Source organism: Camponotus floridanus, unplaced genomic scaffold (genome assembly GCF_003227725.1).
Source record: "Camponotus floridanus strain SB8 unplaced genomic scaffold, Cflo_v7.5 scaffold47, whole genome shotgun sequence".
Lineage (NCBI taxonomy): Eukaryota > Metazoa > Arthropoda > Insecta > Hymenoptera > Formicidae > Camponotus > Camponotus floridanus.
Window position 1 is genome coordinate 1086880 of NW_020229625.1, and position 59382 is coordinate 1146261.

At 30.6% G+C, this 59382-nt stretch overlaps 4 protein-coding genes and 2 long non-coding RNA genes across 9 annotated transcripts; 4 read left to right on the top strand and 2 right to left on the bottom strand.

Moving 5' to 3' along the window:
• The first annotated feature begins 12079 nt into the window (after positions 1 to 12079).
• Positions 12080 to 14894, top strand: LOC112639123. 2 transcript variants are annotated; one of them, XR_003123304.1, is made up of 4 exons: positions 12080 to 12105; positions 12255 to 12515; positions 12867 to 13922; positions 14075 to 14894. XR_003123304.1 is itself a non-coding variant. In XM_025412080.1 (3 exons), the coding sequence occupies exons 2-3, from the start codon at positions 13324 to 13326 to the stop codon at positions 14160 to 14162; spliced, it is 687 nt and encodes a 228-aa protein (XP_025267865.1). In that variant the 5' UTR covers positions 12219 to 12515; positions 12867 to 13323; the 3' UTR covers positions 14163 to 14894. The 2 variants fall into 2 exon arrangements, 1 of the variants encoding a protein (XP_025267865.1); XM_025412080.1 differs by lacking the exon at positions 12080 to 12105 and having other exon boundaries at positions 12219 to 12515.
• Positions 14895 to 22038: 7144 nt separating this feature from the next.
• On the top strand, positions 22039 to 24341 carry LOC105256808. Its single transcript, XR_003123302.1, has 7 exons — positions 22039 to 22312; positions 22395 to 22710; positions 22778 to 22864; positions 23037 to 23251; positions 23503 to 23662; positions 23860 to 23917; positions 24265 to 24341. It is a non-coding gene; the product is annotated as an uncharacterized LOC105256808 (long non-coding RNA).
• Positions 24342 to 29128: 4787 nt separating this feature from the next.
• On the top strand, positions 29129 to 31665 carry LOC105253706. Of its 3 annotated transcripts, none has more exons than XM_025412081.1 (7): positions 29129 to 29331; positions 29451 to 29641; positions 30300 to 30429; positions 30576 to 30794; positions 30870 to 31056; positions 31177 to 31331; positions 31412 to 31665. In XM_025412081.1, exons 1-7 carry the CDS (start codon positions 29289 to 29291, stop codon positions 31633 to 31635), a joined length of 1149 nt encoding a protein of 382 aa, XP_025267866.1. In that variant the 5' UTR covers positions 29129 to 29288; the 3' UTR covers positions 31636 to 31665. The 3 variants fall into 3 exon arrangements, with proteins under 3 accessions (XP_025267866.1, XP_025267867.1, XP_025267868.1); XM_025412082.1 differs by having other exon boundaries at positions 29237 to 29318; XM_025412083.1 differs by lacking the exons at positions 29129 to 29331; positions 29451 to 29641 and adding an exon at positions 29858 to 30133.
• A 303-nt stretch (positions 31666 to 31968) lies between these two features.
• Positions 31969 to 33956, bottom strand: LOC105253705 (putative nuclease HARBI1). Its single transcript, XM_025412085.1, has 2 exons — positions 32948 to 33956; positions 31969 to 32793 (listed from the first exon to the last, which is right to left on the bottom strand). The coding sequence occupies exons 1-2, from the start codon at positions 33569 to 33571 to the stop codon at positions 32104 to 32106; spliced, it is 1314 nt and encodes a 437-aa protein (XP_025267870.1). The 5' UTR covers positions 33572 to 33956; the 3' UTR covers positions 31969 to 32103.
• A 3648-nt stretch (positions 33957 to 37604) lies between these two features.
• LOC112639114 (THAP domain-containing protein 2-like) lies at positions 37605 to 38655 on the top strand. The gene is made up of 4 exons (XM_025412050.1): positions 37605 to 37774; positions 37877 to 38039; positions 38127 to 38226; positions 38309 to 38655. Exons 1-4 carry the CDS (start codon positions 37671 to 37673, stop codon positions 38653 to 38655), a joined length of 714 nt encoding a protein of 237 aa, XP_025267835.1. The 5' UTR covers positions 37605 to 37670.
• An 8086-nt stretch (positions 38656 to 46741) lies between these two features.
• On the bottom strand, positions 46742 to 47127 carry LOC112639122. Its single transcript, XR_003123303.1, has 3 exons — positions 47050 to 47127; positions 46844 to 46960; positions 46742 to 46767 (listed from the first exon to the last, which is right to left on the bottom strand). It is a non-coding gene; the product is annotated as an uncharacterized LOC112639122 (long non-coding RNA).
• Positions 47128 to 59382: the final 12255 nt, after the last annotated feature.

Here is a 59382-nt window from a genome sequence, read left to right on the forward strand (position 1 = left end):
TTACTGTAAAGGAGAATTAATTAATTAAAGTAATGTTTTTGCATTTTACATAAAAACGATGACAATTTGCGATTCGTAAAATACCATTTAATTGAAAATTTCTAAAACCATAAAAAAAATTTATTTCATATAAATTACTATCTTAAGTTGTTTAGATAAATTAGAAAAATAATTATATTTTAATATATATCGCTCTATCGTATAGTAAGAAGACCGGTATGTTTATTTTGCATTTTGCAGTAAAATTATGGCAGATTGCGATTCACAGGATAAGATCTTTTAATTGAAAAATTCTAGAACACAAAAAAATTCTATATCGCTGTCTTATAACTTTTGGTACAAATAAGAAAGAAAATTATATTTTAACAAATATCATAAAATGATTGGTATATTTTGTTGCATTTTGTATTTCAATCTATAATTTCTTAAATTCTCAACAAGATATTGTTCGGGAAATCACTGTCTCAAATCTTTTAGACATAAATTAGAAAAAAACCTATATTTTGATATACATCGGCTTATTGTACACTAAGAAGATCGGTATATATTTTTACATTTTACATTAAAATAATGGTAGATAAAGATTTCCTGAGTAAGAAACTTTCACTCGATAATTTTTACAGCATAATTCTTGAAATCGTTACCTTAAATCGCTTAAGCATAGAAGCATTTCAAAAATTCTTTATATATTAGTTTATAGTATTTTAAGAGGACCGGCTGTTTGTTTTATCAAGAGACACGGTGTCTCACGCCAAGTTCACGCGCAGCGCGAATTTTGCGCGAGACCGCACGTGTCTCTTTACGCGAGACCGTAAGTTGAGACGAACCGAGATTTTCGGATCTCAATAACGATAGAGCCGATCGATTTAAAAGTAGGCTCAATCGACACCGTGTATTCAAAATATATAATAAAGATATGTTTATTTTTTCCCTGCGTGCTATATAAATAAAGATATAGTAGCCTAAAGTCCAAATATCAAAAAAATTATGTCAATCTCCAGGGATGCACGGATGTACAGATTAGAATTTTTGTCACTAGGCGGCTAGGTGGCTAGGCGGCTTGAAGTGAGCTAGCCATCTAAATCGGATCAGATTAATAATTAACAGCTCCTGTCATAATAAGACAAGATTACACGTGGATATTGTAATTACTTAATTACTTAAAAAATTATTCTTTTCTCCATATATATAAAAAAAAACTGATATTACATTTTACTTTAAAACGATGGTAGATAATGATTCGCAGAATAAGATCTTTCGATAAAAAATTTGTCGAACAGAAAAAATATTATTCCATAAATGTCGAGCCTTTTAGACATAAATTATAAAAATAAACTTATGTTTTATGTATATCGGCCGATATACGATAGTATATTAAAAGGACTAGCATATATTTTTACATTTAACATTAAAATAGATAAACATTTGCTAAATAAGAAACTTTTGACTGCTAATGTTTACAATTATCTAAAGCATATGATTCTGGAAATCGTTATTTTAAGCCGTTTAGGTATAAATTGAAAAAAACTTTTTAGATATATATTAGCCTATCGTATTTTAAGAGGACCAGTTGTTTTTTTACATTTTACTTGAAAACAATGATAGATAACGATTCATAGAATAAGATCTTTTGATAGATAATTTATTATACCACGGAAAAAAATATTATCACACAAATCATTATCTCAAATTAAGCAGAAATTAGAAAAAATCATATTTTAGTACATATATAATATATTAACCTATCGTATAGTAAGAGAACCGGTATATTTTTTGTATTTTACAGTAAAATAATTACAATTTGCACGATAAGACACTCTCGATCGGTAATTTTTAGCACTATGATTCCGAAAATCGCTATCTTAAACCGTTTAAGTATTAATTGAAAAAAACTTTTTACATATATGTATATTGGCCTATCGTACTTTAAGAGGACCTGTTGTTTTTTTTACATTTTACTTGAAAACAATGATAGATTACGATTCGTAGAATAAGATCTTTTGATAGACAGTTTATTGTACTACTGAAAAATCACATAAATCGTTATTTCAAGTCTTAAGCAGAAATTAGAAAAAAAACTATTTTAATATATAATGTATATGCCTGTCGTATAGTAAGAGTACCGGTATGTTTTTTTTTCATTTTGCAGTAAAATAATGGTAAATTGCGATTCGCAGTATATCTTTTAATTGCAAAATTCTTTTACCACCAAAAAACTTCTATCTCATAAAATCGCTATCTTAACAAGTTTCGGCATAAATTAGAAAAAAGTTAGATTTTATTAACATATCGTATCATAAAATACATTTTTTTTCATTTTGCATTTTGATTGGGAATTTCTAGAGCTCTAAACAAGGTATTATTCCGGAAGTCGTTGTTTCGAACTCTTTAGGCATAAATTGTAAGAAAAAACTACATTGTAAAAAGACCGATAATATAGGTTTTTTTTCATTTTTTATTAAAACTATAACAGAGAACAGATAACAATTCGTAGTATAAGATCTTTCGATAAGAAAATTTGTTGAACTATTTCATAATTCGCTATCTCAAGCCGTTTAAACGTAACGTAAATTAGAAAAAACCTATATTTTAATATACATCGGCCCATCGTATATTAAGAGGACCGGTATATATTTTTACATTTTACATTAAAATAATAATAGATATGATAGAGAATTTCAGAGCAAGAAACTTCTGCTCGATAATTTTTAAAGTATGATTCCTGAAATCGCTATCTAAAGCCGTTTAAGTATAAATTTAAAAAAACTTTTTAGATATGTATTGGCCTATCGTACTTTAAGAGAACCAGTTGTTTTTTTACATTTTACTTGAAAACAATGTTAGATAACGATTCGTACAATAAGATCAATTGATAGATAATTTATTGTATTATAGAAAAAAATATTATAATATAAATCATTATCTCAAATTAAGCATAAATTAGAAAAAAATATATTTTAATATAATATATTGACCTATCGTATAGTAAGAAGACCGGTATATTTTTTTCATTTTACATAAAATCATTGCAATGCAGAGGATAAGACACTCTCGATCGACAATTTTTAGTGTTATTGAAAGGCTATGATTCCGAAAATCACTATTTCTGTTTAATCCTTTAACACCGGGACTTTTCCAATTTTTTCGACCATCATAAATTTGGCAGAAACGCTGTCACCGTAGTGAATTTTTCGGCAAGTAAACGCATTGTTTTCAACATCTAGATCAAATGATTTTCTCTACGTGTAAATAAAGGAATCTCGGTGATTCAGATCCTTCGTTATCGATTGCAGATTTTTCCTGAGCACTCAAAGTATGCGGACATATGTCGATACAGTTAACGGTCAAACTACGCAAATAAAAAAAATTTAAATATGTATTGATTATTTTGTTATCATATTATGATTATAAGAAGACGTACGTTTTTTGCATTTTTATGTTAAAACAATGGTAGATAGCGAGTCGCAGAATAAAACTTTCCAATTCACAATTTCTCGGAACACTAAAATATTTTATAACGTGAATCACATTTTTACATTTTCCACTAAAGTTATGACAGATTGTAATTTACAAAATAAGATCTTTTTGGTCAATTTCTCGAGCTATTTTAAAAATATTATCTTATATATCGCTATTTCAAATCATTTATTTATGTTTTATGTAAAAATGTGTTGTAATTGTCTGTACAAATTTTTTCCTATATAATATCTTTTCATATGCTTTAAACTATACAAAATAATAGATAACCTTCAAATCAAATTTTATTACATGCGAATCATTACAAAGTAAATTGGATGTGTTTATATAGTCTTCACAATATACAGTACATATAAATAAAGAAGTCCTCATAATACACGTTTTGTATACTTTCAAAGATGGTACTCATAATGTACGAAAATCGGTAAAGAAATTGTGAGATCCGGTTCTCATAATATACGTTGTGTATAAAATATTATGAGTACCTCATAATGACGCTTGGTCTACATAATATACGGTTGTTCAATGAAAATGTCCTCACAATATACGTTACACATACATATATATATATATATATATATATATATATATATATATACATTCAAATTCATCATTTCTCATTTATATTAAAATTTATTTGATATACGTAAGCACCTTGCTATACAGCACTGGTGCTACCGTCATTTTGCTAAATGCTAAGTGTTAATGTGTGACATATCTGAAAAAGTGGTTATATGTCAAATATGTCAAAATGTATATGGTTAGAAAGTAAGTAATGCACATTAATTATATAAAATATTAAAATAAAATACATTAAATATATAAAAAATATAGCGTGATATGAATTACACATATTAATGCCAGTTTTTTATTGTGTGTCACAGATTTGAGGACGAGCGTGGTGTTCAAATATAAAAACTTAATATGTATAATTCATATCACACTTTATATTTTTTATATATTTAATGTATTTTATTTTAATATTTTATATAATTAATGTGCATTACTTATTTTCTAATCATATACATTTTGACATATTTGACATATAACCACTTTTTCAGATATGTCACACATTAGTTTGAATTTTGCGTAAAATCGCTTTGAAACATCGTTGCCAGATATTAAATAGTCATGACGCGCAATTATAATAGAGTGGAAGTACGTCGTCCGAATATACCTTGACACGGACAAATTCAGGTGTCAAAGGCTTTCGCACATGAATTGCCATAACCATAAACGTAAAACGTAAACGTAAGCTGAAGAACCAATCAGAATATTGCTTTAGCTTTATGTATCCTAGAAGACGATAGAAACGATGATAAAGTTGACTGTAAGCAGAAGTAACTAGGATTTTAACTGATTGAAATCCTAGTTACTTCTGCTTACGGCCAACTTTATCATCATTTCTATCGTCTTCTAGGATACATAAAGCTAAAGCAATATTCTCATTGGTTCTTCAGCTTACGTTTACGTTTTACGTTTATCGTTATAGCAATTAGCCATTTTGGTTGCCGAGTGTACAATCGCTATCTTATATATACATGTGTGTAATTGTGGGTGTTTACGACAATTCGGATCTCTGATCGGACTGAGCAGTGGTATTCAGCGATAGATGTGTCAGTGGTATTCAGAATGATGTGTCTCTGAAGTAATCGAATTAGATTAATAGTCATCGAAAGAAATTGCGGTCGAGCTGATCGAAAAAAATTGTGAAAAACATCATAAGAAATTATAGAAGATACTTTATTATTCTTTTAATTAATATATCTTTATTTATCAAATATACAGGGTGTCAATTAAGTCCCGGGACGGCTGAATATTTTCTCATGTAAGGTATTTTTGAAAAAGGTCAAGGTCATTTCTGAAGTAATTTTCAACGAGGAATTCAACGGTGACCTTCAATTTGACCTTGAGCTTGACCTTCAAGGTTATTTGAAGGTCAAAGTGTTTTTTTTAAATAGGAACCCCTATTTTTGATTGTATATTCTTATAGCTGACCTCGAGAGCTTTCCAAAACACTATAATAAAATATTTTTCCCTCAAGCATTTATCGAGTTATGATGCTTCAAATCATTTCTTAATTTTACATAAACCGTAAAATATCTTGTAAAATATTCACTTTTCGATTATTTTACCTTAATACTTTTATGTACAAAATAATGAGAGGAATCAATTGGCGTAAAGAAAACATATAGTTGTTTTTAAGAAAAAATATGGAATTTGCAATTAACAATTCCATATTTTTTCTTAAAAACAACTATATGTTTTCTTTACGCCAATTGATTCCTCTCATTATTTTGTACATAAAAGTATTAAGGTAAAATAATCGAAAAGTGAATATTTTACAAGATATTTTACGGTTTATGTAAAATTAAGAAATGATTTGAAGCATCATAACTCGATAAATGCTTGAGGGAAAAATATTTTATTATAGTGTTTTGGAAAGCTCTCGAGGTCAGCTATAAGAATATACAATCAAAAATAGGGGTTCCTATTTTAAAAAAACATTTTGACCTTCAAATAACCTTGAAGGTCAAGCTCAAGGTCAAATTGAAGGTCACCGTTGAATTCCTCATTGAAAATTACTTCAGAAATGACCTTGACCTTTTTCAAAAATACCTTACATGAGAAAATATTCAGCCGTCCCGGGACTTAATTGACACCCTGTATATTAATAAACAAATGTATTTTACTGGAATAAGATGTTTTCTATAAAATAAGAATAAGTTAATCTAATTCGATTACTTCAGAGACACATCATTAGAGAACCTCTAGGAGAGAGAATGGACAACTGATCATGTGACATGTGATCAAGCTTTTTCATGATTGGCTGGCAGAAAATGTATCAATTTTAGCTATTGCGACGCCAATGCAAAATATGATGACACACAAATAGGTTAATATATGTGTGTCATGTGTGTCCTATTTGTGTGTCATCATATTTTGCATTGGCGTCGCAATAGCTAAAATTGATACATTTTCTGCCAGCCAATCATGAAAAAGCTTGATCAATTGTCCATTCTCTCTCCTAGAGGTTCTCTACACATCATTGATCCGGATTAGTCTAGGGAAATTTAGAAAGTCTATCACTGAGTACCACTGCTCAGTCCGATCAAAGATCCGATTAATTGTCGTAAACACCCTGTATTTAGAAAGTTTGCAATGGAGACATCTCAATCTTCAGACAATATTAATAAAATGCCATGGCCAGTATATGCAGAAGTGTTTGAATTGCAACAAAAACTTCTGAAAAATGAGAAAAACTGGGCATTTTTGTGCAAAATTGGCAGAAAAATTATTCATGCAAGTAAAACTTCAACGTCAAATTTAAGAAAAACATATAAGTGTAAGTTTTTATTCAATATTAATATATTTTTATAGAAAAATATTTTTAACGAAATTTTATTTTATTAATAATTATTTTTGGTATTTATAGGTTATTATATCCCTATCAAATTTAGTCCTTTATATAATTGTGATTCTTAAAAAGTAGTCTTAAAAAGTAAATATGAATTGAAAATTATAATGAATAATAATAAATACCAAGCAAATAATAATCTGTTTATTGTGAGGAATGTTTATTTCATAAAGAAAATAGTGATTTTGTAAAGACTTGTACAATCAAATTTTTCTTTTATTTAAATTAATGAATCTGTACAAATTATATTATCATGGATATATACAAAATATATAATGTAATGGATATAATAATCTATACATTTCTTATTTAAAATAAAATTGAAAGAATGTATTTCATGAAAACTTTTTTACATAAAAACCAATATTAAATAAATAATTAAAATAAATTAATATTAAATAAATTAATATATATTATAAATTACAATAAAATTAAATAATAACATTAGAAAGTTATATTTTTAATTATTTACTCTTTTTTTTTAATTTTAATTTTTAAAATTTTTAATTTTAAATTTTTAGATTTTCAAGAAACGATACATAATAATATTAAGAAACAATACATAATTGTATAACATTCAAACTTAAATTTAAAAATGTATAAAAAAGTAGGTACCAAAAATATTGCATGATTTGAATGCATTTAACAGTTCTTTTCAATTTAGATACTTAGAAATTATCTAAGTTATAATTTTATTCTTTTTTATTTCTTTTTTATTATTCTATTTTATTTTATAATTTGGAAAAATATGCATGAAAATTCTCTTTTTTAATGGAAACAAATGTTAACACAATATTAGCCTTATAAATTTTAACTTTTTTCGTGAGATTTTTTGTAAAAATGTTTTTTACTTTCCAAAGAAATTTTTACTATGCTATTTTTCTATTTATTATGAAATTATTTATGTACATATTTAAAATATCAAGACTATATTGATATATTATTTTTATCTCTTTTTCTCCTTTTTTCTTTCTTTCTTTTTTGTATAGTATATATGTATGCAGGGTTGGGAAGTAACGCGTTACTTGTAACGTCATTACCGTTACAGTTACTTTTTTTGGTAACTGTAACGGTAACGACGTTACAAATTTCGTTTGTAACGAAAAAAGTAACTTCGTTACATTTTTCGGTAACGAGTAACGAATTTAACAGTTACTTTTATCGCTACTTTTTGCAAATTTACTGTGTAATTTTTATTCAACGAAATGTGTGGAATGCAGAATGATATGTACGCGTCATTGGGCACATGTGAAAGAAAAAGAAGTAAACAAAAGCTGCATTCATCAATACTGGCAACGAATTTCGGAACATAGAATAACAGTCGAACGTGAATGACTCTTACTTTTAGAACCAAATCAACAAGTGTTGATAAGACAACGAGCAGTTGTTTTACTGAACGCATTGTATGTAAAAATCAGGTTAGATTTTGTTTTGCTTTTCGAAGTCGGTAACTTCAAAGTCTTAAAACATTAATAATTGTGAAGTGTATAGATGTTTGTCGGAATTATAATGACGGAATTATATTTCTTAATGTTATGAGAAAAATCTCATCTTTGAGATTTTGTAATAACTTTTGTTTCTTATAATAGTGTGCAAGCACGTGCTCGCATAAGCTGCTTAGTTTGCCGGCATTATAGTCATTTTCCACATGGCATACGTATTGATATTCAATCTCAAAAAGATATTTGTATCTTAATCTGAAGATTATAGTAAAAAATAAAAAATAATGGAAGAAACAAGTACATCTCAATCTTCAAAGGAAATGGAATGTGAAATTCCATGGCCGGCATATTCTAAAGTTTTTCAATTTCGACCAAATCTTAGCAACGAAAAAAATTTTGCCTTTGTCTATAAATTTTGTGCAGGAGGAAAGATTAAAATAAACCTTGTAATATTTAACAAACCTATATTCAAAAAGTAACGAAAATTGTAACGACGCGTTATTTTTAAGTAACGGTAACGGTAACGAGTTACTTTTGAAAATTGGTAACGAGTAACGGTAACGAGTTACTTCTTAGAAAAAAGAACGGTAACGGTAACGAATTACTTTTAAAAAGTAACTTTCCCAACCCTGTATGTATGATATATGATATTAACAGATAAATAAAATTAATAGGCAAAACACTCACATCTGTTGGAGAACATAGATAAAGCAAAACTGAAATTAGCAAATAAACGTCCAAGTGAAGGTCTTCTGAATAACATTCCAAATAAATGTCAAATATTAGAGAGCTGGGGTTCTGGAAGCACAGCAATTGTTCAAAAAGCACTAGATAAAGCTATATTACGCTTTGTTATCGAAGATATTCAACCTCTTTCCATTGTAGACAGTCCAGCATTCATTAATTTGCTTAGAATTGGACTTCCTTTACATATTCGTATAATGTGCAGAAAAACATTAAGAGACAAATTTTGTGAAACATATCATCAAATGAAGGCTATACTTGAAAAAGAATTGACAGAGTTGAACTAGTTGCGACGACAGCAGATTTGTGGAGCAAAGCAAAAAAGTTAATGACATTTTATATTTTTATTTTTCATTGTATTGTAATTTGTTTATATTTTTTATAAATTAAAATCTAAATTTGTAGGAGTTACTTGGGAACTATTCATTGGGTGAATTCTGTAACTTTCGAGAGAGAATCGGCTGCATTAGTTTGCCGTAGGATTAAAGGCAAATATACATACAATGTTTTAGCTCGAGCAATTAATTCAGTCTTCCTCAAATATCATATCCAAAATAAAGTGCTGTACAACTACCGACAATGGAACGAATTTTGTTAAAGCTTTTTGGTAAAATTTTTCAAGAAAAATATATTTAGTATATTATTTACATTTTTTACACGTACAAATACAATAATTCTTTCGCTAATATTCATTTTGTCACATAATACATCCTTTTTGTCACATAATACAAATAATATTTTTTTAGGACTTTTGAAAAAGATGAGGATGAAACATCAATTGCTGTAGAATTTCACGATTTAAGTAATCTTTTAATTACAGACGATATAGAAGATAGAGATGCAGAAAGTTTACTTACTCTTCCGCCACATCATACATGTGTGAGTCACACTTTAAACCTTGTCGCAATAAAAGATTCTGAGAAAGATAATGATATTCAATACAAAAAAGCTATATAGATTGACATTTGCCACGTTAACCAAATTATGGAATAAACAGAATCAATCTACACAAATATCAGATAAAATAAAAGAAACTTGTGGCGTCTATTTAAAAACTCCTGTTATTAATATAAAAGGGTAAAAATATTTCTTATTGTGTTAGATAGTAAATATAAGATATAAGATTTATTCGATCGTATTTTATGATAGACGTAACGATTTTTATCGTCTGTATCGGAAAAATAATATTTGTGAGATTTATATACAAATCACTTGGCTTATATATAAATATCTCAAATATATTATTCTCTCGACACAATAATGAAAAGCATTACAACTGTCACCAATCGTATGATCAAATAAGTTGCATACAGGGACCCGGACCGAATCGGAATTGAAACCGAAAACCGTTCCATAACCCTTTTTTTAGATGAACCGGTACCGGAACCGAAACCAAATTTTACAAAGTTTATAACACCGAAATCGTAACCGAACCAATAATATTATTTATGGTTAATAGTTTTTTTCGGTTCTTTTTCCGGTTCTTAATCTATATATGTATAAATCTGTTCTTTATAGTTGAATCAATATGGCGACTTAATGCTCGATGCTCATTGGCTCAGCAGTGCTATGTAACCATAGCCCTAAGAAATAATATGATAGCCAATCATTATCTTTCATACTTCAGTAGGTATTTCTCATATTGCTTTGCATTGTGCTTAAAAATGTCGGTTGTCAGTACTTGTCGGATAACCTGTTGTGACGTGATAAACTGTTGCATCATTTCATATCGATATTAGTACGAGATATTAGTACTTTTTATGTCAGAATTACATTACGTTACGCTTTGTTGCAATTCTTTCACGTTTGGTATCTATTGTTCATTGAATTTATTTTGAGTTTGTCTTATATACATTTTCATAAGTTAGTTAATTCAATTTTATATTTATCTAAAGTAATAAATCAATTATTTATATTTATTGTGAAATACTTTTTCTATGATATCTGATTTCATTCTTACAATTAATGTTTATAAGTTTTCATATTAAAAATTAAAATAATTGATAGCAGAATACTATATGTATAAGTGAGACATGATTTTAAAAGGTTATAATTATTTTTCCAGGTTCAGAAAATTAAACTTTATAAAGAAAACTATTTCATTAAATCAGAAGTGAAGTGTGTTATATGCAAAACCGAAATATACTTATTAAATCAGTTTTTAAATCTGTCAGTTTGAAAAATTAAGATATATGTATATTAATTCTTTTTAAAATTAAAAATCATGGGTAGAAAACATAGTAACAAAGCACATAAACATTTTATTTATGATAAAGTAGAAGACACATCACAATGTATTATTTGTAAAATATCACTAAAGGTATTATTTTTATTTTCTTATTTATATAGGTATGAAATATTAAAACTAACTTTTGACATATATATATATATATGTATATATATATATATATATATAATTTATATATTTATTAACATATATATTTATAAATTTTTAATTTCTTTTTAATTTTTAATTAAATATGTTATGTAAGGGTAATCACGGTACAAATTTGAAAAAACATTTGATGCGGAATCATGAATTCCAAGAAGAATATTTTGAAGTTTCTTTAAATCAATGTAAGAAAGTTGATAATATATTGCAAAAAAAGCAGAAAAAAATACAACCACAAATAAATGAGATAAATACAATAAAATTAAATATGACGAGGAAAGATCTCGAAAATAGTTGCGTAGAACTGGTGACAGTAAATGGAAGACCATTCAATATTTTGAACGATTCAGGATTTCAAAATATTATAAATCCAATTAAGTATGCAATAGAAGAAAAAAATAAACAGAAATTCTCTATTTCATCAGAATCTATACAAAAAAAAGTATTTGAAGAAGCTGATAGAATAAGAGAAGAAATATCTGAAGATACTAAAAATATTTTAATTTCGTTAAAAGTCGATGCTGTTACCCGATTAGATAGATCATTTATTGGAATAAATATTCAATACATTAAAAATTCAAAAATTATATTAAGAACATTAGCATTAAAAGAACTAAAAGAAAAACATACAGGTAATCAATATTATATAGTTATGTTTAATATTAATATATGTACAATATATGTGTGTATATTTTTTAATAAAAACATTTCTTATTAATTATAGGTGAATATATAAAAGCAATTATTAAAAATGTATGTTCTTCCTTTAATATATCTTTAGACCAAATATATACTATAACAACCGATAACGGTGCCAATATGTTAAAAGCAGTAAGAATATTAGCTTCAGATGAAGATTGTGATAACATTTTAGAACAAACTGAAGAGTCTGAAGACAATACAAATAACATCGATTGTGATATATATTTAGAAAAAGATGAGAAAGATGACGAAACAGATGAAACAGATTACTTAAACGTTTTTGAGAATATTGAAAGTGATATAAATTCTAATTTTCAAAATAATATTTTAACTTTAACAGGTAAAGAACTTTTAAATTAATAACTATTATTTTAAATTTTAATTATTGAAAAATATTTATATAATTTGTTTTTATATTGTTTATATTTTATATTATATTTACATTGCTAATAATTTGAAACTCGTAGCTTAGTTTTATTTTAATTTCTTTTTATCTTTAATAAAACATAAATGTTTTATTATATATTGCACATGATAAATATTACATACTTGTACTTGTAATAATATGTAATAATACTTTTTTTTTTATTTACACTTTACACTATATTAAATCAGAACTTATCATTTCTCTCTTAATAATAATATAATCAATATTTAATACTTATTATTAACTTAATATAAAAATTTTTAGGTATTAGATGTGCAGCTCATACTTTACAATTAGCAATTGATGATGCTTTAAAAAAAACAAAGACTATATTACAGTTAATTTTAAAAGCTAGAAATTTAGCAAAAAAATTAAGAACTCAAACGTTTATTTATTTAATAAAGAAACAACACTTGAAAAAGCCTACAATTGATTGTCCGACTCGGTGGTGTTCTACTATAGATATGCTTGAAATCTGTTACTACTAAAAGATTATTGTGAAGAACTATCTGTAACAAAATTTCAAAATTTTGTAAGGCTAAAAGATACTGAATGGTCAAAAATTAAAGAGATATGTACAGCTTTGCGACCGGCAAAAATTTGTACCAAAAAACTTCAGAAAGAACAATTGACTTTAAGTGAATTTTTTGGAGTTTGGTTTGAAACAAAAGTAGCAACAGAGGCAGTACAAACTCCTTTCGCTACTTTTATCGTAGAACAAATGGTATATCGCGAACAGAAGTTAATAAATAATGATATATTATTATCCGCTGTTTACTTGGATCCTCGATACAAAGTATTATTAAGTAATACACAATTAGAAAGGGCTAAAATTCATTTAAAACATCTTTGGGCCAAAATAATATCATTAAATCGCAATGATAATTCAATGAATGAATCAAACGAAAATTTCAATGGAAGTTCTTCAAATTCAAGTGAAACAGCTTCTACACATGATGAATTTGAAAATCTTTTGAAACTCAAAGAACGACAGCAAAATTTAACAAAGACATATTCATCTAGAGAATCGGATTTGTATCGAATAGAAACTGAACTTGAAAGATACAACATTGAACAAAAAAGACTTAATAGAAAAATAAATGTATTACAATTTTGGAATGAAAAGAAACAAAATCAATCCGAATTATATAAATTAGCAACGACTGTTCTAGCTGTATCTGCCACTCAAGTCAGTGTAGAACGATTATTCTCTGGATTAAAATTCATTTTGTCTCCATTGCGGACAAATATCGGTGAAAATATTTTAGAAAACCAATTGCTTGTTAGAGCTAACAGAATATTTTGTCATGAAAAAGAGACGTAAGTTTTTTTCAGTTTATTTGTTAATAGTTAATATTATGTAAAAGTAAATACACACACATATACATATATATATATATATATATATATATATATATATATATATATATATAATATGTTCTTTCTTCTTATTTGTAATTTAAATGTTTCAGAAAATCACATATAAAAGAAAAAAGACCATTGTCATTAAATACAAACGAATGTGTAGTTCCAAAGATGTTAAAAAAATGCCAATTCTAGATAATTAACGATAAAAATTGGGATTTTAGCCCGATTTTAGTCGGCGCATATATACTAACTTTGTTGATGAGCACGCAAATATCGCCAAGATTTTTATAACTTGTCTGTAGTGAGAATTTATTTTTTAAGTTAGTTTATTTATTCTTATTATTGTGTTGATTTTGCGATTATTTGTTGCCTCTTTTTCTCTTTCTACGAAGGACTCGTTCAAACATTATTATTCACACATTGGTACTGCAATATTATTTACGATAATTCGTAGCATCAAAATGTGTTACATAATTCAGATAAAATTTTGTTAAATATTTTTATAAAAATTACTTTTGAAGATACGATTTTATCATTTTTCATCTATCCTAAGCTTATGATAGATGTATTGCTATTTAGTTAGTTATTATAAGTTTCAAGTCATCAGATTCGCGATTATAAGTCTGTCGGTTTGAACCTAGTTAATCCAAATGATAATTTTATAGTACAATCTAGCGGAATGGTAATTTGAATAATAATTTTGTTGTCTAGAAGTCTAGAGTGCACTATAGAATAGAACACTAATTTGAAGTATGCCTGTGCGTTGAATGGATTTGCAATTCGACACACTCGTCTGCGCAGATGTTGCGCAAATGACAACATTTAAAACTTGACATTTATAATGCGCTGCAAATGAAATGATCTCACTTGATTCGTGATATCGCGAAGAAGTTATTTTTTTATTAAGTTATCTTTATTAAAAGTTAAAAGACCTTAATTAACTTAATTTCTCTCTAAATTTTATTATAAAAAATGCTTAATTTTTTTATAATATATTTTCAGAAATATATGTATATGCATAAAATAAAACATTATATTAAATAATATAACTTTTAATTTTTATTTCTCGTCACCTGCACATATACAATTTAATAAATATTAAAAAAATCATTTTATTAAATTTATCATTACACTTTAAACTCTTTCCGTACAAGTAACTATAACCGAAAAAAAACCGTAATTTTTTCGGTTTCGGTTTTGTTCACTGGTCAAGAAACCGAAACTGAAACTGAAACACTTATTTGATATTTTATTAAACCGTAACCGGAACCGAACTGAAAAAAGCTTTCGGTCCGGGTCCCTGGTTGCATATTTATAATTTTTCAATATTAATCACATTGATCAAGATATTCATTTCTATTTTTATTATGTTTTATTCAACTCAGCATATAAATAAGTATTTTTTAAAATAATTTTTTATAACACTTTTTTCATCTTTTTTCTTTTTTCATCTTGGTAGGTGGAACTCTACTTACTTATGATTCGGTACTGCAAATAGTAACTTTCAAAAAATGATCCCGAAAAAATTAATCAATGTCTCGATTATTGTAATTTACAAAGACTGACAGAAAATGAAATTAAATTCCTAGAGGAATATTGTCAGTATATCTCCAGATAAATTGTTATATATGTATATGTAGAAATTGTAATATGTATTATGATTATAATATGTTTAGTAAAATATATATATATATATTTCTTCTTCATTTTGTTTGGTTTAGGTAATGAAACCTTTAGCGCAAACCTTAGATATATTGCAAAGCGAAACAGGAATGTATACCCAGATAGCAAAATGCAATGAGGTTGCTGTCATGTTGCCAATAATTGTTGAAGCAACTAATTTGAACAAACTAGAGACCAGGTGAGACAGCATTATGTCTGTTACGTTGAACTCACATGAATTCATGTGCTAATAACAGCAAATTAATTGCAACGTGTCAGCATATTGCTGACATGATGTAGAAAACGTAATATATCAATATTGCAGACCATTTGCTTCGTTAATTGCATATAGAAGCAGACATATAGCTGCATTCGTAACGCATTCTATCTCGATGTCAGCAAGTATACTGCAAATATATAATAATACATGCGATGCATTTATTTGCTGAATATATCATATCAAGCTTGGCTATCTGGGTATGGGATATTTATTATCGGTCTTAGAAACTTTAAAGGAAAAATTAGAAAAATTCCAGAAAGATGGATTTACGTATTGCGAATCACTTATTGCAGCTATTCAAGCTATCAAAGGTTTAAATCGAAGGTAGTTTACTAAAATTAATTTGCATATGTTTGTTTTTTGTAAATAAAGAACAATATTTATTCATTAATGCTGAACATATATAATTTTAGATTTTCCACATTATTTGAAAAAGAAGAGCTTATTATTGCAAGTTATTTGCACCATAAATTTAAATTAAATTGGATAAATGGAGAAGAAAAGAAACTCGCTAAAAATTACTTAGAAGATTTATTAGGAATCCATTCTACTGAAAGTTCCCCAAATCTTTGTGAAAAACTCGACGACTACTTTTGATCAGCAAATAAAAAAAGCTGAATCTGTACAAGAAGAATTATATCGATTTTTAAAATCGAGTAATTGCAACATTGGTATGTTAAATGATTATACTGCAATTAAAAAACCTTTTATTAAATATAATACGGCACTTCCAAGTAGTGCATCCGTTGAACGGATATTTAATGTTGGTGGCTCTGTAATAACACCACAAAGAGGACATCTTCACGATGACAATATAATAGAGTATCAAATTCTTTTAAAAATTAATAAAAAATTTTATTAATAAAAATTATAAACATTAAATCATTTAACATATTTGATCAACGCTCGGTAAATATACAGAGGCCATTTATGAAATGAGTATGCTAGATATAATTTTATGTAACAGTCTGAAACTTACTGTTATAAAATCGAATTTTTTTCCTCTACATTTACAAAAAAAAATATACAGGGTGCCCCATTTTAAGTGTCCACTTCAAATATCTCTCTCATTTTTTATTTTAAAGAAAAATGGTTCAGACATGTTTTGTATGGTTTCGAGGGGGCCATAAGATGGTACCATTGATTTGACCTTGAAGAGTCATTTGAACGTCACGTGAAGGTCACTTCAATTTTTTTAAATGGCACCCCCTATTTTTAATTACATAATCTTGTAGCTGACCTCGAGAGCTTTCCAAAACACTATAATAAAATATTTTTTCGTTGAGTATTTTTCGAGTTATGAGACTTGAATAATTTCTTAATTCTACATAAATCATAAAATATCTGGTAAAATAAAAAAAAATTGAAGTGACTTTCACGTGACCTTCAAATGACTCTTCAAGGTCAAATCAATGATACCATTTTATAGCTCCCTCCAAACCATACAAAACATGTCTGAACCATTTTTCTCTAAAATAAAAAGTGAGAGAGATATTTGGGATGGACACTTAAAATGGGACACCCTGTATACAGGGTGTCCCATTTTAATCGATGATCCCGAATAACTTTTTTAATTTTGATTGTAGGAAAAAATGTTTCAGACAAAAGTTGTATGGCTTGAAAGGAGACATAAGATGGTATCATTGGTTTTATCTTGAAAAGTTGTTTGAAGGTCACATGAAGGCCACCTTCAATTTTTTTAATGGAACCCCCTATTTTTTATTACTTATTCTTGTAGCTTATCTCAAGAGCTTTTCAAAACACTATAATAAAGTATTTCTTCATTGAGTACTTTTCGAGTTATGAGGCTTGAAATCATTTCTTAATTTTACATAAACCATAAAATACCTAATAAAATATTCATTTTTCGATTATTCTACCTTAATACTTTTATGTACTATATATGTACTTAATACTTTTATGTACTACATACAGGGTGTTAAAAAAGTATCGCATATGCTTAGTGCCATTTGATAGAGAAGGAGAATTTAAGAAAAAATGTCTAATAGTATTTTTCGATCCCATGAATAATTTCGCCGCAATTAATTATTGTAATCAATTAATCAGCGCGGAGCTACAAGAGGAAGCCAGGGGCGAAGCGCGCGAAGTCTGTGGCGCGACGACTACCGCGCTTATACCATGCTCTCGTACCGAGCGGAGAGAAAGTATTTGCGATCTATTTATTTATTTTATTCACCTTCTTTTTGATAAAAGTAACAAAATAATTTAAAATAAAATGTGGCTACAGCGAGATAGTCGAATTATTAGTAACAATTTACTTTTATAATGTCTGGTCGCGTTTAAAAAACTTACACGATTTGAATATTAAAAGTACATTTTATGAAAAATTATTTGCCCATTATTTGCCCATTATTTGCCCAAATAATTATCCTTAGATTGGACCAGTATTCTTGCCGGAGAGATTAAACGGTCTAAATTATCTGGAATTTTTGCGCGATGAGTTGCCAAATTTACTTTTTCCTCCCGCTGCTATCGACGATATGCCGCTATTTCGACGTAACATCATTTTTATGCATGATGGATGTCCAGCACACAATGCAGGTTACAATTATTATAAATTATTAAACATATTTGGAAACATAATTTATTTTAATAAAAATTTTGAAACATAGTTTTCTATAAAATTGAGTAAAAATAAATAGGAATTTTATAACATATTCTATCATTGTTTTAATTATTTAATTTTAATTATTTAATTAATTATTTTATTATTTTAACAGCACCTGTCCGTCAATATTTAAATATTCCCACACGGACCTTGCAGCAATATTGCAGCAATATTGCAATCTTGCATATTGCAATGTAATATTGCAGCAATATTGCTGAAATATGAATATAGAACATTGCTGTAATAATGTGGTAATAATGTTGCAGCAATATTGAAAATATACTGTTATAATTTTATAAATAGTAAAAATAATATAATATATTAATTTAATTGGTGTACGCATTTGCATATTTTTTTATTATAATTTAGCAATCTTAAAATTATTAATGTTATCATTATTATATAAAACACGAATGAGTTTATATAATATTAATTATTATAATTATAATATAAAAATTATTAATAATATTATTAATTATTAATAATTATACTTATATTTAAATATTTTGTTGCTTTCGTGAGCTGAGACTGAAACGTTTATCCTATAGACATATATATATATATATATATATATATATATATATATATAGACGCATAATACATATATATGTATGTGTGTGTGTATATGGTTCAGCTGTTTAGAGATTTTGCGCCGGGCGCCGCGGGTGTAGTTCGGAAAGTGCGAAGTGCGAGGTTCGTTCACGGGTGATATAGGTGATTATTAGCGACAAGTGCAATAAACATCAATCAAGTAATTTTATTTTAAGTGCGCAACGAAGCAAGGAACACGTATGTAAAATGGCATTATTACATTTCCAGCAGAATATGGTTGTTTAATAATTACAATTTAATTTAACTTAACCTAACCTAAATTGAAACTTATATTGTTTTAGTGAGAAATAAGATCCATCGAGCTGAGTTTTTACTTTATTCTTTCGACCGGCGTAATCGAAAAATTATCGCCAATATCTTTTTGGAATCCGTAGTATCTAGTTAATAAAATATTTGGCTGCTTGTTATTCACTTACATTTCCTTCTATATATATATTTCTATATTTTTCTATATATATTCTTTTATACATTTTATTTCTTATATTTATTCTATAATTGTATATATTGTTATATATTTTTATATATTTTTATAAATATACTTAAATATATATTTTAATTTTATTAGTATTTATATTTCAGATACGTTTACATGTACATATAAATACGTATATTTGTTTTATTTTCTTGTAATTATTTTCTAAATGTTTTCTTCTTAAATTTTTTGCAATACAATTTGTGTAGTTTACTTATTGTAGAAGAAATATGAACACACATAAAAGAAAACTTGTTTCAAAACGCCACAATAGACGGATTGTTGCAAATCAAACAGCTATAGATATTGCAGGATCTTCTAGAGAAATTTTGGAATGGCATACTATCAATACTTCTTCTAAACAGACTTCAAATGTAGAATTGTGTAAAGCAACTGATAAAGAAGTTTCTTTATGTAATACAAACAGTGTTAATGATATGATTAATAATGTGCATGTCAAAATTACATCTTCAGATGTTAATAATGATAATAATAATAATAATAATCATAATGATAACTTTGTTATAAATGATGAAATACATAAACCTAATAATGATGATGAATTAAATAAAGCATTAGCTACATGGGCTGTATCACACAATATTTCTCGCACTGCTTGTAATGAATTGTTGAAAATTTTGAAGCAATATACTTCGCATAATCTACCTACAGATGCACGAACACTATTAAAAACTCCAAGAAAAACCCAGCATATTTCAAAAATATGTGAAGGAGAATATTTATATTTTGGTTTGAATGATATTATTCAGAAAATGCTATTAAAAGATAATAATACATATGTTAATTTACTAATTAATATTGATGGTTTGCCATTATCAAAATCTTCTCAAGCGTCATTATGGACCATTTTATGTTCAAATACTGTCAATAAGACAGTATATCTCGTTGGTGCATATTTTGGTTATAAAAAACCTACAGATTCTAATATTTTTCTGAGAGCCTTAGTCGATGATTTAATTAATTTCACTAATAATGATTATATTTATAATGAAAGCATAATCAAAATTAGATTGTTTGGTTTAATTTGTGACGCACCTGCTAAATCTTTTGTGTTATGTGTAAAAGGCCATACCGGATTTTACAGTTGTACGAAATGTGTGATTAAGGGGAAATATATTAATGGTAGAGTTTGCTTTCCATATAAAAAAACATTTCCTTCTAGAAAAGATGAACTATTTTCCGCTAATACTTATCAAGATTTTCAGATTGGATTTTCTATTTTAAATAATATTCCTGGATTTTTGCCTATAAGTAGCACACCACTAGATTATATGCATCTTATATGTTTAGGCGTCGTCAAAAAAATTATCCTTCTTTGGATAAAGGATCCACTTAATGTACGCTTAAGTATCAGATCTATTAATAAAATATCACACTTGTTAATTTTGCTGAAAAATTCAACACCGAACGATTTTGTTAGAAAACCCAGATCATTAAAAGATGTCAAACAATGGAAAGCAATAGAGTTCAGAAATTTTTTATTATACACAGGACCCATTGTATTAAGACATATATTAAAGCCAGACATATATCTTCATTTTCTCACTCTACATATAGCTGTCACAATTCTTATACGTTCAAATTTAAATGAAGAACTAATAAATTTTGCGGAATCTTTACTAAATCATTTTGTCATATCATTTGAAATTTTATATGGTAAACAATACATGTCGCATAATATACATAATTTATTACATATATGTTCCGATGTAAGAACATATGGTCCATTAGACAATTTCAGTGCTTTTCGTTTTGAAAACTATATGGCATCGATCAAAAAACGATTACGTAAAAATGAAAAACCGCTTCAACAATTATATAAAAGATATAATGAAATTGAAAATTGTAATTCTTTTCTGTCAAGTATTAATAATGAAACATTAAATTCATATAAATATTTACATAACAATGGTCCAGTACCAGATAATTATAATATTCAATTGCAATATTTAATGATGTCAAATGAAAAGTTTAATATAAAATGTAAAGGTCAAAATAATAATTGTTGTCTTTTGAAAAGCGGTCAATATGTTTTAATGTTGAATATAGTGCAAAAAAATAAAGATTTTTTGCTTATTGGTAAGAAACTTAAGTACATAAAAGATGTATATGAATCACCATACAAATCCAGTAATTTTAATATAAAAGTAATGATAGTAAATAATGATAGCATATTTTCATGGCCAATTACAGATTTATTAGGTAAAGCATGGAAAATTCCTTTTGGAAATCATGCAAATACATTCGCAATATTTCCTCTTAATCATACAATATAATTATATATATTAATTTTTATGTGTTATAGATAATTATTTTTATGTGTGTTGTATAATAATTTTTTGTGTGTTATATAATAATTTTTTTTCAATAATTTATTTTTGTGTTAAATAATAATTTTTTTTTTAATAATGTAAACTACACATATGTTTTACGGAATATTTCACATCACAGAAAAATGGATAAGTACCAATTTATCATTGCGGAATTTCATGACGGGTTACAAGTTATACCCTCAGAATGGTGCAATGCCGATAAATTATCATGTATATGGCCTAATCATATGAAAACTAAATATCGCATTAACAAGGCCATATTGGCAAGAGAGATGCCTCGAGAAAAATCTGATTGGGAAGAGTTACCAATAAAAAGAATTTTTGGTGGAGCAAGTAAGAGAACTTTTTTTATATAAATTATCATTTAATATATATAAATATTGTATACATTTTTCTTTTGTTTTTAATAATTTAGATACTTATGAAGAAAGTTTACAAAAATTAAGTCTAGCGCAAGACACGTCAAATATAGATGACACTGGGATGTCTTCAAATGATTTAAGAGAACAAAATAAAAAGCAAAGACGTATAAAAGCAAAGAAAAAAATATTATCATCTTCTTTAGAAGAAGATATCTATTTAAAAAATAAAGAAAATAAAATAAATATAATACAACATAAAATCTCCTTTTCCTGACAGAGGCAATTTTGTTAATAAAGTAATTGAGCCTATACAAAACATTACAAATATTTTACGTGAAAAAAATATTATTATTCCTACAAACAGTAATGGTAAGTTATAATTAAAATTTATAAATACATGACTTATAACAAAAATTATTAATTTTTTATTTTTTAGATAGAAATAACAAGCAAATTGCTACGAATAATATAAAGATTCTTTAAGATTCTTCTGAAAATACTGAGAAAGATTTGTCTGCTTATGGTATTTATTATAAAAGTTAATTATTGTTATATTTATTACTTTTTTTTACTAAAAGGCCCTGTAGTTAAAAATAAAGTATATATATGTATAATTATTGTATGATATTTAGCAGCAAATAATAGCATTAATTAAATTATATATATATATATGTGTGTATATATATTTGTTCCAGAGTTCAAGAAACAGATTATAGGAAAATTGAACAAAATATTATATAAATTAGACGGTATAGAAATCAAAATTAATATGCTAGAGGAGAAAATGCAATTTTCCTGTCATTCTTATGATGGTCAAGATGAATGTGATATTCATTTCCCGATTTCTACACTTACTGAATTAATATCCTTTGAAGATCAATTACAGGAAATCGAATTTAAAGATAAAGTTGTATGTGATAAAGATTTCTTATTTTTATATTATAGATGTTAATTTTTTTCTATAGAGTTAGTTATATCACAATTTAATGCTTAATAATTTTTGATTACATTTCTTATCACTAATTCATAAATGACATATTTTTTTGTTACTAATTGTAAAATAAAGAAGGCTCAATTTATTAACGTATTTACAAGTCATTTAATTATTTATTAAACAATAAAAGTATTTAATATTATTTTTAACATTGTTTATTTTTTTAGCTTAATGTTTTAAAACTTGTTGGTGGAGTTGATGGACATGCCATGATACGAAATATTATGAAAAAAGTAATAACAGACACTTTAGCTCAAAATTTCAACTGGACAGGAAAAAAAAATAAGCGTAGCTTCAAAGATTTAAATCTTTCTAAAATGATTATACGTAAGTTCTCTTTAATATAATTTTTGATTAACTTGCTTGATTCATGTATCTATTTAGAAATTCCTTTAAAATTCGTCTAAAATATACACATATTTATAAGAAAATATTTACAATTTATATTAAAAAATACTTATGTATGTGCATTACAGAAGCTATTCGTGTAAAATATAATAATCTGACAGATAATGACATTGCAGAATACACATCTAAATGGCTGTCTCAAGCTACTGTAAGAGTTCAAAGAGATGAAAAGAAGTATGTACATTTTATTTGTTAGGAACATCATAATTGCTTACAGATTAATCAGATTATTTGATTTAATTAGTTTTTATTTTTATTTTTATTTTTACTTTTAATCAATTTATTTTAATCGATAACTAAGCTTGAACAAATAGATATGTTACTTTTTCTGTTTAATATGTTGAGAAAATGCTGTATATTATCTAAATATTTTCTTATGAAATTTTTAGACTTTATAGTTATAATTTCGTATTACACTGACAAAAAAATGTAAAACATGTTGAATTAAAATATAAATATTTGATATAATTATATGATTTGAAATGAAGTTATAATTTTAAGTTTTTTATTAAATGTTTTAGACATATTCAGGAAGAAAAATAAAAACTAGAAGAACAGGAAGAACTAAAAAACAGGAAGAAAAAAATTAGAAGAGAACGACATTACCAAAAAATAATACTAAAATTTTATTATAAATATTATGTAATAGCAATATATTACATAGAAGATATATATAATTTCATATATCATATAGTTTATATCACAGTTTATAGAATATATTAAAGATATATAGAATTTAAGACGATTAAATATTTTATTATTTTTATATTTTTATGTATATCTTTATTTTTTTATTATTCAAAACTATAACCGATTATTAATTACATACATATAATGTTTATTGTTTCATATAAAATTGCTTATTACATTTTCGCATATGTATTTTTTGTTCTTACATGATTAAGATACTTTAATGCAATTTAAGTAAATTTTTTGTTTTCATTAGGTCTATAAAAATGATTATATTATATGTTGTGTACGGCGTGTACATATGTGTATATTATATACGTAGATTATTATATATGAATATATAACGTGTTATATATTAACATATTTCGTATATAAAATTTTTATATAATTTGATTTTTTTATTGCAATATATAATAAGAATAAATTTAAATGTTGCGTATATTTTATTTCATGTAACTCATATAATTTGGTTTTTTTATTGCAATATATAATAAGAATAAATTTAAATGTTGCGTATATTTTATTTTATGTAACTCATATATATACATAAATATTAATTTCTGAAATATTCTCTTTTATACTGCATGTAATATATATTTACAAACTCGCACATTCTAACAATCTATGAGATATATATATATATCTCATAGATTTAATTAGAATGTAAAAATACCACTTATAGGTCTGTTTGCGTTGACTGAACTCGCTGCATTAGTTCAGAAGTTGTCTTTTTTGCTCGACATTGTTGGAAGAAAAAAGATAACTTCTGAACTAGTGCAGCAAGTTCAGTCAACGCGATCTTACGTCAATACAAAGCATTATAATACATATATATACATATATTATATTGCAATACTGTTGCACTACTGCATTGTAATATTGCTGCAGTATTGTATTGTAATATTGCTGCAGTATTGTATTGTAATATTGCTACAAGCGGACATTTTACCGTTGCTGCAATATTGCTGCAATGTTGCAGCAACATTTTGCAACATTGCTGCAATGTTGCAATTTTGCAAATAAATATTGCTGCAATGTTGCTGCAATATTTCTGTGCCGTATGGGTTACATATGGTGATAATTGGATGGGTCATGGAGCACATTTCTGGCAATGGCCACCAAGATCACCAGATTATAATCCTTGTGACTTTTTCTTATGGGGTGCACTGAAAGAGAGAATTTATTTTAACCGTATAGAAACGCAGGACGAATTGGAGGAGCAAATTGCAATAGCGTTTACTACCACACAGCGGCAGCACATACGAAATGCCACAGGAAGTGTTGCGTACAGGACAAATAAATGTTTGGAAGCTAATGGTGGTCACTTTCAGCATTTAATGTAAGAAAAAGTAAATACTTTATCACTATTTAATAAATAAATTTATTTTCTTTATTTTGTCATTTATTGTCATTTTATCAATTATTTGAAGTTCGTTATAAATAAATGCACGTAAAACTTTGATAACATTGTATGCACTGATACTTTATTAAATAAGAAAAAAAATTGCAGCAAACATACTGGCATCTTGCTAATAAATAAAGTAAGTTTGTTTTATGTGTAAAAGTTCTGTAATTATGTAATTGTTTATTTGTAAATTTCTATCTGTTATATCGTTTTATTTTGTTTAGCGCATAAATTGATTTTTCAAATAAGCACCTAGCTAATAGTTCAATCATTTTCGCAAGCGATTTTTTAGGTAAAGTCTGCTTAGTCTTCTAAAATAATTATTAATATTAATTAAATTATCTTGCCTTCTTTCTTATTAAAAATAAATTCTTTCATTAAATTAACAAAGTCTGTATCGTGATATAATCACGCGAATTTTTACGTGATGATTGTTCCTGTAAATTATTTTGTTACTCATATCAAAAAGAAGTGAGTAAAATAAATAGATCGCAACACTTTCCCTCTCGATACGATAGCATGATATGAGCGCGGTAGCCATCGTGCCGCAGACTTTGCGCGCTTCGCCCCTGGCTTCCTCTTGTAGCTCCGTGCTGATTAACTGACTTACAATAATCAATGCGGCGAAATTATTCATGGGATCGAAAAATAGTATTAGACATTTTTTCTTAAATTCTCATTCTCTATCGGATGGCACTGAGCGTATGCGATACTTTTTTAGCACCCTGTATATACAACTTTTGTCTGAAACATTTTTTTCTACAATCAAAATTAAAAAAAATTATTCGGGGTCATCGATTAAAATGGGACACCCTATATATGCACAAACAGAACAAAAACGTGGCATAAAGAGATCTTAATGAACTTGATCAAATGGTGTAAGTAGTATCATACAATCTATAAAATCAGAAGCCCAGGTAGCAAGCACACATCATTTTGATGTTTCAAATTGGTCATTCACTGACTGTTCTTAACATCATGAATTGACGTTTTTATGACGTAAAAGTGACGGTCTAATGTCACAGATTCTTGACGTCATGACATGTACCGCATTTTGAGGTCATAAAATGTGTACTATATTTTGACGTCTTTTTCTTAGCATAATAATATATTTAATAATGTTGTCGAATAAAGCATTGTCTAAAAGTGAATCAGTGCATTATCATTAAAAAACAATAAATGATTAGTCACTGATTACAGCAGTTATAAGTACAGCACTCTAAATCAGTGAAATTTTATTAAAAGAAATTAAAAGAAGAGTTAATAATTTTGATCAGTTAATAATTTCAATCAGTGATATCTCAGTAATATTTCTTTCGTTATTTCCACTAATATTAAACTACAATTCATCTCTCTATTTATTTCATAAATATAATATAAATATAATAAATATAAAAATAAATATATATAAATATACATAAATATATATAAAATTAACAATTTTATTTATATTACTAAATAAATTAAAAATTTATATTACTAAATATTTATTATATTAAAAATTTTATTTTATTTATATTACATGTATATTGAACTTGTTATTTTAAATAAATAACGAATAAATAATTTTCATTAAGTATCCAGACATTTATTGGTCCGACTTATAAAATCGATTTAATATCTGAAGCCTCTCTATTGAGATTGTATAAGAAATTAAATCGAAGTAATATTTTTAATTTTATCTGTCATTCTTTGCAAACTTCATATAATGCTCATAAAACTCTAAAACTAAATACGAGAGAGAGATAGCGCTCAAAGCGGTAAACGAACGAACTAGCGATTATTGGTTTTACATTGAAATTTACTGGTTTTACAGTGAATTTTACTTTAACAATTGTTAAAGTCTGATCGCGAAAGTTATGTTATATAAAAAATTTTAAAAGATTTTTTTATGTGGTCGATGATATTAATAATAAAATAATCGTCACTTCATGACTGAAAAATGACTCAAAATAATGTTATATCAAAACGTCAATATAAAGTCATGTACAAATCAGTCATTTTGACGACATATGACCAAAAATGACCAGTTTGGAACGTCAAAATGACGTGTGCTTGCTACCTGGGAATGCTTGCAAAATTGTGAGATTTGATACGTGTATTCCTATGAAAGCCAGTTTTAATACTCATTTTTATATCTGAATCTAATAGTATATTTAAATGTTCATATGTATGTTAATAATTGACATACGCTTAAGATGGGAGACACTTATCGCGAAACTCAATTTCCAATATCGCGTGTAAAGATTATATATATGTATCTCGATTGTGTGAATTCGACGATAGAGTTCACGAAAAAAACTAACAGTCACGTTACATCTATACATATTAATGCTAACTTTTCTTCGGAAAAAGATTGTTAGAATCGCCATCCCAAAGCTATTAAAGTTTAATGTATAAAGAACATTTTTTATGTTTGTAGAGTAATTTAAAGAACAACGAGATATATAAATTGTGCGTGATATGTGCACGCATATGTATGTATGAATATGTGTGCCTATATAAATTTAAGGAAACATGATTTTTATATAGAGCTTGTATAAAATAATAAAAGAATAATGACAGTATGTTTAATTTGCTTGGAGAAAATTTTCTTATATAGCAATAATATTATATTATGCAATTTATGTAATTTCTGTGATGTTTAACGCGGTTGCAAATATATCATTCATGTCTATTTCTACCAACGTCGTTTAACTTATATATATATGATTCGTCATTACACATCACGAATAATCAGTAACATGAAATTAAAGTAAAAAAAAAAAAAAAAAAAAAATATATATATATATATATATATATATATAATAAAATATAATTAAAAAATAAAAATTTAATTATATATATGTTTATTTTATATATGTATTTTATACATGTAACACATAGTATCTAATCCTTCAAATAATAAAATTATAAGAGCGATACAGTGGCAATAAAATTATATTTTTATAAGTTTTCTTTCACATTAAATAAAAATTGTTTTTATTTGATGATTTTTGATAAAAAAAAATATATATTTCTTTTATAAAGTAAAATCTATTCCAGAATTTGCCAGAAAATTAAATTAATACCTTATAGAACTGTGATCGGAATGACGGATCGGATTTTTCACTAGAATTGAGCGGTCCATTCCAGTTTCGTTCCGTAATAGTTTTCTCTACCAGTCCCATGTAGCAAAAACGGAACGGAATTTCGCATCGGTCACAAGTAAATGTACTTGATTCATCGATATTTCGTTATTTTGATGCGGCTGAAGCAATAACATATGTAATTTGTGCTATTATTTTGCCGATAACATTGTTGTGAGTACTCTGAATTGTAAGAATGAAATATATTTTGTAACCAGATTCCGTTCCGTTTTTGTTACATGGGACTGGTAGAGAAAATTATTACGGAACGAACCGCTCAATTCTAGTGAAAAATCTGATTCGTCATTCTGATCCGTGCTTAATGGGACTGCACCCTTACTTTTTAGGACTGGTAACTTGTAACTGTAACTAATTACATTTTTCAGTAAAGAAACTGTAACTGTAACTAATTACTTTTATAAAGTAACTTTCCAACCCTGAATTATAGACATTATTATGTTCAAAATACGTATATTCGTTACAGCCAGAATGCAGTCACAGGTAGTTCGCGTCAAGGTGACGTCACGGATTCAACGAGGAAAGAAGATCCGTGTGTACAAGGTGGGATTACCACGGGACACGGTAACACGTCTCTCCTCGGCACGGGTTGCATTAACAAGGTGCGATGATCTCTTACGCACAATGCTCCAACGACAGGAGTCGTGTGCAGCGGAGGTAAGTACACTAAGATCCGGTTCCACAACTCGAGTTAATCCGAGTTTAATACGTTAAACTGGGTCCTGATTGGTCCATTCACTACTTAAACTCGGATTAATCTGGATTAATCTGGATATCTGGATTGTGGAACTGGACCTAAGAGCCACTTCGACCAAACTCCAGTTAACTCAATCGTTGATTAAAGGGTTGCCAACATGACAAAATAATTCAATGTGATCAATTGTATTTGACGATATATAGTGCGTTCGAAAATATGTTTGGTCGGTGTTGGGATAAAAGATAAAGTTGGCAGTATTGAAAACTCTAATGGTGCGGTCCCATGATACGGAACATATGCGCAATGCGGAATTGGCGGAACGCTCGTGATTGGTTTAACCTGTTTTACGTCTGTTCCGCCGATTTCTATCCGCAAGTTTCTATTTTATACACATTTTGTGCGGAACTTCGAAATTGTGTGTATGATGAAAAATGTCGAAACAGCAAATATCCGTAAAAATATTATTAAAAAATATTTTAAATAACATTAAGTTTTAAATTAATAATTTAATATTATTGTAATATTATATTTAACAACTTTTTTACAAAATATAAGTTTATTACTTATACGGGAGGTTATGATATTGGTGGTTATGATTGTTTATTATTTATTTTATAGAATAAAAAATGTGGGTATTGTGGATACATTCTCCCACAATCTTTTAATTTATTAGATCACTCTTGTTTTCAACCATTTAACAAGGACAATGATTGTATAAACGTGGATGAAAATTTAGTAGTCACTGTCAGTAAGTATTATTTTAGTAATTGAAGCATATTTTTTTGACAAAGTATGCCATTATCTATTGAATTATTTATTGAAAAATTATACTGTCTGGCAATGATACTGACAAATTTCTGTTTGCCACTGTTATAATTGTTCCTCTTATTTTAGTATCTCGCATAGAAGAGTTCAATGAATTTACTTTACCAAATAAAGAATTAAATAATTCGCAAGAAGAATTAAATAATTCACAAGAAATTGATAAAGATGAGTTATTAATATATCATGTATCGCAGAAGCGAGCATTATTCGATCATCGGATACCAGCAAATGAAAGAAGCACTTTAAAAAAAAATGCATTGTGGCAAGAAATATGCAACTCATTAGGAGGTTAGTATCTATATTTTGGCCATGTATGATGATATTATTGAACATGAAACATTTTATTTAAATGTGTATTTATAGGCATAATGAGTGTAACCGAAATTAAAAAAAGGTGGCGATATCTACGGGATTGTTTTTTAAAGGTAAAAAAAAAGGAACATACTTATATCCCAAGTGGATCTGCTGCTGAAGCATTAAACAGTAAAAAAAATTCCTTCCGCTTTTATGAACAGATGAAGTTTTTAAACGACGTCATGGGAAAAGCTCCGTAAGTTTAATAATATTGAAAAAGGTTAATAATTTAAAATACAGAAATATTTGATACTTGATTTTGTTATTGAGTTTTTCGACTTTATTCGAAAACGCTAAGTGTTGTTTTTCTTTCTAGAACAAGTACTAGTCTACCATTAAGCATTCAGAATGATGACGATGATGAAAATATCTCAGTTGAAGCCAGAAACTCTTCAATGTTAGTGTCCCCACTAACAAGCAGCAGCGTCATTGCATCAAGTTCTGAAGAAAGTAATTTTAATTCAAATAGAAGTATGTTCCTGTTATTAGTATTCAATTATTAGAAATTTTAATAAATTTATCTCATATTCAAAAAATTAATGATATTTCAGAAAGAAAAGCTGATAGATCGAACAAAGAGTTAAACGAAGAGTTTCATGACACTGTTATAAATGCATTAAGAGAAACTAAGGAACCTGATGGTGTTGACGGGTTTTTGTTGTTACTAGGCGAAGGATTAAGAAAATTGCCTTATAGAGCTCGAACTAAATTAGAAATGAAATTTCTTGCAATGTTGATGGAGGAACAAGATAAATTGCATGATCTGCCAATATAAAGTATAAGCTTATATATTATTATTATTATTATCTCTATTCGTTATTTTATTTTTTGTTACATTAGTATTAATTATGAATCAATATTTTATTTTTTATTACATTAATATAAACTATGAAAAAATATTTTATTTTTTATCATATTAGGATTAAAAGATTTATTCTAAAAGATTTATTATGAAATTGTTATTTTATTATATTTTATTATATTTATTATTTTATTATGACAAACTGTATTAAATAATTCTTGCTTACATTTTCATTATAATAATCTTAAATAAAGTTATTTTCAAACAAAATATTTTTATCATTACACAATTACCTGATAAATAAGTTTTACTTCATAATCATATTTGTTTATAAGTATACTTATGCTTACAAACTTACTCTATTTACAGTATTGTATTTATAATACTAATAACAATACTATTTATAATTTTTTAGTAAAAAAATTAATTAAAACAAATAAATTAAAAATCGTTTTGCAAGGCTTTTTCCCACTGGTAAGATAATGCACCAGCATTTTGAAAATAAGTTGAATACGCTTCTCTAACTGCAACAGCGTTTTTATTGCCTCGGCTTCGACAAAGTGGTATATTACGAATGCCATGACTTGTACGCGCATCATCTGGAGTTAGATGCAAATATAATTTATTTCCAGTTAATTTCTCTTCGTTCTTAATAATAAAATTGTGCAGTGTTACAGTTGCTTGTATAATTTTACGTGCATTTCTGACATTCGCGATAATTGACCTTCGGTATATTCTCCATCGAGCAACTAATATGCCGAAAGCGTTCTCTACAACTCTTCTTGCACGGCTGAGTCTATAATTAAAAATTTTTTTTCCAATATCAAGTTTTCCACTGCGCGGATATGGCCTCATTATGTGCATTGATAATGGGAAAGCTTCATCCGCTACTAATACATATGGTAATTCTGGTCCATTAATTTCGATCTGTCTCGGAATTGGTAGTTTGAAAGAATTAGCTTCAAAGCGTTTCCCAATTTCGCTGTTACGGAAAACTCCTCCGTCACTTTGTCTGCCTTCGGCACCAATGTCAACTATTGTAAAGCAATAATTTGCATCGCTGATTCCAAGAAGATTAATGCTGTGATGACCTTTGTAATTGTAATACATTGATCCGCTATTTGGCGGAGCCTGTAACAAGAACATATAGACATTGTTTTTTTATCATAATTTGTATTATATATTGAATATAAAACAATTTTTTACATTTAACAAAGCCTTTTATCTATTATTAATAAAGTTCTAAAATTATATAAATAAACTCAGAATTCCGTTTAAAATATACCTGGATTTGAACATGTTTTCCATCGATGGCCCCTATACAATTAGGAAAATTCCATAATTGTTGAAATTCGTCAGCTACAGATTTCCAATTTTCTTCGTTGTCCGTTAGAAAAACTGAATCTTTTAAACAATTCCAAATAATTTCACAAGTCTCACTTATAATTTTTGATATTGTGTTATGTGCAATTCTGAAAGCATATGATAGGGATTTCATACTATCTCCTGATGCTAAATAACGCAGTGTAATCTGGAGCCGAGTGTCAGGCGAAATTGGTTCGCGAACAACATATTCTTTAACAAGGAATGGTCCAACTAATGCTAATAATGCGTCAAATAATTGAGGTGCCATTCTAAAATAATCCATATATTTTTCTGTGTCTTCGATCAGCATTTCCTTTACAAGATTCTCACTTGCTCCTTGTTGGAATCTTCTTTCTAAGCTGAATATAGGTCGCATCCAATATTTTCGTCGTTTTTTAATATTTTCATTTCTTTTTACAATTATATACAATGAATATAATTTTATAATCTTACGGCGTAATTCATTCTTTTTAAATATACACCAACTTTGTTTTAATTTACTTAACAGTCCACAAATAATAATAAACAATTTTTCAGAATCCATATTCAATATTAAGATGTTGTCAGTTTTGAAGGTTATATATGAAATTCATGAATTTTTTGACATATATGTGTGAATCCGATCCGCATAAATTTGTATTTCCTATGTCCCATGCAGCGGAAAATACGGAAGCGTAATTTGTGCGAGCTAATAATGTACGCTGTTCCGATATAAACAACAAAAAAATCTATGGGAAAGAATCTTGTGATTGGCCAACACCAATTGCGCTTCCGCGTTTTCCGCTCCATGGGACATAAGAAAATATATTTCAACGGAACGCAATTGACGGAATGTCTGTGATTGGACGAACTTCGTTCCGCCAATTCCGCATTGCGCATACGTTCCGTATCATGGGACTGCACCATAAGTGCTGCGTTTCGTTTCTCCCACTGGGATCACTAGGATTAAAAAAATTTGCTACTTGAGATATTAAAAGAGATAAATAAGTAGTTAAATATATTTTATAATAATATGTTTAATAACATCACATAATACAGGGCTTCTCTCTGTATATCATCAGAAATACAATTGGTCATACTGAATTATTTTGTTATGTTGGCAACTCTTTAATCAACGATTGAGTTAGGGCCTCCGCACAAGAGCCGGTATTCATAGTCCGATCTTATATTTAAGATCATCTTAAGTCTGGTCCGAGGTTGACTTAAGGCCTCTTTCAACCAATCAAATAGCTGCGTAGCATTTCAAGCTCGAACTTAAGACGATCTCAAATATAAGATCGGACTATAAATACCGGCCAAGGTGTTCCGTATCGCATTACGTTACGTTAAGTATAGATTGTAAATTTAATTCCGTACATAAACTTAAACTTTAGTCAACGCACAGAAAAAATCGTAACGTATAGACATATCTTTACGTTACGATTTTTTCTGTGCGTTGACTAAAGTTTAAGTTTATGTACGGAATTAAATTTACAATCTATACTTAACGTAACGTAATGCGATACGGAACCTTGTACGGAGGCCCTTAATTGGAGTTTGGTCGAAGCGGCCCTAAGTCAAAACTACGTATTATCATCTATCACAAACTAAATATAAGTATCCTACACTTATATACTAAAAGATAAGTACTATTTTGAATTCTCTATTAACTATCAATTCTTACTCTAGGTTACGATAAAATGTGGTCCAATCCGCATTAAAACCTCCTCCCGAATACAAGGGGGGAGAAAATTGCGCATTTACAAAGTTGCTCTATCTAAGCATACCGTCAGTCACCTCGCTTCCGCGAGGGTTTCTTTGGAAAGATGCGATGGAATGCTAGCAAGGTCCAACAATCAAGATAGTATGATTCAAGAGGTAAATACTCACCGCCGTAGCAGAGGAATTGAATATTTTCGAATTATTTTTTATTAGATAATTTAGGAATCGTTTGGGGAAGTTTAGGAAAATCATTTTAATATTTAGGAAATAATATTTTCTTTTTAATAATAAAAATGTATCGAACGTCAAGTTAACAGATCGTAATTATGTTTAACATATATTATAAACGGAATCGAGAAATCATTTGGGGATAATATATTCATTGATACTTTTATTTGGGAAAGTTGCTTTTTTGTAATTTAAATAAATTTATGCATTCAAAATAATGCGTTATGCATGCGGCATAAAGGATTCAACAATCAGAGTCCTTTGTAATTAAATTTAGGCATTGAAAATAATGCATTATGCGTTATGTTTGCGGCATAAAGGACATTCAAGAGATATTCAACCAATCAGTTCTTTATGTGCGCTGGCCTTTAAGAGCAAGCAAAATGAACACAGGTTTAACTCTATGTAACGTGTTTTTGTATAAAATTAAAGAATCTATCAAAAAAAAACATTGCCCTGCACCGTGAATCGAAATATTCACGATTAAAGTTCACTACTATTTAAGTTAGGATATCTGTCATACCGATGGCACTAGCACTTACACACACACACACACACGGGTGTGCCTTCGGCCCCCCTCCTGCACTCATCCCGTTCCCCTCGCTTCGCGTGGAAAGTTGCAAAGTGGAATCTCGCTTTGCGTGGAAAGTTGTATTCTCTTGCACCCCGCCGGTAAGGGTGCCTACGGTAGGGCAATTTTCCACGCAAAGCGAGGTTCCACTTTGCAACTTTCCATGCGAAGCGAGGGAGACGGGGCGAGTGCGGAAGGGGGGATCAAAGACCCCCTTTGCACCTCCCCCCCCGCGCGCGCGCGTGAGAGAGAGAGAGAGAGAGAGAGAGAGAGAGAGAGAGTGCTAGTGTCATCGGTATAACAGATATTCTAACTTAAATAGTAATGAACTTTAATCGTGAATATTTCGGTTTGCGGTGCAGAACGACCTTTTTTAAATAGATTCTTTAATTTTATGCAAAAACGCGTCGATTGACCCTAAGTTTATCGATATTTGAGGTGAGGTGACTAAATTGAATAATTACCAAAAATTCAGTTAAATAAAATCTACGCCGTCGATTTCGACGACGTCACTTGTTACATAGAATTAAACCTGTGTTCATTTTGCTTGCTCTTAAAGACCAGCACACATAAAGAACTCTGGTTGAATCCTTTATACCGCATGCATAACGCATAATACATTATTTTGAATGCATAAATTTATTTAAATGACAAAAAAGCAACTTTCCCAAATAAAAGTATCATAAAATATATTATCCCCAAATGATTTCTAATCGATTCCGTTTATAATATATATTAAACGTAATTATGATCTGCTAACTTGACGTTCGATACATTTTTGTTATTTAAAAGAAAATATTATTTCCTAAATATTAAAATGATTTTTCTAAACTTCCCCAAACGATTCCCAAATTATCTAATAAAGAATAATTCGAAAATATTTAATTCCTCTGCTAACTCTACGGCGGTTAAATACTCTCTATCCCATCCTATTTGCTACACAATGACTAAATGCTGTAACTATATATCTAGGCAGAAAGTAAGGTCTAAGGCCCGATTCCACAACTCGAGTTAATCCGAGTTTAATACGTTAAACTGGGTCCTGATTGGTCCATTCACTACTTAAACTCGGATTAATTGGATTGTGGAACCGGGCCTTAGGCCAAATTAATAATGTTCTCATTTTAGAGCGCAGATATATCATCAAAATCGAATCCAGTAAAGGCCTCAGAATGTTATTTTCGAGGCAAAAAGATTCAGATCTATAATGTAGAACTACCAAAGGATCAATTGATGCGCCTCACCTCAGCGGATGTAGTGCTAAAACGATGTGATAAGATGCTACATACGCAAATTCCACGTATTGAAGGGTCCTATGTTCGATTCAGCGAAATCAGAGGAATTGAAGACGCCAGTAGGCCCAAAGGATCCAGGGCCCTTCTCCCTACAAACATCAACTATACAGCTTTAATCAGAGGAGGGAATCCCAGAAGTGCAAATGCACTTCCTAAAATCCTGCAGGACAACAGATATCAAGATAGAACGCTGCAGAGTAACCTCAGTTAAAGTTTTCAATCGAAAAATGAGCGTTTATAAAGTGAAGGGGTTAGGAACTGATAATCCCAACTCTTATACTTATAAGATTGCCCTAGTTCCTCTAGGGAGATGCTCTAGGATGTAAGTTAATATTATTGTTCCTAATAATAATACTATTACTACTAAGGAATATATTATGTCCCTCCCTCTTAGAGCGTACTACGTATACGATCTACTAGTGTTCAAGAGTTAAGTCGTTTACTTGTAGTTAACTGTAGTATAATTAAAGATCCAATTTAATTTAATTTAGTCTATTTACTTTTTCTAGTGATTTTCCACTAAATGTATTTTCAGTTTGAGACACCTCCGATTAGACACAGTACAACTGGCTTTGATTGGCTAATTGTGCTTGATCGTGCTGGTTACATAGACATATGAAAGTATAGACCGAGTATGAGCTGTTATTATGGGCAAGGGGGATCTGTTTGTCGGGCGGGGAGGGCACTTACTTGACATCGGTTCATTCCGCTAAGACTCGACAATATTCGGCTTACAAACTGCGGCTGCCATATGTATATTGTGTTTGTTAGTGGTATAGATATGTGAAAGGTTAGTGGATACCTGTGGATTTGTGGATACTTAAGAGTGTATAATATATTGCAAAAAAATGAGCTTTTACGTTGTGTTCAAGTGCAAAAATCGATGCACAAAAAAAAATGTTGAACAATTAGAAGTGGAAAGTGCTTTAAACCGGAAAATTTCATTTCATTTGTATGTAAAATATTTTAAATATAGATTATGTTAATTAAAAATTTGTAATATTTGTATTAGTTAATATTTTAATGTACTTATAAACAATATTATATATTTTAGATTTCCCAAAAATCTGGAGAGACGCAAGAAATGGCTTAAAGCTTTACTCTTAGAAAATTATGAACCAGTAAAATCAGCCGCAATTTGTTCTGCTCATTTTAAAAATACGGATTATGAACCAAATCATACAAATCGCAAGTTAAAAAAAGATGCTGTTCCATATGTATGTATATATACATATATTACATCAATATTTTAATTATTAAATATATTTATTGTAAGATATAACAACTAATAAATTTCTTTTTAGTTACTCGAAACGGAAATTCAGCCTGCAATTCAAATTGATTTACATCATCAAAACACTATTCAAGAAAACACTACTATTGAAAAAAATAATAACGTTGCTGGTTAGTACAAATGAACGTATCTGCTTATGTTAGTAAATTAATAATATTAATACTATAATAATTGTATTACATTCTATTACAGACAAAAATATTGAAACAAATATGGAATCAGATAATATAATGAGTACACATTCATGTAACATTAATCAAATACATCGTTCCACCAGTATATCTCCAGACCGAATTATAAACTCACCAATAAAAACTGGAATTCGAAAGGTGTACACCAATAAAATTAAAACTTTAAAAAGAAGGTTATCTACAAGTCAATATGAACAAAAAAAAATACAGAAGAAGTTGCTTACACTAAAAAATGTATTAAAGGATGTGCAGAAGCGGAAACTACTAACTGAAGAAGAGAGTGAGAGTATATTACAATATTTGGATGCAAGTATGCATTGTTTAAAGGTCAATAAAAAGAAATATTAATATAAACATATATTTTATTTGCCTATTTTATAAAAATTTAAATTAATTGTTAGTGAGAATGTGTGACAGTAATACACATTCCTTTGACATATATATATTTAGAACAATACAATATTAAAAATAATATAAAATAATATTAAATATATAATTTGTTACATATATTAATGTGTTAAATAAATAATACATTTGTTTAATAAAAAAAAAGTCAAATATTTAGAATGCAAGAGTGTGTCAGTGGTTTCGAATTTTTTAAAGCAAGTATTACAAAATATTTAATATTAATTTTAAACATTTTTATGAATAACAGATTAGATCTATTCTTTTCAACTTAACTAGCTGCACTAATTTAAAGTTTATTTTTTTCCTCCACATTGGAAAAAGAAAATAACTTCTAAATTAGTATAGCCAATTCAGCTAAAAAAAATAAATAATCTATTGAGAATCACTTAGTAGTCACGAACAACCGAACATATCCGAGTCACTACGAAAATAGTCAACTTCAAGTGAGTGCCCCTCTTGCCGCAATTATCAATACCCCTCGTGAAAAGGCTCTGTCTGTAGTTTCATATGTCTATGGCTGATTATCCTAGGCATCGGTCGATATGATTGGCTGTGTCTAATCCACAGACTTCTATAATACACTAGACTGCTAGGCTCGTTATATATTCCCCACCTAGCGTGTACCCCGAAAGTATGTATACGTAGGCACCTAAAGGCGGCAGACTGAGTTACCGATTGGAATGCGACTAATATTTTGTAGTCCTACGACTATGGATTACTGAGTGAGATATGTGATATATATATACTATATATCGTCGTTGTTCCGTTTATGTATGTATAAATTAAACGGGCAAAATAAATTGAAGTGCATACATAGGTATATATGGATATATATATATATATATATATATATATATATATATATATATATCCATAATAATGACAATAAGATGCGTGGTGCAAGGATGCACAAATATATATAAGAAAGGATGTGGTATACATTTCTTTTAATATATTGTATTAATATTATATTAATTCGAACTTGAAAATATTCTATTAATTATTATAACATTTTTATGTGTTAATTATTATAACATTTTTAAAAACATGTGCTGATTGTTGTGCACAACGTTTTTTATGAAAACTAAAACTAAAAAAAATGATATAATCTAACCTAACCTCAAGTGCATTTTTATATAAAATAATCTAATATTAATAATATTTTTTATATTATTATCATTTTTTAAATATAAACATTAGAAAAATGTTGACAAATTATAATACAATAATATTTCACTTAACGATTGATATATGTACATAGCAGACGACACATTCCAATCGGTTATTCAGTTATGTATAAGATATACACATTGAAATATATACCATACTGGAAGGCGCACAGGCTACCCCCTCCATTCGACAAAACGGTCAGACAAGGCAGTGACTCGGTACCGGATTTCTCTTTCTATCTCGTCTACTCTCTTAGCTGAAAACATTCGCCTTGCGCACACATATATACATATAGGACAATTTGTTATATTAACAATTTTTATTAAACAATATACATTGTTTTTATTAAATAATTTTATAATTAAAAATAAATTTCAACATAAATTTTATAATTATCCAACAATTTCATTTTAAAGCATAAAATTTTCTTTTTATGAAGGCGAATGTTTGTAGAACTAATAATAGCTGTGAACACGTGACCGAGACTGTTAGTTAGATAGAGAGATCCGGGTCCGAACAGCTGTCTCCATCTGACCGGTCGAGAACAAAGGCGTGCTTGTTCCAGTATGGTATATATTTCAATGGATATACATTATGTACTGGTACGTCTAGGGAATCAAGGTCAGCCTTCACACATCATTAGCAGTCTAGTATATACAGGGTCTACCAAAAGTGTGGAAACCCCTAAATATCTCGGAAAATATACGTTTTACAGAAAAGTGTTTCCAACAAAAGTTGTAGGGTTTAAGAAGATCTATATACTGATTCTATCAGTTTGACCTTGGATGGCGTCGTCAAGGTCAGGTCAAGGTCACATTGACTTTTTTAAATGACACCCCCTACATTTGATTGCATAATCTTATAGCTTAATTCAAGAGCTTTCCAAAACACTATAATAATGTTCATTTTTATTAAGTACTTTGCGAGTTATGAGGGTTGAATGATAGAGTAGCGCCGGTATTAACATTATCCAAGGTGTACTACATGGAGGTTACTCGCTCGGATTTGCATCTGTTGTGTGTGTGATCCAGCTAACTAAGGCAAGATCGATTCCTCAACATATCCTCATATTTCGCTGAAGTCAAATTGCCAAAAAATTGCTCCATAAAACGTGTATGAAACGTCTCGTTAGTTCCTTCATTTACCGCTATGTGACGCACTACATGCAGTCTAACTCGCATTTAAAATTCAACTAAGAATGTATAAAGCTATCAAAGAACGAGCACCTTCTAACTTCAGCTTTGAGCAAGCAGAAATTAATTGTTATCGTCCAAATACAACGTACGATTAATTAAAATTAAACGTTTTAAAAATGGCTGGCGACTTGTCGGAACGTGAAAGAATCACTATCCTCATGATGCGTGGATGGGGTGATAACGAAAGATCGTTCTCTGATGTCGTTCGATTATTTAATGACACGTATCCGAACCGTCGAATTAATAAGTCCACTGTGTTAAAAACAATAGAACGTTTTAGACAAACTGGTAGCGTAAGAAATCGCTCTAAGTCAGGAAGACCATTGTCTGCAACCAACGAAGAAAAACAACTTGATGTTCTGCAGACATTTATTGAAGATCCCAATTCTAGTGTTCAGAGAGTCGCTCAAACTCACGATATTGCTCCCATGTCGGTTTGGAGAATTTTAAAGAAGAACAAGTTCCATCCATATAAATTGCAATACGTTCAAGAATTGCAAAACGGAGATGAGGAGCGTCGTATACATTTCTGTGAAAGAATGATGGCACTAATAGATGTCCGGCCCATCTTCCCTTATCAAATTGTTTTCACAGACGAGGCAACTTTTACCTTAACGGGAGAAGTTAATAATCAAAATTTTCGTTTCTGGTCAGATGAGAATCCGAATTGGGTGCGGGAAACTCACACACAACATCCACAAAAAATAAATGTATGGTGCGGAATAATAGATGGCTATTTAATAGGGCCGTTTTTTTTTGAAGAATATTTGAACGCTCAAAGGTATGAGAGATTACTTGTTGATCAAATAATTCCAGCCATACAGAATACTTTTCCAAATAATTTCCAAGAAATATGGTTTCAGCATGATGGAGCTCCTGCTCATTTTGGTGCAGGACCACGTCGTATTTTAAATGAGACTTTTCCGCTACGGTGGATAGGAAGAAGGAACGGAAATGAGGGAGGAGAGGATTGGCCACCTCGGTCACCAGATCTAACTCCTCTTGATTATTATCTATGGGGATATCTGAAGAGTAAGGTTTACAGAACAAAACCTAAAACCATTCACGAATTGATACAGCGAATAAGGGATGAAATGGCTTTGATACCTTTTGAAACGAATCGTAAAGTCATTTCTACATTCTACCAAAGATTAGCATATTGTCAGGAAGTAAATGGCAGCCACTTTCAGCATTTACTTTAACACATTGAAACACATTTGCAATCGTTTGGTGCAACCTAACCTGATCTCTGTATACACGCACCGCACGCACGCACACGCACACATTTCGAACAATTATTATGATAAATGAGCATCCACAAATTTATTTACTGTTTACTATGTCGATTGCTTTCCAGGTCTTTAAATGCTCGATTGTAATTTGGTTGGGTCTTTGCTTTTGCTGACTGGATCCACGACCGATCTTGCCTTAGTTAGCTGGATCACACACACAACAGATGCAAATCCGAGCGAGTAACCTCCATGTAGTACACCTTGGATAATGTTAATACCGGCGCTACTCTATCATTCAACCCTCATAACTCGCAAAGTACTTAATAAAAATGAACATTATTATAGTGTTTTGGAAAGCTCTTGAATTAAGCTATAAGAATATGCAATCAAATGTAGGGGGTGTCATTTAAAAAAGTCAATGTGACCTTGACCTGACCTTGACGACGCCATCCAAGGTCAAACTGATAGAATCAGTATATAGATCTTCTTAAACCCTACAACTTTTGTTGGAAACACTTTTCTGTAAAACGTATATTTTCCGAGATATTTAGGGGTTTCCACACTTTTGGTAGACCCTGTATAATAGATATTATTATACAATATATATTATAGAATTGCGCGATTAGGAGCGTATTACAACATAACCAAACATAGAAGGAATAATTGGCATAAATATATGTTTTCTAAACATATATTATTACAACATGAATATTATTTATTACAATGTATTCTTTGTATAGGATATAACGTGTGGAGTGTGCACGTTGAAAATCAATAAAAACTATTTTTAATCATGAATGCATGAAACATTGGCATAGGCACACTGCGCATGTCACACTTTTCGACGCTTTAACGCTCGACGCTCAGACGCTCTCATGCCTTTAAGCGGCCTTTTCATTGACGCGAAAAAGTAGCGTCAACCATTGGTTGAATAAAGAAGTAAGTAGTTGCTTCATTGTTCAACCAATGGTTGACGCTACTTTTTAGCGTCAATGAAATTGCACCTTTAGATTTACTATTGTGACGTCCCGCCATCTTAAAATTACTAGATTTAGTTGCTATTCGCTTACCCATCTTGTTCCTTTACTATATCCATGGAATAAGAACGAATATTCAATTTTATTTCTTATAATTCAATTTTACTCACTATTATTAATTATATTACCATTAATTTTAATTCTAATATATGCATATACGAATTTCAATACTTAAAATATTGATTATAATAATTGCTTATCGTTCCTATTCTTTACGGTTATTTAGCCTGCTAATTAACTATGTACCCCCTTAATTAATATATAATAAGGACTTTATATACGCTCTCATATACGCTAAATTTAAATTTAGACTTTAAACAATGCGACGGAAATAAATAATTTAGATTAGGTAATAACAAATAAGGTATTTCAATGGAATTGTTGGATTAATTTTAAAAATGAATAACTACAAATATATTTTAATCCTTTGAAATGCTTTATTTAAAATTTATTATCATGACCAGTGGAAATAACTTCCTTTATACGCTGTAACTTAAACTCGATTATTCTTACTAAATTGAGCCATACATCTCTAATCTTTTCTAAAATATAAGAGAAGTTATACATCTACATATAAAATGATTTTGTAATCCTAATACCGCTAGCGGTAGATATTAATATTAAAATTAAGAGCGCATAGTTTTGACGCGCGAGATGGTCATAAGAGGAAGTCATAAATATATCGAGCATTGATGTCAACCGACACCTCCGATGAAATTCACGTTCTACTCTTTGATCACTGCCGTGCTTCTATGAAAGAGGTATCTATGTCAAAACAATTGATAAATAATTCGGTGGTGCTTCCGAGAACGACGTGGTCCGATGAAGAGATCACCTTACTCGAGGATTCCTACAGTTAAAGATCATGCAAGGAACAAAGGAATTACCAGTATATAAACCCCGGATTTTAGGCGCGAGAGCTCATTAATAATTAGTCAGTAGAAAAGACTCGCTGTTAATCGTTTTTGTCAGTTCGTCGCTATTACTCTTATATTCTTTATTATTCGTTAATCATTATAACTAAATCTATTACTTTGTATCAATCTGCTATCTGACATCCGTAGTCATGTCATCTGGTGGCGAGAAATAAAAGCAGTAGAAGCCCACTGTTTGCATAGAATTGTACTGCTATTTTATTAATTAATGAATTATTATTATGGATTAATGAATTATTATTATGGATATTTTCTCCGCATTTTAAAAGTTTAAATACAGATAAAGCAGTAAAGCTAACCACATCACTCTTGCAGTTTTGTATATTTTTACCGCATTTAATTATATACCCTGCTTGAAATATCCTTTCACTCTCAACGAATTTTCGTTGGGCTGGATTTGTACTAGCCCAATGACAAATGCTTTGTATACTAATTAACATAATCAATAAAATATCACATTGTTTCATAACAACATTATATTAAGCATGGGCTTCTCGGCGCCATGTTGACGTATGCATATAGGCTCCGCCCCCATGTCAGATCCCAATATCATTCGGTAAAATTCAAATAAAAGAATTATAATTGTGAATGTTTACTGTGTCAATTTTTGGAGAAATTCAGACCTTGTTTAGACGAAAGAGATCGACATCTGAGTGGTAAGTATCAGATTCTTTTATGTCTTATTTCATTCTCGCATATTCAATATTCGTGAAATAATATTCACCTCCCTTGCATTCATCACATTTCCTGAAACAAGATAACGAAGATTAAATAAATAGTTATACTGTCAAGCACTAGCACGTCGCTAATAGTATTCCTTCCTCTTACTCTAGCGTAAAAGCTGTTAAGGTGCAATTTCATTGATGCTAAAAAGTAGCGTCAACCATTGGTTGAACAAAGAAGTAAGTAGTTGCTTCATTGTTTAACCAATGGTTGACGCTACTTTTTAGCGTCAATGAAACTGTACCTTTATAACTTATTATTTTATTCTGCGTCAAGGCAAGGCAATTATTATTAGGTAATAAACTTAGTTTCCGCGGTTCACATTTAGATGGCATTAATTGTAGGTGTAATTTACTCTGATATCTGAATGCTGATTGAATTGATATTTGCATTTTAGAGGTTAGACATTTGTTAAAAAAATTCAGTGCGAAAAGATTAATTTAAGCGAACAGTATTATTTTCTTCTTTTGATTAAATATGGAACGTGATAAGTTGTTTTTTCGACATGTGCTGCTTCATTATTTTGATTTGAAAAAAACTGCAATTGCAGCTCATAAATTGTTTGTCGAAGCGATTGTGCTCCATCGGAAAGAACACGCCAAGAATGGTTTCAGCGATTTAAGAGTGGTGATTATGATGTGAATGATAAACAACGCTTAGGTCAACCGAAAAAATTTGAAGACATCGAATTGCAAGCATTATTGGACGAAAACTCAGCTCAAACGCTCCAAGAATTGCCTACAGTATTAAATGTTACTCTGATGGCTGTTTCCAAACGTCTACATGCAATGGGAAAAATTCAAAAGGAAGGAAAATGAGTACCACACGAATTAACCGAAAATGCCATTGCAAATCGCTTAAACATCTGTTTCTCTGCTCGCCAGGCAGAAAAAAAAGTTTTTTTATGGCGCATTGTGACTGGCGATGAAAAGTGGATCTATTTTAACAATCCCAAACGCAAAAAGTCATGGGTGGATCCCGGTCAATCATTAACATCCACACCAAAGCGAAATATCCATGGCCACAAAGCAATGCTCTGCATTTGGTGGGATATGCAAGGCGTCATTTATTACGAGCTACTCAGACCGAACCATAGAGCTTATACTAATGGAGGGGCCATGCCGCGCGCAAGAAGGATCGACAGAGAGGGATACATTTTTCTGTCTCAACTGTGGCCATAGGTCCGTAACTAAGTGATCTGGTACCTTGTTTAATTTTATTTCTTTGTATTTATTTTTTTGTAAAAATTTCTTTGCTGCAACATCTATTTAAATTTTTTTGTATTAAAGAAAAAATAAGAATATTTAAAAAATAATAAAACTGTTAGGAAGATTGAATTAAATAAACAATACATTTTATTAAGTTTTTAAATTATTTATTTTATGTTTATTCATTATGAAATAATATTAATGTATGCCACTGATTTAAGTTCATAATGTAAAAAAATGTACAAATTTATAATAAAATAGATCAATCTTAATGTACCGTTAATCCATGAGCTGCATTTTCAGAAATGAGATTCTTCTGTTTCAGATGTAAGATCAAATCCTGTAATGATGAAACTTTTTTAAGCAATCGTCTATTTTTGTCTTGTAATATCTTTATTTTCTTTGCTTGCTCATTAGTTTTTTCTTGTACTAATCGTATATTCCGCATAGTTCTTCGAGGTGTAGAAAAATGTACTGCTGTGAGATCTCCTATTCTCGCAGGACGCCATATTTTATTAGGAATGTTGGGCATCTGTGCATCTTCTAATTGTCTATAAAATTTACAAACATAACATATAATTTTTTTAGCAAACACATTTAATTAAATTTCAAAAATACAAAACATACCGCTTTGATGATGTTTCTGATAAAGATAAATTATCTTCTGTATTGGTGTCCTTGGTGGATGTTCTTGGTGATGGCGTTCTTGATCAATTACTTTCATTACATGGAAAGGTTAGTTCACTAAAATAATTTATGCAATAAATGGTATTATTAGATAAATATAATAGTGATTCTTATGGATTAATTATAAAAAAATTACATAAACATACCATGAAGAAGATACAATTTCATGTGTGCAATCTTGATTCTGTGTAGAAACCACATTAATATGTTGACTATAAGTTTGGTCGACACTGTGTTATAAGTAAAATTTTATTATAATATCATTTTTGAACATATTATGTATATTTCATTATGTATAATTTTCTTAAATCTTACTTGTTATTTGTTGTTAAATTGTCCTGATTTCATGAAAATATTCATGGTATCGCTGATGGTTTTAATAATTTTATACCATAATCTCTTTTTGGTATAAAACAATTTATTGTAAAATGTTCAGAACATATACGAGCTGTTTTAGATACAGGTTGCTGTAACTTACACGCTATTTCCCAAGCTATTCGAAAGTTTGTTGCCTTTGGAAATCTAAACAACATAAATTTATATTCATTTCACATCTATTATAATTTATTTATTTACTTATAATATTTTAGATGTATTTTATTACTTTATTAGTATACTTACGCATGAAACGATATTGCACTATTTTTATCATATTGTCTTTTACAAATATAGCATTTCATTACCATGTTAAAAAAAGCAGTAACAAATCAGCAGTATCAAAACAATTAAAAAATCATATAGGTTTTAGGTTATTTTTCCCAACTCGTAATTGTGTGCTTCTCCTCTTACGTGCTGGACACGGAGGGGGGAGCCACAGTTGAGACAGAATCATTGAAATATATACCATACTGGAATGAGCACGCCTTTGTTCTCGACCGGTCAGATGGAGATAGCTGTTCGGACCCGGATCTCTCTCTCTAACCAACAGTCTCGGTCACATGTTCACAGCTACTATTAGTTCTACAAACATTCGCCTTCATAAAAAGAAAATTTTATGCTTTAAAATGAAATTGTTGGATAATTATAAAATTTATATATTAAAATTTATTTTTACATTATAAAATTATTTAATAAAAACAATGTATATTGTTTAATAAAAATTGTTAATATATAACATGTATGTATAAATTGTCCTATATGTATATATGTGTGCGCAAGGCGAATGTTTTCAGCTAAGAGAGTAGACGAGATAGAAAGAGAAATCCAGTACCGAGTCACTGCCTTGTCTGACCGTTTTGTCGAATGGAGGGGGTAGCCTGTGCGCCTTCCAGTATGGTATATATTTCAATGGACAGAATATATTCACCTCTCTATTGATCCTCCTTGCGCGGGCTTGCCTATGGTTAAGATATAGGCAAGGCCTCTCCATTAGTATAAGCTCTATGAACCGAACGAAAGTATCACGGGGGATCGATATCAATTACGATGGAACCATCTGAATGAAGCATTGATGGAAAAAAGACCAGCAGTAGCCAGCAATCGATGCAAAGTTATGCTTTTGCACGACAACGCTCGACACGTTGCAAAATCCGTCAAGGAAACACTGATGCAGCTCGAGTGGGAAGTTCTCCCGCACCCAGCGTATTCACCAGACCTTGCTCCTTTAGATTATTACTTGTTCTAATCGATGTAACACGGCTTGGTGGATACACACTTCAAAAATTACGAGGATGGATAGATGAATGGATTGCTTCAAAAGACCAATCGTTCTATCACCGCGGAATCTACTTATTGCCAGAAAAATGGGAAAAATGTATAGTTAACGAGGGCAAATAATTTGATTAATGTATTTTTTGCTTTTGATGTCGAAATAAATGAGTTTTTTAATTATATTTGGTGTGACGTTGCCGTCCTTTAGAGCGTCCATCCGCCCCGAGATTTTACGGGGCGCAGGCCGAGCGGCCGCGCCAGAATCAACCTCGAGAGAGCGTTATCTAAAAATCCCCGGAGAGACGAGCGATATCGTATTTTGTAAGAATTTTTATTAATTATATCGATATGTTTCTTTGTTTGTAATAAACAACAACGGGCACCTCGCCGGAGAAGATCCGGAAGACCGGAAGTGCATCCAGGAAGATTGCCGCAAGACGCTTGTCGACAGTTAACGGAGGAGTTAATAGCGCTAGATAGGACGATACCGGGGGAATTCGTCCGCGTCCCAGGGTGGGGAACGGAAGTCCGATCAACGCTACCCTCCGAGGAGAACAACGACAGCGAAGTCTCCAACGGGCTCTTGTACGGGGGCCCGCGGCAGCCACTACATAATTTAAATCGAATTAATTGCGCGCGAAGCGCTAAAAGCGCCGCGGATCTCGCGAGGCGCTAGGACCTCTCGCGTGCCGTATCCTGATTGGCCGCGGGGCTGCGCACCTCACTAAGCGGTCATTGACCTGGGATCTCGTGGCCCGGGGTCGATAGCGGCGTCAATGACCGCTTAGTAGGGTGCGCAGCCCCGCGGCCAATCAGGGCACGGCACGCAAGAGGTCCTAGTGCCTCGCGAGATCCGCGGCGCTTTAGCGCTTCGTGCGCAATTAATTTGATTTAAATTGTTTGCTGACACGGGCCCATTTTCAAGGACCCGTTGGAGACTCCGCTGTCGTTTGTTCTCCTCGGAGGGTAGCGTCGATCGGACTTCCGTCCCCGGGACGCGGGCGAATTCCCCCGGTATCATCCTTGGCTAAGTATTTTCCAAGCGCTACTCTATCCTCCGTTCACTGTCGACGAGCGTCTTGACGCAATCTTCCTTGATGTGCTTCCGGTCCTCCGGATCTTCTCCGGCGAGGTGCCCGTTGCCGTTTATGACAAACAAAAAAAATCGTTACAATTAATAAAAATCGTTACAAAATAACAATAGCGCTCGTTTCTTCGGGGATTTTCGATAACGCTCTCTCGAGGTTGATTCTGGTGCGGCCGCTCGGTCCGCGCCCCGTAAAAATCTCGGGGTGGATGGACGCGCTACGTTACAAAATATATATATATATATATATATATATATATATATATATATATATATATATATATTGTCACGTCCGGCGATCCATAGATCCTTAGATCTAGGAGAAATTTTTTTTTCTTTTTTCACTATCCTCCATCCAATAAGCTACAAGCACAAACTAACATGAAACTAAGAGAGACACGCTTATACGTCACCTATAATAAAATATTAATCTGAGAGAGATATATATATATATATATATATATCTATATACAGTGATGGGAAAAAGTTCCGGAACGGCTGGATAATTTGAAAAATACGCATCACAGAGGAAAATGACCTAGACAAAAGTTGTAAGATTTTTCCCAGGCAATCCGACGGTGACCTTAGATTTGACCTTGGATAGTCATTTGAAGGTCATATAAAGATTACCTTCAATTTCTTAAATGGAACCCCCTATTTTTCATTGCATATTCTTGTAGCTTATCTCGAGAGCTTTCCAAAACACTATAATTAAGTACCTTTTTATTAAGTACTTTTTGAGTTATAAGGCTTGAAATAATTTCTTAATTTTACATAAACCATAAAATATCTAGTAAACCATTTATTTTTCGATTATTTTACCTTCATACTTTTATGTACAAAATAATGAGAGGAATCAATTGGTGTAAAGAAAACATACAGTTGTTTTTAAGAAAAAATATGGAATTGTTAATTGCAAATTACATATTTTTTCTTAGAAACAACTATGTGTTTTCTTTACACCAATTGATTCCTCTCATTATTTTGTACATAAAAGTATGAAGGTAAGATAATCGAAAAATGAATGGTTTACTAGATATTTTATGGTTTATGTAAAATTAAGAAATTATTTCAAGCCTTATAACTCAAAGAGTACTTAATAAAAAGGTACTTAATTATAGTGTTTTGGAAAGCTCTCGAGATAAGCTACGAGAATATGCAATGAAAAATAGGGGGTTCCATTTAAGAAATTGAAGGTAATCTTTATGTGACCTTCAGATGACTATCCAAGGTCAAATCTAAGGTCACCGTCGGATTGCCCGGGAAAAATCCTACAACTTTTGTCTAGGTCATTTTCCTCTGTGATGCGTATTTTTCAAATTATCCAGCCGTTCCGGATCTTTTTCCCATCACTGTATATATATGTATATGAATCATCTATACGAGCGAGATAGACTTATGTGTAATACTTAGGAAAGACAAGGACCGATATAAGGAAGTCCTTTTAAATATAAGCTTCTTTTATATAAATATATTGTAAAACATGTCCAAAGATTAGAGAGAATCTATTTATGTAAAAATCATGATAAATGACCAATATTTTAAATAATCAAATAGTTATTGTAATTCTTTGGAAAGGGTCATTTATCGTAATTTATGTAAGACACGACCTTGCAAGCAATGCATTCAGAGAACCAACTAATATGTATTCTTAGAAAAACTTTCTTTTAAGGACCACCCAAGAAGTTCGCAAAAATCCGTTTCATAGCTAAAGAATTTGTTCTTAAAACTCCATCATAAATTACCCCTACTATTCAATTTTAAAAGAGTATAAAAACTCTTCCAACAACGGAACAAGAGCTCTGTTCAACCTCATTCTTGCTCAGTTTTAGATCAGTCAGTCAGTCAGTTCAGATTCACTCTGGACTTAAAACCCACTCAGATTCTTATTCGTACTGTAAACTGCTAGAGCAATTCAAGTCAGAATAAAGTGTTTAAATTTAAGTTTAAGTTTAAACAAAAGTATATTTCTTTAATCATCATCAATAAAGAAAACCCAATTCAAAGCAGTTAATTATCCTGGGGTTTTACCCCCTTAACCGCAAGAAAAAGAACTACTAGGACGTTCACAACTAAGACGTTCTGACGAACTCGGAAAACTGTTGGAAAAGCCTGCCTCACGGAACCAACAGATTGACGTTACCAGAACGTCACAACAAAAATTTGGTGGCAGCGGTGGGATTCTAATACGCTGATCCCTTCGAATAAATCGGACTGAGGCCTGGATCCTGTCTACATTTCAAGAGAAGAGGAATACCTTGTCCAGAAGGAATACGACAGCGGGGATAAGACTGCAGATAAGGAATCAAGTCTTCATGGATTTGCGTATTCTCATACTTTTCTTCACTGCGTGCTATATGTAAGTGCTACGAGTATCATATTTCGATTTCCTTCGTGCAGTATTTATTAAGAATATTCTATAAATATGTCTCATACTGGGGAAATAGATGCGTTGACTAGACAAATAGGAAACATGAGCGTAGTTAACGATACAAGCGCCAATCATAGACCTAGTAATACTATACCATATGTAAGCTTGCGCGACGCAGCCGAGACAATTCTCCCATTCGATGGAAAAAATATGCCAGTATCACAATTCGCTAACAGCTGCTTACATGCAAAGAATATGGTCTCCTCCGGAGCAGAATATGGTCTGGTACAAATGATTAAAAACAAATTAGTAGGACCTGCTTTAAGAGTGGCTTTAAGTGGAGAATATAACGATATAGAATCTTTGTTAGCTGTCATAAAAACCAGATTTGCACCTGTTTATTCTTCATCACAATTACATGGAGAACTTTCTAAAGTAACACAGCATCCAGATGAATCTGTGGTGGATTATGGTAGCCGTGTATCAATGCTATTGCAACAATTAAAATCTTGTTATCAAACCGAAAACCCGAACCAAGCGATCCAATTTACTAATTCTGCAGAAGCTAATGCCATCAAAAATTTCTTAACAGGATTAAAAACTGACATATATACTAGACTTTATCCACGTGATCCTGTCAGTCTAAATCATGCTATTGAAACTGCCATAAAGGCTGAAGCTGAATATAATGAACATGCACAAAGAATGAAAATTACTGAGGGACTTATGCAATCAATACGCTGCAATAATTGTCTAGGATATGGACATAATGCTTATTCATGTAGCACCATTAACCCATTGGCTCAAGTAACTCATGTCCAATGGCAACTTAAAGTTTGTACATTATGTAAAAATTCAGGACATACACGTGCAGAATGCAGAACCCCTCAATCAAGAGGCTTAAATTATCGAAACACTCCGATAAACAATATGAATCGAAATATGAATTATAATCAAGTAAATCGACAAAATCATACAACTTCCAGAAATTTTAATTTGGTATGCCGTTATTGTAAAATACCAGGACATAGCATTGAACAGTGCAGAAAAAGACAATATAATAACGATCCACGAAATCAACTAACTCGATCCAACAATCAATAAATTCGAATTAGAGAAGGTCAGGGAAACAGGGAACGGGTGCAGCGAAATGGCGCAACGCTGAACGAACGCCCGCGAGTGCGCCTAGTGACTCCCGAACAAACTCACGAAGAAGCGCAAGAATAAACCTCGCATGTAACAAAATCGGTAAACCACCTTCCGTCATTTTACCCAGCAAAGATTTGATAGAGGAACGTGCTAATTTTATGATAGATACTGGTTCTGACATAAACCTGATAAAGAAGAATTCTCTTCATGAGAAGATGCTTATTGATAATAAAGTCGTATTTGAATTAAGCGGAATAACAAAAGGTCGAACTCGCACGTTAGACGTAGTTAAAATACGCATTTTCGGCACCGACACTTTATTTCATGTAGTTCCAGACGACTTTCCGATTCAACAGAACGGAATCCTGGGCACAGAATTCTTCAAAAATCAACGAGCAACTATCGACTATCCGAGGGCCAGTCTAGTTGTAAACGGAATTCCATACTATTTTCATAGTGATGAAACTGTCATGATCCCAGCACGAACACGGAAACAAATCTTCATACGAGTAGCTAATCCTGAAATAAAAAACGGATATGTTCCGAAATTAGATGCAGGGCCGCAGGTAACGCCGTCGTATCTAATCATCACAGAATTGCATATCTATATGTTATAAATTCATCAGACGAGAATATAAAGTTAGCAATTCCTACAGTAAAATTATATCCGTTTGAAGAAACAAAGAATAACAAAGAAATAGAAGAAATCAATGAATCCGAGTCAAGAGATCTAGAATCCCGAGTCAATAAAATATTGCAATTACTACGTCTCGATCATTTAAACGAAGAAGAAAGAGTAAACGTCATTAATTTGGTTACGAAAAATAAGGAAAGATTCCATTTACCAGGAGAAGCTTTAGGAGCAACTAACGTGTTAAAACATCGTATATTTACTAGCGATGACCGTCCAATTAATGTCAAACAGTATCGATATCCTCAAGTACATAAGGAAGAGATACAACGACAGATTGGAGAAATGTTAGAAAAAGGTGTAATAGAACCATCAAGTTCACCTTATAATTCTCCTTTATGGATTGTTCCAAAGAAAGATGATTCGTTAGGCAATAAAAAATGGCGTTTAGTTATAAATTTTCGTGCCTTAAATGAAAAAACGGTGGGCGACGCATATCCATTACCAAATATTGTAGATATACTCGATCAATTGGGAAGTGCAAAATATTTTTCAATATTCGACTTAGCATCTGGATTCCATCAAATTTTAATGGATAAAGATGACAAACATAAAACAGCTTTTTCGACGCCTTACGGACATTTTGAATATAATCGCATGCCATTCGGATTAAAGAATGCTCCTGCCACGTTCCAAAGATTAATGGATCAAGTATTAACGGGATTGCAGGGAATCGAATTATTTGTTTATTTAGACGACATTGTTATATACGCACGATCACTTGAAGAACATGAAATAAAATTTCAACGATTAATGAAACGTCTATCAGAAGCAAATTTATTTCTACAACCAGATAAATGTGAATTTTTGAAAAGAGAAGTAGCATATCTCGGGCATATAATAACCGAAAATGGAGTACGACCAGATAAAAAGAAAATAATGGCTGTAAAAAATTTTCCAACGCCAAAAACCAGAAAAAATATTAAACAATTTCTTGGACTTGCTGGATACTATCGACGATTTATAGAAAACTTTTCTAAAATAGCCAAACCGTTATCAGATTTAACCAAACAGTCAAATACGTTTGAATGGAAGAAAGAACAACAAGAAGCTTTTGATAAACTACGAGAAGTTTTGTGTTCAGAATCCATATTACAATATCCAAATTTTAATAAGCCATAACAACAGATGCGTCCGGATTTGCAATTGGAGCAATTTTAAGTCAGGGAAAAATGGGATCTGATCTCCCTATAGCCTACGCATCGCGAGTATTAAATAACGCCGAAACTAGATATTCACCTACTGAAAGAGAATTATTAGCTCTTGTGTATGCAGTCAAACATTTTCGTCCTTACATTTACGGTCGTAAATTTACACTTGTTATGGATCATAAACCTTTAGAATGGTTAAACTCGGTATCAGATCCTACATCGCGATTAATGAGATGGCGATTAAAACTCGCGGAATACGAGTATGAAATAAAATATAAACCTGGAAAGAAAAATAAAAATGCAGATGCTTTATCTCGAAATCCTATCGAGGATATAAAAAATATATATCCACTACATGCTAAACGCGCATTCTCCTCATCTAGTGATACGTCAGCAGAAAAAGATTATAAAAAAATAAAAACGTCACATCCTATTTCTAAAAGACAGTTAACTACAGATAGCAACGGATCTGGTAACCCGGCACCACATAAAAAAATAAGGGCTAATGATTTACCAACGTACAACGATTCGAACAAGGAAGAACGTATCGAGTTACATGAAACATTGTCGGATAGTGATAGCAGTACTATATCTTATTATTATGACACCGATATTGATAGCGACGATAATTCCGAAGTAACTTCCAAAAAACAAAAGAGAAAACACGAAAGCAGCTCATCTGGTCAAGGGCGACGTGTAAAACGAAAAAATCGAAGGAAAATGTATAAAAACGTCAAAAAATCAAATTCATCAACCGAAGAATACGTTAATCTCGATACCACACCTGGAACATCGCCTATAGAAATAACATCTCCTGTTGAATATCCACATAAGGAAATAGCAGATGAAGATTTCGAAAGCAAACAAAGTTATCGGCATATAGAATTACATGATGCAGAACAAAAGCCGATGGAAATAGATTTATCCGACGACAGTTTTAAAGCTGAAACTAATATTAACATAGAAGCACAAATTCACGCACCTCATGATTCTGCAAGAACACCACAAAATCTAGAAAATATGCAAACATCACAAAAAATCCCTGATAACGTAGATGCAATTCAAATCATTGAAAAGGATATTCCATTAAAGAAAGAAGAAATAGAAGCTATGAAAATAGATCAAGAAGATAAAATGGATTATGAAATAAATTATAGTCCTTTAAAATATCGTGAACAGAAAACACTTGAAAGTACCTCAATCGGAAGTAGCACCGAAACTGCTTCTTCACCCTTCCATGGAATAAATCCCAAATTAATAGAGATGACTAAGAGAAGAACAAAAATAAAAACTCCCCTTACTAATAGAAAACCAAGACCTAGAAAACAAACGAACATAAAACTTAAATCCTCTAAGACCACTAAACAAACCAAAAAATTAATAAAAAAAGGTAATTCATTTTTGCAAAAGCCAAGGATTAAAGAAGAAAGAAAAATTCCCACTAATATTTTATATACACGCGATCATATATGGATGAAGAAGGATCATATAATATATTTTATAGACACAAAAGGCAATCCAGTAGATGAAATTGGAAAAGAATTGATATGTAGAAAAATCTGTCAAATACCTGAAAATTTTAAAGGTACTCTAGGACATGTAATTACCGCAGGTAAACCTAATAGAAGAACTTTCGGCATAATTATTAAAGAAGAATTAAAACAAGAAATATCTGAAGAAATCATAATGCGAGGATTCAAGGAATTAAAAAATGAAATGAGACGATTCAATATACTACATGCTAACATATCCGAAAACAAAAGTAAAATAAATATATCCTGGTTTAAAATCCGCAACATGATACGTCTTGCATTTCTGGGAACTAATCTACAGATAACCATATGTCAAGGCCAAGTATGCATACCTAAGCACGAAGATAGACTACGAATTATTCGCGAATATCATGAATCAAGTATAGGAGGACATAAAGGTATAACTAAAACCATGACACGCATACGTCATAAATATTATTGGGATAATATGAAAAAACAAATCGAGAATTTTATTCGTACATGCAGTAATTGCCAAAGGAAAAAATTAGTTCGAATAAAAACAAAGCAGCCTATGGTTATCACCGATACACCACTTGATGCATTTGACAAAGTTTCTATGGATATTTTTGGACCATTACCTGTGACAAATTTTGGTAACAAATATGATGATGTTAGAGTAGCGAGGATAAGGGGTGGACGAAATAAGTATTACCACAGATTCATTGAGCTGCAACTTTTAATATCCAGTAACTGTTCGAGTAGAGTCATGAAGTAAGAAAGTATAAAAGAAACGAAACTAGAATTTAGAACGTAGATTACATAGTGTAGAGAGAGATTATACATTGCTCAATCTAACACTCCGCCTCAATGTATGAGCCGTAACATAAATGTAAATATAGCTTAATTTTTGCAAACACCAATATAAGAACGAAGCTTAACAAATTGGTCTCCTGTGAGACTTTTCGTAAGTATAATCGCAGTTGCTCTTTGGTATTTACGTAATGCACGTTGATTTCTTTGCTTTGGTACATGTTTCTAACAAAATTGTATTTAACATCAACATGTTTTAATCTACGATGTTCCCATCGGCTTAACAGATGAATCACAGATTGATTGTCCTCAAACACTGCAATGGGATAGGCACTATTCACATTAAAGTCCTCTAAAAGTCCTTTTAGCCATATTGCTTCCGTCAAAGCTGTTGCCAAAGCAACATATTCTGCTTCAGTAGACGAGAGGGTGATTCCAGTTTGCTTTTTCGTTGACCAAGCTACCGTAGAGCCGAAGACCTGAAGTAGAAAGCCAGTAGTTGACTTGCGATCATTGTCTGTAGCCCAATTTGCATCTACGTAGACTTGGAGTGGTGTTTCTGGATCTAAGCCTCGTTTGAACAGCAGTCCATAGTCGAGAGTGCCTCTAATATATCGAAGAACTCGTTTAAGGCCTTTCCAATGAGTTAATTTCGCATTGTTCTGGAAACGACTGTAATAGTTTACAGTAACACTTATGTCAGGACGTGTGTTGAGCATAAGAAACATCAGACATCCAACGAGCTCTCTGTATGGTTTTATCTCATTTATGACTTCTCCGTCGTCGTTTTCTTGTTTTTCAGGATTTGCTTCCATGGGTGATTTGGAAGAATTGCACTCCGTCATTCCAAAGCGAGTGAGCATTTTTTCCATATATGCTCTCTGGCTCAAAAATAGGCCTCTTGATGTTTGCTCGATTTTTATTCCGAGGAAACTTTCAATTTCGCCAATGTCCGTCATAGCGAATTCATTTTTAAGAGCATTAACAATCTCTTGAATCTGGATTTCATCTTGGCCTGCAATGATAATATCATCGACATAAAGCAGTAGATACAGCCGACACCTTTGGGATGTTGCTACATAGAGACAGTGATCTCGTTCTGATCTTTTGAATCCTAGGGTCAAGATGAACTCGTTGAATCGAGCATTCCATGCTCGTGGAGCTTGTTTCAGTCCGTATAAGGAACGATTCAACTTACATACGAGGCCATTACCTTGGGTGAATCCTTGAGGTAATTTCATGTATATTTCTTCATCAATAGTTCCGTGTAGAAAAGCATTTTTAACGTCTAGCTGTCTAGTTTTTAGCCTGAGTTGGTTGACTATCGATAGAAGGGTTCGCACCGTAGTGAGACGCGCAACTGGCGCATATGTTTCTTCGTAATCCAGGCCTCTTCGTTGAGAGCATCCTTTCACTACCAGACGTGCCTTGTATTTGTCGATATTTCCGTCTTTATCCCTTTTTATCTTGAAAACCCATCTGTTATCGATGATCTTTCTTTCAGGAGGCAATGGTATTAAGTCCCAGGTTTTGTTTTCGACAAGAGATGTAATTTCTTCATTTATCGCATCCATCCACTGCCTTTCATCATCTCGTCCTTGTATGTCGTCAAAATGTTGTGGAACATCTTCGACAAAGGATTCTGCGCTTAAAGCCAAGACAGTGTAGTCATTTAAATACTTTGGCTTGTTTCTCTGTCGTGAGCTCTTCCTCAAAATCCTTGCTTCATCAGCATTATCGAAGTATTCGGATTCTTCATCACTCGGGATATCTTGTTCTCCGCCTGAATTGGGAGACTCTTGATTCCTTACTGTTTCTTCTGTAGACTTCTGTAGACTAAAATCATCATAAAAATCTTCAGACTCGGAGGTAAACTTTGACTCGTTAAAAATAACGTCTCGACCTAATAATATTTTGCTACTTTCCGGACACCACAGTCGATATCCGTTCGCACAATAACCCATTAGTCTGCAGCGTTTTGAACGTGATTCGAATTTTCCGTTGATCAGTTCCTTTGGAATGTGAAGATGTGCAACGCATCCAAAAACCCTCAGTTTCCGAAGATTGGGTTTTTCTC

Excerpts from the sequence above, each read along its gene's own strand:
- LOC112639123 (XM_025412080.1), top strand. The coding sequence starts at position 13,324 with ATGGTATATCGCGAACAGAAGTTAATAAATAATGATATATTATTATCC. Across the intron at positions 13,923-14,074 it reads TTTTGTCATGAAAAAGAGAC|AAAATCACATATAAAAGAAA; the intron begins GTAAGTTTTTTT and ends TAAATGTTTCAG.
- LOC105253706 (XM_025412081.1), top strand. The coding sequence starts at position 29,289 with ATGGGACTGCACCCTTACTTTTTAGGACTGGTAACTTGTAACT. Across the intron at positions 29,332-29,450 it reads AGGACTGGTAACTTGTAACT|CCAGAATGCAGTCACAGGTA; the intron begins GTAACTAATTAC and ends TATTCGTTACAG. Across the intron at positions 29,642-30,299 it reads AGGAGTCGTGTGCAGCGGAG|AATAAAAAATGTGGGTATTG; the intron begins GTAAGTACACTA and ends TTTATTTTATAG.
- LOC105253705 (XM_025412085.1), bottom strand. The coding sequence starts at position 33,571 with ATGGATTCTGAAAAATTGTTTATTATTATTTGTGGACTGTTAAGTAAA. Across the intron at positions 32,794-32,947 it reads GAAAACATGTTCAAATCCAG|GCTCCGCCAAATAGCGGATC; the intron begins GTATATTTTAAA and ends TTCTTGTTACAG.
- LOC112639114 (XM_025412050.1), top strand. The coding sequence starts at position 37,671 with ATGAGCTTTTACGTTGTGTTCAAGTGCAAAAATCGATGCACAAAAAAA. Across the intron at positions 37,775-37,876 it reads CGGAAAATTTCATTTCATTT|ATTTCCCAAAAATCTGGAGA; the intron begins GTATGTAAAATA and ends TATATATTTTAG. Across the intron at positions 38,227-38,308 it reads AAAAAATAATAACGTTGCTG|ACAAAAATATTGAAACAAAT; the intron begins GTTAGTACAAAT and ends ATTCTATTACAG.